General features: G+C 32.0%; 7 protein-coding genes across 19 annotated transcripts; 4 read left to right on the top strand and 3 right to left on the bottom strand.

Annotated features, from left to right (window-relative positions):
* Positions 1–10077: 10077 nt before the first annotated feature.
* LOC137822877 (transcription factor bHLH93) lies at positions 10078–12205 on the bottom strand. Its single transcript, XM_068627892.2, has 4 exons — positions 11259–12205; positions 11010–11168; positions 10594–10758; positions 10078–10480 (listed from the first exon to the last, which is right to left on the bottom strand). Exons 1-4 carry the CDS (start codon positions 11832–11834, stop codon positions 10394–10396), a joined length of 987 nt encoding a protein of 328 aa, XP_068483993.1. The 5' UTR covers positions 11835–12205; the 3' UTR covers positions 10078–10393.
* An 18292-nt stretch (positions 12206–30497) lies between these two features.
* LOC137820866 (phosphoglycerate mutase-like protein 1) lies at positions 30498–38627 on the top strand. 4 transcript variants are annotated; one of them, XM_068625159.1, is made up of 10 exons: positions 30498–30659; positions 31190–31251; positions 34601–34708; positions 34968–35047; positions 35870–36032; positions 36707–36781; positions 36893–36981; positions 37295–37414; positions 38228–38272; positions 38348–38627. In XM_068625159.1, exons 1-10 carry the CDS (start codon positions 30542–30544, stop codon positions 38460–38462), a joined length of 975 nt encoding a protein of 324 aa, XP_068481260.1. In that variant the 5' UTR covers positions 30498–30541; the 3' UTR covers positions 38463–38627. The 4 variants fall into 4 exon arrangements, with proteins under 4 accessions (XP_068481260.1, XP_068481261.1, XP_090150976.1 ...); XM_068625160.1 differs by having other exon boundaries at positions 30557–30957; XM_090294850.1 differs by lacking the exon at positions 31190–31251 and having other exon boundaries at positions 30563–30659.
* A 1725-nt stretch (positions 38628–40352) lies between these two features.
* On the top strand, positions 40353–42552 carry LOC150025219 (uncharacterized). The gene is made up of 2 exons (XM_090295672.1): positions 40353–42412; positions 42549–42552. The coding sequence occupies exons 1-2, from the start codon at positions 40353–40355 to the stop codon at positions 42550–42552; spliced, it is 2064 nt and encodes a 687-aa protein (XP_090151798.1).
* A 2530-nt stretch (positions 42553–45082) lies between these two features.
* On the bottom strand, positions 45083–46315 carry LOC137821807 (F-box/kelch-repeat protein At3g06240). Its single transcript, XM_068626564.2, has one exon. The coding sequence runs from the start codon at positions 46313–46315 to the stop codon at positions 45200–45202; it is 1116 nt and encodes a 371-aa protein (XP_068482665.1). The 3' UTR covers positions 45083–45199.
* A 3101-nt stretch (positions 46316–49416) lies between these two features.
* LOC137820345 (oxidoreductase, zinc-binding dehydrogenase family protein) lies at positions 49417–53710 on the bottom strand. Of its 7 annotated transcripts, none has more exons than XR_011082610.1 (10): positions 53390–53678; positions 52990–53298; positions 52825–52913; positions 52613–52741; positions 52393–52513; positions 51906–51990; positions 51682–51791; positions 51321–51472; positions 50106–50508; positions 49417–49857 (listed from the first exon to the last, which is right to left on the bottom strand). XR_011082610.1 is itself a non-coding variant. In XM_068624384.1 (10 exons), exons 1-10 carry the CDS (start codon positions 53468–53470, stop codon positions 49564–49566), a joined length of 1467 nt encoding a protein of 488 aa, XP_068480485.1. In that variant the 5' UTR covers positions 53471–53710; the 3' UTR covers positions 49417–49563. The 7 variants fall into 7 exon arrangements, 4 of the variants coding, with proteins under 4 accessions (XP_068480485.1, XP_090151019.1, XP_090151018.1 ...); XR_016515415.1 differs by having other exon boundaries at positions 50412–50508; positions 51682–51784; positions 53390–53671; XR_016515416.1 differs by having other exon boundaries at positions 51682–51784; positions 53390–53669.
* A 1355-nt stretch (positions 53711–55065) lies between these two features.
* Positions 55066–60166, top strand: LOC137820346 (CBL-interacting serine/threonine-protein kinase 8). Of its 4 annotated transcripts, none has more exons than XM_068624385.2 (14): positions 55066–55775; positions 55869–55931; positions 56320–56391; positions 56487–56594; positions 56675–56749; positions 56847–56900; positions 57020–57145; positions 57592–57681; positions 58011–58133; positions 58856–58975; positions 59191–59307; positions 59439–59495; positions 59581–59655; positions 59735–60166. In XM_068624385.2, exons 1-14 carry the CDS (start codon positions 55617–55619, stop codon positions 59834–59836), a joined length of 1341 nt encoding a protein of 446 aa, XP_068480486.2. In that variant the 5' UTR covers positions 55066–55616; the 3' UTR covers positions 59837–60166. The 4 variants fall into 4 exon arrangements, with proteins under 4 accessions (XP_068480486.2, XP_068480487.2, XP_090151022.1 ...); XM_068624386.2 differs by having other exon boundaries at positions 55068–55775; positions 58862–58975; XM_090294896.1 differs by lacking the exon at positions 55869–55931 and having other exon boundaries at positions 55262–55775; positions 58862–58975.
* Positions 60167–64590: 4424 nt separating this feature from the next.
* On the top strand, positions 64591–70190 carry LOC137820347 (oligopeptide transporter 4). The gene is made up of 6 exons (XM_068624387.2): positions 64591–65210; positions 65320–65417; positions 67823–68386; positions 68485–68737; positions 68902–69084; positions 69500–70190. Exons 1-6 carry the CDS (start codon positions 64719–64721, stop codon positions 70109–70111), a joined length of 2202 nt encoding a protein of 733 aa, XP_068480488.1. The 5' UTR covers positions 64591–64718; the 3' UTR covers positions 70112–70190.
* Positions 70191–71777: the final 1587 nt, after the last annotated feature.

Raw genomic sequence — 71777 nt, 5'->3', positions numbered from 1 at the left:
TCTCACTGTGAAATCCACACAGCTATGAGCATAAATAATCTTAATATCATCTCTCTCCTAGTATGACAGGGTTAATTCATATAACAAATCAAATTAGTTATCTTTCAAACAACTTACTCATTCATATGAACCTCCTTCGACTCTCACCACCTGAATAACTTCATCTATATGATTCCATTATCTCAGGAGAGTTAGGATATTTCCTTCTAGATGAATTCCTAGTCAATGCACATCCTAAACAATCTTAACACGGTATTTTCTTTCTTGAAAATACTATGTCTTGATTAAAATTCATATTTTGACTCTCACAATATCCAAATCACATAATCAAATCATACTAAAGTTTAGAATTTCCAAATCACACAACAATTGATTCACTAATCATATAAATATTTTAAACTTTTCTAAACATATAAATTATATCTGAAAATTCACTTAAACACATAACTAAGTTTCAGATATATGCTTTCTAAATCAATCATCATCTAAAATCAAACAACCACTTCTCATCAAACATCTCATTTAAGTAATTCAACAAAATATTCAAAAATAGTTCAACTCATTTATATTATCATTCAAACACTTTCAATTCTCAATCACAAACACTTTCAACAACTTATTCACCTTAAAATCAATACAAATATTCAGAATTAACCATTTCAATTAATATATTACTTTACTCTTCAAAAGAGACAATCCTGCAAGCTGACATTTGAACTGGTGACCACGTCACCTCCACATCCAGATCTTCTAACCTAGGATTCTACAAAAAATAAAATTAGTTTCCCTTACCTGGACTTGAGCAGATGCTCACTACCAATCCACCAAAAGCTGCTTAAGGATAACCTAACTTGCACCACAAAGTCCTGATCACAAATCTAACTATATCATTAGGACCCTGATCTACCAGAGACTAATTATGAAGATAAAAACCTCACATGCAAACTTAAACTAAAAGGCAATCCTAACCAGATCAAAACTAACTCAAAGGAAAATGAGTCAAGAACGAACTTACTCTATCTAAGATTCTGATTGGGCAATCTCGTAGAATTCACTACCAGGAGTCCAATAGCAGACTTTGATCACCAAACTGATGAGCGAGGAGGTCAGAATCTTTTAGAAAGAAGGTATGAGCTTTTAGGAAAAAAGGAACAAAAATGAACTTAATCTATCAAAGATTATGATCGGGCAGTCTTGTATATCTCGCTATCAAGAGTCTAATGGTAGACTCCGATCGTCCAACTGATGAGCGCAAGGAGAGGTCAGAATCTTAAAGAGAATGGAGAGGAAATGTAAAAAGGAACTTCTAGAGAGATAATGGTTCTTTTAAAATGAAACTGAATAACTAAATTTCTATTTATATAACTTTTTCCCTTTTAATAATAAAATATTTAGGTGTCATTTTAATTTTACCATTTTTACATACTATTTTTCTCGGTCCTTACAACAATTGAGTACTCCATACAATTTTTTAATATGAACAAAAAATAGTTTTTAACAAATTAAAAAACAGGCTTCGTTACATGGTTGGTTAAGTAGATATCTATAATAAAATCATTATAGATAATAACACAACATTTGTTTACATCTCACAATTATATACCCAAATCTTATACTAAACATGACTAATTAAGCTGATTAATTTGTATATTTGATTATTTTTGTTGTATTTGTTTCAATGTGAAAATTTGGTTTTTTTCTATATCAATATTTTCTTAATATAACTCGATATATATATTTAATATCACCTTAAACATATATCTTAACTTATTCTAATATATTAAAATTAGTTATACACATTTTAAATATAACTTTCAATTTGTAATAATTTAATTTAATTGAATTGATAAATACTAACAAAAAGTCAAACTAAATTCTTATCATAAGAGAGGTGATAGCATTAGGTCTCAGTCCCTGTCAAAATTGGAACTCCTCCTAGGTGGAGAGCACTATAATCTTTAACCTAACTTATCAAAATAAATAAATAAATAAAAATACTTGAATTTTAGAAGACAAAATATAATCATTGTTGATTAAAAAAATAAATATTAAAATTTCAAAATTTCAAAATTTCAAAATTTAGTATATACGTGTTAGTACTTTTATTATAATTTTAAATCATTACCTTTATATAAAATATAAATATATTTTGACAATTAATTTTATTTTTAATCTTTATAAAAAAATTAAATTTTGATTTGATCCATAAAAAAAATATTTTTTTAATGTCTCTAAAATTATTAAAAATTGAAGTATTTACCAATAATAGTATATGACATCAATTAATATAGTTGTAATATAATATTTTCCCTTAATAAAATTAATATTTTTTATATTAAAATTACTATTAAGAATTAAAAATGGTAATTTAAATTTTTGGAGGAACGAAAATAATTATTTTTATAAAAAGTAAAATCGAAATTCACATATTCTATAAGAATTGTCTTTTTCAAAGTTTTATGAAAATAACAAAATATATGGATTAAAAAATGACAAGAATTAAAATTCAAAAATATGAATTTGACTGTTATTTAAATTATATTTAAATTTAAATTTTATTTTAAAGATAAATGATTCACTTTAGATAATGAAATTTAATATTTTTTTTACTGTACATTACATTAAGAAATTAGAACAGAAAGTCAGAACCGCATAAAGAGGTTCCTCTGTTTTTTAGGAGATTTTTGTATACAAAACGTTAGCAATTTTTTTTTATCGATATACGAAGTAGGTTATATTCATGTGTATGTTTTTTATTTGAATATTCTGACGGTTTTTACTATTTTTAAATACCTAAAACGCTATTTGATATTTAGGAGAGTAATAAAAGTAAAAGATGCACAAATATAATAATAGATGATGATATGATATAATTGCAATAAATATAAAGATAAATAATGAGTGTTAATTATACTTTTAAAAAGATTGATTGTCATAAAATAATTTCTCAATTTTAAAAGCAAATTGTACTAGATTGGTAGGAATTCCAGTAACAGTCTATAATCGTGGAATAAAAAATGTATGGGAATTTTGTGCTAGAATATTCTATATGGCAATCTCAATATACACATTTCACTTAAACTTATAAAAAAATGTTTATTATTTTTATTTTCCTAAATATTCTATCACAGTTTTTGAGAAAAATATATTTTTTATCTTTCAAGAAATTTATTAAATTTGATATTGACCCTTTTAAAGAAACTGTCTTATTTCCTAATTTATAAACATTTAAATTTTTATCCTGAAAGTGATATTTTTTTTACCAATTTCCAACCTCCATAAAATATTGATTTTAACCACTCTCAAAATCAAAAGTTAAGTATTTATACTTTTCTGTCTTGCTGAGGAAGTTCTTAGTAGAGGTCTCTCTAAGCTTGTGAATGATAAAAAGATTTTAAATATGGCCAGTCCGCAAGGTTATCTCACTTTCTCTCATATTTTGTATGCTGATGACATATTTATTTTTTGTAGGGGGATATTAAGTCTCTTAGAAATTTGAGTTCTTTTCTTAAAACATATGGTGAATTTTCTGGTCAATATATTAATAACTCTAAAAGTAGTTTATTCACCATGGATAATTCTCCAAGATTTGTCACCAAAATTCAAAATATTCTTTCCTGTAGTCATGGTTGTTTGCCTTTCAATTATTTAGGAGTGCCTATCTTTGTTGGTGCTCCAAAGTGTCGGTTTCTTCAACCTTTGGCGGATAAAGTTAAATTGAAGCTAACATCTTGGAAAGGTAAATCTCTTAGCATGATGGGTCGAATTCAGCTGGTCAATACAGTGATTACTGGATCTCTAGCTTATAGTTTTAATATGTATAAGTGGCTTGTTTCACTTATTAAGCAAGTTGAGCAGTGGTGTCGAAACTTTATTTGGACTGGTGATATTCTGAAAAAAGGTATTGCTACCGTTAATTGGGGGAAAATTTGTTCACCTCTTGAGGATGAAGGCTTGAATATTGTTAATCTTCATCATGAAAATAATGCATATCTTCTTAAGCTTGCTTGGAACTTTTGCTTATAGCGACAAACCTTGGTTTTTACTCTTGAAAGCCAGGGTTCTTAAATCAAAATATGAATTTAGAACAGTTTATAGATCCTCCTCTCTCTGGCCTGGAATTAAGCAATTTTATTCTACCATACTTGACTATACTTCTTGGACTGTTGGTACAGGTTCTTTTATTAATTTCTGGAATGATAAATGGTGCTCTACTACTTCTTTAACAAATATTGCAGGGTTATCTGATGGTGTTAGCATTCTAGATACAGTCTCTCAATTTTGGACAGGTTGTGATTGGAATATTCTCTTCTCTTTACAGCAGATGCCTCTTTTTTTTAATCATATCATGATTAGAGAGGAACAGGATATTCCTAATTGGATTCTAAATGAGTCTGGTCGTTTCACGCTTAAATCGGCTAGGACTTTTTTCTTGGAACCAGGAGTTCCAGGTGGTTGGGGTAAATTCATTTGGTCTTCATCTATTCCGCCTTCCAAAACTCTAGTACTCTGGAAAAATTTTCATGGGCGACTTCCTACAGATCAACATATTCAGAATAAGAGTTTGCATAATGTTCTATGTGTTCGCTTTGTGAAAAAGCAAGAGGAATCTATTCAACATCTATTTTTTGAATGTTCTAACGCATTGCATATTTGGAGTTGGGTACGACAAATTTTTCTTACTTCTCATTTCTCTAATAAGGATGATCTACTTTCTTTTATTAAGAGTGATGGTAGTCCTTTGGTTAAATTGATTAAGCTTGCGGTGATAACTTTTTCTATATGGATGATATGGCGTATGAGGAATTATGCTAGATTTCAGGATAAGATTGGGGTTTCTAAGGCTATTTCGATAATTAAATATTTAACTTGTCTAGTGGGAAATTTGTCTAAAGCTTCAATGAAGAATGATATGTTGGACTTCAACGTGATTAAGTTTTTCGGTATTAAGACTCGTAGTGGTAAAGTTCTTCGTCCTCTTCCTATTAGATGGGAATTTCCTTCACCAGGCTGGGTCAAAATTAATACTGATGGGGCTGCTAGGGGGTATCCTGGTCTTGCTAGTTGTGGAGGTATTTTTCGTGGGAGTATGGGAGAATTTATTGGTGCTTTCTCAGCGTTTCTTGAAGTTCAAACTGCTTTGGTTGCTGAGTTTTATGGAGTTCTACATGCTATGGAGGAAGCTCAAAAATTGGGACTTACTAATGTCTGGCTTGAATGTGATTCTGCCTTGGTTTGTGCTGCGTTTACTGCTAGGACTAATGTTCCATGGATGCTTCAGAATCGATGGAATACTTGTCTTAATTTTTGTAGGACAATCAGGTTTAGGGTAACTCATATTTTTCGTGAAGGGAATGCGTATGCTGATAAGTTGGCTAATTTAGGATTTATTCATAGAGAATCATTTTATTGGTATAATAGACTCCCAGCTAGTCTGTTCTTAGAATTCTTTATGAATATGTATAATCTACCTATGTATTGTTTGTGTTAACATATGGGTTTTGGTCTAGTCTCCCCATATTTTTGTATTTTCTTTCTTTTTTCTTTTTTAATAATATTTTTTTTTTCATGTGATGGCAGATGATTGTTGTTACTTGAGGTGTCAGCTTAGCTGAAATGTCAAATTGCATAGTAATGCCTAACACGAAAACTTTATAAAAAAAAAAAAAGAGAGTAAAGAAAAAAAAATAGGATACAAAGTCGAAGAAGTAAAATCGGAATTGAAATTTTGTAGAGATAGTGGTTCATCCAATTTTCTGCGTGGATATAATACGCATTTGAAAATAACAAACACTTACAATAATATATAACATAAGCACTACAGATTTCAACCATGTAGAGATTGTGTTTAATTATTTTTTGTCATAATTAAATAAATTCTGGTAAAAATAATACTGTAACAATTGTAATTATAGCAAAAATATGATAATTAAAATTTTCTATTATCACAAAAATATAAATATAATATATGGTCTAAAGTAGTCTATATACACATTCTTTCATTAATTCAGTTAAGGACAAAATTATGATAAAACTTTGAGTTTCAAAACGGACAATATCTCGAATACGGTGATTGATTCTAGCGATGTTATCTCAACGGACTTAAGGTATCCCTCAACTCGAGAAAATCTATTCCCCTTAAACCTCAACTATGGAGTTTGTTTCGATACGTCTAATAGTTTCACATCCCTTGAGAGTCGAGGTTAATGATAATTTTTATACACATTTTTTCCTTTATTTTTTAATCGTATTTTAAAAAAACCGTAATAAAAACAAATAATATCTGAAATGTGTTGAATGAAAATTTTAAAATATATTGAACCAAATGTATAACGGAATAATACACTTTCTCTAGCATAGAAAGAGAAAGAGTAATTTGCAGTTTTAAAAAACAAGAATGTGCTTAGTAAAAATTGAGTGCAAATAATCGTTGCTTGAGAACAAAAAGAAACATTCTCATGCTTACAAAAAGTTGGCAATTACTTCCTGCATCCAAATAAATTTGGTCCTACACCGAATTTTTGCGTGAAAGGACAAAAATATTCTTAAATAAAAGAGAGATGCAAATCAAAATACATTATGTAACCTCTTTTTGACATGCTTTTCCAGATTTAGAGTTGTATAACACTTTTCTTGATTTTTTAATTTTTTTTTTAGTTTTCAGATTTTTGTTTTATAGAATTTTTGTTCGGAATGTATTTTTTTCATTCTGGAATTACTAAATGTGATTTTGATTTTCAGATTTTATTCTAAAATTTTATTTCCAGAAAATAATAATTTATTTCAAATTTATTTTTCCAAAGTATATATTTTTTAATTCTAGTTTTTTATTTCCAGAATGAAGAGTATTTTTAGAAATTTAAAAACGTGTAGGGTGCATGTTAAAAAAGTTGAGTGCAGGAAGACTTTACCCAAAAGTTTATCAACATTTAATTTTTTGGGCCATAAATTTCGTTACAGGCTTATAAAATTTTGGACTACAGCCCATTAATATTATGTTTAAGATACGTCGTCCCATTTCATACAAGATAAATTACGTAACATGTTAAAAAAAATATTATAAGTTTTACTATTCAAAATAAATAATTTTTTGTTAAAATGCTAAAACTTTATACTATAGATGGATTCAGAATAAACATTAACTCTAATTATTACGAATTGAACTTTAAACCTAACTCAACCCCATAAAACCGACTCATAAGGTTGCATCCACTTATATACAATGAAAGACTTTAATCTTTAGTTGATGTAGGATCTCCAACACATCTCTCACGCTGAGATTGTCAACTCGTGCGTGAGACTATATATTATGGGTGGTCCGATAGCAACCCAATAGCGGGTGAAACGATAAACCCAACACAAACACTCGCTAGGATAAGTTCAAAATATTTTAATACAATCCACTTTATCACTAATATTTTGAATACAGTCCAAATATTTGTTCTGTGTGCTTGCAAGGTATAGTGTGTCATCTTTTTCTTCTCTATATTTTGTTTCGATGAAAAAAGTAATGAAAGGTTTTCTGATTCTTCATCGAATCTAGGTTAAAATGTAACGATTGGTACGAAGGAAAGTGGAAAAAGAGAGAAAAAAAAATATTCTCTCTTCGGTTAAATGAAAATAAACTAGAATTAAAGTGAGATTTATTAATATTTTAATCAAAATATTTAATTTTTTAGGTAGAAGAGAGGATGGAGAAAAAACAAGAGAACGAAAAACAGAGTGCTTGAAAGACGAAAAAAAAGGTTAAAAAAAAACTATTTGAATATATTCAGAGTCATTTTATTTAATGTTTCACTTATATTTATTATTTCTCTGTTATGTGTCGAGAAATGCCAAAAAGCTTGTTCCAGTTGTTGTTGGGTAGCTTTACGAGTTTACGCGACCTTTGTTTTCACATTTGAGGTTTCTAAAAAGCAGTGACGCCAGAGCATTGATCATGTCTGAAAGATTCTCTTGGATTATATGGCAATGGCAATTCTAATCTGAGTACAGAAAAATAAAATTAAAAGAAGCAAAACAAGTGTTGGATAAGACGTTGATTTGATTTTAGCAACAAGGGTATCGTAGTATATCTTTGGAATCTACGTAATGGTTTTATTTTATAAATTATGTTATTTTTGGAAGTGGTAGCATGGCATGGAGTTTGGATGTTTCACGTTTCTTTAACAGTTTTGGAGTTAGTACTAATAAAAGCTGATACCTCAAGTTTTTGGACCTATTGTAATTTTGGATTCTTCGACAACATCTTCACGTTACCTTCTAATTTCTCTCACGTTCATGTTTCGGCAACTAGTGCCGACCAAAAGTGATTCAAATTTCAAACCTTCTTCTATGGAGACACCTGAAATTTATCCTCGTAGTTTTTTAAATGTATTCCCCTCTCTCGAATAAGCGTATTCACCTTAGCTTCTCCAACAAGTTTCGCTTCGCCTAGTAAAGGTCGAAGTATTTGATGTTGAAATACGAGTCTTCAAATTACAACCTCGTAATCATGCTTTAAGATATAACTACCATAGGCATGCTTGTTTTGATCCAGCTAGCGTCACACTTATTAGATAGGAAGGTAGAACCAATTAGGTTGGATTTATTAGACATCATATTTAAGTAAGTTGGTTTAGTTATTTGTTTTTTTTATAATTTTTATTTAAAAAGATTATTGTACTTGTAATTGTGTAACAGGAAAGAATAAAAATTGTGTAACAGGAAAGAATAAAAATTTAATAATTGTCTGTGTGGATATTGGTTACAGTTGGTGACCGAACTAGGTTAAATTCTATGTTGTTTATTTTCTACACCGAATTACATTAATTTTTTGTGTTGTTTATTTTTTTAAAATTGATTCGTGATTATGTGTATTATTTTCTCTAAGTTTTTTCCATCAAACACTCTAAATTAGCTCTTTTGGTTATTTTGGTTATTATATAACGAACACCATAGATGGCTAATTCATGGTCTTGTTAATTCATAGTTGGTTGTTAAATTATATTGGTTAATGTCCATTTCGAATTTTGGAGAGAGGGACAGACAGGGAAGAATAGCCGTTGAAAAGATTTTTTTTTGGAGAAAGGTACGTAAACTTTAAACTTTTCAGTGTCACTCTGTAAACCCACCACTAGGTTCGAAGTACAAACAAAAATTAAGTGTAAACAAAATAAAAATAAAGCTTACATATGATACATGCTTTGATTGAAATTGCACAGAAAATAAAGGAAAAGTTCTGTCTTCACCAAAACTATCTCACTTTGATTTTTTAAGCGTGGAAACTTTTTTGTTTATAATTTATTTTGTTGTTCCTCTTTAGATTACAGTTAAATGGCTTTAATTTTTCTTTCCATTTCTTTCTTCTCTTATTTTATATCAAACGAACGTTAAATGGTATGCTTGTGTTGTGGCATTAAGGGTTTACGTACTAAATTTTCATACTTTGATGAAAAATAAAATATGTAACTTCTAACTTTTTTAAAATTTATTTTTAAGCATTTTTTATGCACATTTTGGAGGTTATGCTTGTATTTTTAGTCTATTTTGATGTTGCTTTTAAGAATATTTTAAAAACGTTTTACATATTTAAACTTACACCTTCAAATTATTTAAAGAATTTAGTTAACAAATGTATTAAAATTGTATATTTTTAATTATCTATAAAAAATTGTACTTATATTTATTTATTGAGATTTGAAAAATATTTTACTTAGACATTAGAATAAATCTTTGTAATTTAATTAAAAAAAAATCTCAGTTATTTTAACTAGGTTTGAGAATAAATTTTTGAAATTAAAAAAAAATCACTTAATTAAATCCTTCATATCCGTAAAACCATTCTTTCTGTTCAAAGTACACTTCCTATCCTCGTCTTTTTTATTCCCTGTTTTCCTAATAAATAAATTCGTAATTCTTTAACCCTTTTTCCGAATACAAAATGAACAAGTTAGAAAATTACTAAAGATCACGTTCTTACGTTTACAAAACTAGCACAACATAAAAAAAAAAAAGCACTCAATTATCAATGTCACATCATTACAAAGAAAAGTGTCTTTATACATAGAAGTCACAGAGAGATATTGGAAAGCCATATGAAAAGAATAGAAACAAAATCCGAACTTTACTCTTATTATTATGTCTTAACGTTTTTGCTTGTGCCCTCCACATGCATTCAGGGACAATAACTAGGTTCTCCTCCTTAAAATTGTATTATTACAACTACATTATCACATCCACATCAACATTAATAATTGCTAACTTTGCCTGAGAATCGCACGAACGAGTCCAGCATAATCTGGAGATTTGATAAAAAAAACTAGCCTCTGTCATAAGCATATGTGAGAGTCCTTGTGAGGAATAAAAAACTATCCTAAAGTACATTTGCAACTCTTCTTCCTCTGTAAAACTCTCACAAACACCTTCCTCCATACCCTGCACTTCTATACAATGCTTGCTTTATATCTTCAGAACTCAGCATTGCCCTTTGTTCCGATTCCTGTTGCATGACAGATATATGATTCAACCTAAAAATACTATAAATATGAGCAGAAAATATGAAGCTATATAAGTATTTGTTGGCAGTGCTCAAAACATGGTGTACTAATGTACCTCTGAGCAAGAAGCTTGCATTGTGAAATCATTGAAACAGCTAATAACACATTGTTGGATCTCAAGGCCTAACGCCTCCAGAGTGTTTACTGTTGATTGTAACAATCCTGGCTTTCCTGCACAGCAAATTTCCACCCGTGTGTCCACACTCCTCTCCACTTCAAACTGCAAAGACCAAAAAACTAAAATATGAAAACCAATGCAAGATTGCACCAATCCCAATTGAGATCTATCAACAAAAATTTATTCAAAAGGGTCTATCAGAGAAATTATTACAAGTTCAAAGAACATTATGGTTTTAATTACATAACTGAGTTTTATGAACTCTTTTTAGTAAGTTGAAATTGAGTTATATGTTATATGAATGTTGTTTTGAATCATAAAAAAATAATATAGCTGTTAGGGAAAATCCATACCTTGGGTGAATTTCTCACTAGGATTTCATTTGGCTTTACATCTTTGAAAATGGCAGCCATTTTAGAATCTAGTTCTCCTTCTTGTTGAAGATTGTTGATCTTCTCCAGAAGCTCTTTCATGTAATCAATAGTGTCTCCAAGTATAGATGTTCTATCCATCTGTGATAAGCATTGAACACAACAAATTAGATCTGCTCATTTCTTTAAGTGCAGTACTCATTGAATGAATGGCTCACACTCACTGCGTACCTTACTTATCTTGGGGACAATTGCTCTCAGCATTGAGAGCCTGTCATTTAATCTCTTTCTTCTTCTCCTCTCCGCCATTAGATTCTTGGAGGGTTGTCCCTGAAGCTTCTTTGACCGATTCTTTCTTTCCAGACCCGTTCCCATGTTGAAAACTGGCATTTCAGAGGATTGAGATGGTTCCGCCTTGCATGTGGCTTGCAGCTCCAAATTCTTAAGCTCTTCCCCAAGCATACCGGGGTCCTCTTCTTCCATAATGGACAATGGATAATCCTCTTGACCAAGGGTATTGAGTGGAGTTTGAAGGGTACTATAGTATGAATCAATAATCTGTGGTGAGGTTTCATCGAGTAAAGAGCCATAGATTTCATTGAAGGGGTAGTATTCGTTGTAGCTTTGAGGAACTTGTTGAGAAGAAGAAGAGTTCGGGAGGTAAGGTAGAGAGTTTTGATCAAAACAATCAAAACTACTCCAGCCATTACAGAAGAACTGGTTTTCTTCTGTACTTGGATTGGTGTCCCATGTTTCTCTTCTCAGAGTCATCAATTCCTCCAAGAAATCCTGGTCACAGTGCTCCATCTCTCTCTAAGTGTGTTTACGTGTGTTGTGAATAGGATGCTAATTCTTTAAGAAACACACCTTTGGAGCTCTGAGAACATATAGTATACTAAGAATGAAGAATTTATAGGGGAATACAGCGAGGCTTGTGGGCGTATGGATTATTATATGCAATGTGGTTTGTATGATGATGTATTCATTAGTTTTAGAAGCTATAGCCTAAGATAGAAATGGAATCTGCTTTTCATTTCACAGCGGTTTATGTCTTTTTCACCGAAATTGCTGCAATCAAACACAAACTATATATTTAATTGGTATTCTTAGAAAACTTTGACCCTCGTATCTGCCTGGAAACAAAAAGAATGGAGTTGTCTTCATAAAACCTGCCAGGTTCCTTGTATGTTTAAAGCTGTGTAATATAAATTGTTCCCAACCTCTCTCACTCTCTCTCTCTCTCAACGCCTTGATGAAAGTTTCCAAGTTGGGTCCCACTCTCCAATGCCTCCAAAGTTTGGCTTAGCTCACGAATTCAAATGAGTTGGTATCCTTATTTTGTTCTTTGTGCGCAGTTCCTCTCATATGTATCCAATACGCTTAATACTTAATGCAACTATTAATAACGTTAAGGGTTGGAGATGAATACATATCGATTACACACAAAAATGACTGTAAAAATCACTTATGTAAGTACAAAACTCAAAGTTCAATATTGAGAAGACCCTATCAGTTTATACTTCACTTTGTAGTTAAAAGGGTGAAGCAATCAAGCTAAAAAGCAGAATCTCCACCCTCTCCTTTACATGAATGTAGTAACAGTGTGATACAACCTCACTATACCTTCCACGGATTCCACTTTTTGTCTCTCTTCAACTACTTACCCTTTTCTTTTAAGTGGACATTGTTCATGTAGGGGTTCACTAGTCTTGCTTCTGCTATACTCTTATGATCTTAAATCATAATCTTCATCCACTAATTATATGACAGTTAAAATATAAATTGATGCTTTTTAAAAACAAAATCGGGTCGAAAGACATGATAAGTGTTAATAATAATTATCGTTCTTAGTCGCCGTTGATTAATATTATATGTGTTTATCTTTCAGTAGTTTCACTGCATATTTATAAGCCTAACAAGATGCTAGTATGCTACTGCTGTATATATATATACAAGGGTACATAATTTGCAAGAAGATTATATATGATGTTGGGTGTCCTCCTTGGACATGCCTATAAGTCACGGATTTTCGACCCTTGGAAAAAGTGTATGCATAATGGTCTCTTGATGAAGAGTTTGTGAGTAGCCATAGCAATGTCATTTTCTTTCATGAGCATAGAAGTTAGCACGGAATTACGTTCTGAAATGCCAATGGAAAAACTGTAAGTCATTTTCGAGGGGATCATACTGTGAAGAATCTAAGGTACACGTGCCATTGACAGGTTAATCTACAAGCAGTAGGAATTGAATTTAGCAGCCTTATAACATTATTGTCAACCAATTTATTTAAAAAGATCCTCAAAACCCCACCTCATATTCAAACTGGAGGATAAAAGGTAAAGAAGATATGAGTGCGAACATTTGTTGGAAGTCTTCTATTGGGCCAATTGTTCTTAATCTTGCCATCATAGATTATTCTCAATCATTGTAGGATACCCATCTATGCTTAATTATATTTTATTCAATCTATCAACAACCACGCGTCACCTTAATAGTATACAATTAAAATGTAACTAAATCATTTTCAAGGTAAATTTTATTTTGAGTTTTAATTTATTTAATACCATTCAATTTACTAATAGTTTATGTTTTAAAATTATCCTTACAAATTATGGAAATTCCATCCTCTTAATCTCTTTCTACTTAATTAATAAGTGCATCTTTATGCAATAATATTTTTATAAAAAATAATTCAATACACAATTTGAATGTATCTTATAAAAAGAACCCAACAAGTTTTTAAAATATTCTTATAAAAAAAATACCAGTTTTTTTTTTGTATCGTTGCAGAACTCATCTGTGAAGCTATAGAATTTGATTGGTTAAAACAATAACTTTTTTATGGCCTTTTTAGAAAAAAAAAAAAAACAAATTCCACACACAAGAATCCCAAATTTGACATTTAATATAAGATACAGATTCGTAAAGTTTTCTACGTTCAAGTTTGAAATTTTGATACACGAGAATGAGAAGAAGTCATGCATGGAATGATTAAGTTTAAACGCGGAAGCCAATCATTACCTTCAAAAGAATTCACACAAAGTTTGTAGTGTAATGGCCAAATATGATTTCATTAATTAACATACGTTAAATTATTAATAAAAGAGCAATTTATACTAATGATAACTTTCATCCATTACTATACTATATTTTATAAAAAAAATATAATTTTACACTGACTTTTAAGATCTAATCTTATTGTCACAGCTATAAATTAAAATAATTCATGTTTTAATATATTTTAAAAAATATATATTTGTATAAGTTTTAATCTACATAAATAATATATTTTTAATTAATGTAAAATTATATAACTATGATTAATATAAAAAAAAACAATTGAATCACATATATTTTGATGAAATAATTTAATATAAAGTTATTAAAAATATATAATATAACAATTTATGAGAGTTATACGTATAAACAAAAATAGTTACTGGTTGTACAAGTTTCTTAATAAACTTTCATTACAATATATTTAGAAAATGGAAGAAAAAGTAATGATTAGACAAAAGCGACAAAGCCAACGTTATACAAGTCAATTAACTTATTTAGTTTAATGTAAAAAATTAGCCAATATGACCAAAGTGTCCCCATCAAGCTTTGCTGTAATCACATCCAGTTTCAAGCACTGTAACGTGTTAATTAGAATTAGAATTTAGATGCTTTTACTTCATTTTCTTTCTTTTTACTCTTTTTTGGTAAACACTATGTTTCGTTTTTGTTTACATTTTCTTTATCAAAATCTAAAGAACTTTTTTTTACCTTGTTTTGAAAGAGAGAAACGAAACTTTCAGGGATTTAGTGTCATTAGAATGTATTCTCTTTTGCTAACGATATGAATATTTATCTGAAACTTAATTATTAAATGAATAAACATTTATGGAGAAATTTTAGTTTTCAGCATCGGAATTAGAATGATCTTAAGAATAATTAATGCAGAAGGGTCCTTGTTAAAATACACATTTAAGATTCTTTAGACACAAGTTATAAAAGAGAATGCAGAATAAGTACATAGAAAATTAAGTAAGGGGCAATAAGAGCCTCACAACACGTGTCTAACTTATGCAATTTGCTCTGAAATCGCTGCAGAAGAATCTGAATTTGAAGGTTGTGTGCATGATGTTGCATTAATGGCTATTATAATATATGATAAACACCAAAAACAAATGGCAGATTTCTGAAAGACCACCCAGACAAGAACTCAGTGTTTGCTCTATCGTTTTTGTTTGATTAGTATAGTTGGTAGATATTAAATTATTAATGTTATGAGCCTTTACAAAAGGAAGATTTTATCCTTATTAGACAAAGCTTATAACTTAATTCAATATATCTATGCACACACCATACGCTTCGTACTATTACAGATATACTTTTATCAAGTACCTGCATTTTGAATACATTTTTTTTATTTGGTTCTTCTAAACCATTATAAACTGGCTGAAATTAACTTTTATACGTGTTTATAGAAAATTTCTAAAAGCAAACATTTCTTATAATGTTAAAATAATTTATACAGAAATAAGAGATCAAATTTGATACTTATCTCAAATTAAGATGGTTCCAACTTAAAATACAACTGTAAAAAAAATAAAAATAAAATATTGTTGAAGACCTCAAAATCTAATGAAAAATTATAAAATAATCAAACATAGATACTTGGTCTTATTTATGTGGAAGACAAAAATACAAAAATAAAAATAAATAAATAAAATTGAGAGAGCTAGTACACTCAAAATTGTCACTTTTGGTACTTTAATTTTTGGATATTTGTGCCAATATTTGTGTCATTCACAACTCACACAAATAATAGTTCAAATCTGAATAAATCTAGTTATATAAATTTTAATTAAAATAATAAATTTATAATCTAAAAAATTATTTTTAAAATTAAAGTGGTAATAAAATTATGTTCCTCAATTAGTTAAGCATTATTTTGCGTAAATAACCGTACACTCTTTTAAACTCTTTGCATATGTTAAATTCGAATAAGAAATATACATTTTAATTTATGAAAAATAAATAAATTGTAGTACATCAGAAAGTTACTTTACATTTTATTTATTTTATTAGTTATTAAAAAATCTCTCGAAATTGAGTGTGTGTATCACATAAATAAGACCCCGTGTCTACAAAATGGAATAAAATGCAATATAATTAGTGAAAAAGTGTTTATTATTATAATTGTGTTTCTAAGTAAATGTCTTTAAGCTATATTTTTTTCTTTAAAAATACAGTAAAAATAGTTTTATTGGAATTAAATTGGATAATTGAAATGAATATGTTAGTTGAGTAGCTCTGGGGCAAAATGTGTGATTGATTTAAGAATGAAGAAGATAAGATTTGAGTTGATATTAAAAGGAAAGTGATGAAAAGAAAAGGGAAACTTAGAAGAGACAGTGACACATTAAAAACCTGAAGAAAGCACGAGAAGCACAGGGACAAAACATTACGTGGGTGAAATGAAAGGGTGGATGGTGGTGTGAGAAAACAGCGGCTGTTTTCCTCCTACCTTCCCGACACAAAGTGGTATTCCTTAAAGCAGTTTTTGGTGTAGTTTCGATCTTCCTTTGTTTCATAAGATTCAGCTTTCACAGCCCACAATATCTTATTTGGCCTTCTGGACTTCCACCAAAACCACCAATCTTTCTCCATCTCCCACTTTTGTCTTCTTCCACTTTTTGTTTCTTACTCACCACACTTCAACAGTATCAGATTGGGGTCCAGAAAGCCACGAGCCATCTTAGATTCTATGATCCACATCTTATACAAATATTTTTTACAAATTTTTAACAAATACTTATTTTTTACCAATTCATACTCCTATAAAGCAAAATCAAAGTTTTTTTAATATTTAATGAAATAAATATCATTGAAAAAAACCAGTGTTCTTTATTTTATAAAATCGTAAATGTTATGAATAAATATAAAATATTCGGTCTGGACGGAAACAGGTAACCCTTGGTATCACATACCAGAATATATACATTAAGATAAAATAAAAAATATACGAAATATCATGTAATTTAATTGATCTGTTAAAAAATTATATAAATTAATTGTTGGAGATCCCTAGATATGAGAGTCTTTCATATTATATATGTGGGTACAAACCTCAACCTTATGAGCCGGTTTTATGGGATTGAGTTAGGCTTAAAGTTCACTTTGTAATATGGTATCAGAGCCATTTCGAGCCTATCCTAGCGAGTATTTATGTTGGACCTATCGTGTCACCCGCTATCGGACTAATGAAAATCTAATATGATGAAGATTGTGAAAGAATATAAACGAGTTCTCTGCATATGGAAAGAAAGTTGTTCACAATTAACGAAAAAACATGAAAAAAAAAATTGCAGAAATTACAAAAGATAAATTAAGAACATGAGATTAAAGAAACTGTTCACATAAAAATAGGAACTCTCATGAATATAAGACATATGTCTTTGTGACAATCATGATTAAAAAATTAATCATGATTTTACCTCTAATAGGAGAGTCTAATTGTTTAAATTTATAATTCCTTACTTTTAAAACTATGATTTCATAATTATGAAAAATTAATTAAATAATATTTTTTCTCTTTTGTATACGAGAATCATAATTAAGATATCCTTATTATGTGCATATTATATATCTGTTATTTTACATTATCAATTATAGAGTTTATCACAAACTTTATAATAAATAAAAATAGTATAAAGAATAAAATATATTTTTATTATTATATTAATTACACTTAAATATACAAATGTGCTTTCGAGAAATTAAATGTAACCATAAAAAAAGAAGGAAAACACGATCGAGAAAAGATTGAAAACACAAAATATATAAAAGTGAATAAAATTATATAACATTTTTATGCCGAAGGTGGTTGATCATCGTCTACCATGATTGTTGACTGCAGACATTACCATCACCATGCATGTGAAGGTGAGTGAGGGTGGTTCTGGGTACCTGTCACCCTGTTTCTTCTCTCCCCAAGAAGTAACAACATTGAAAATCATCCTCATTAATGATAATGGGTGGGGAAAAAGTGCAGTTCAGGTGTTAGCTGGCGCCAAGTTAATAATTTTTAATATGAAGCACTTATGTTTTATATAAGAAGATTTCTCCAAATTTTCGTTTTTTCATAATTTTGCATAATATTAAAATAGTTTTAGGATATAGAATTTTAAAAAAGTTTCTATTTGAAGTAATCATAGTGAAAGACATTTACTTAATACAATTTGTTCTTACCCCCGAAACCTCAAGCACGTGAGAGTTTATCATAAAAGTTCTGGAAAAAGTAGTTTCTAGGTCGATCACGAGAGCCATTTCCTGCGCAAGAAAACGAGAAGAAGGCAACGAGCAACAAACCCCACCAGATATATTCACTCTTAATTATTTCATCAAAAGTCGTGTCAGTGATCTACACTTTGCATGTAACTTTACTCTTTCCCTTCCAATGTTTCTTAGGGTGAAAAGACAAGTACGAGAAATCAAAATACATACAAATAAGTGATGAGAGAAATACACAATGGTTCACATTGTGTTCTGTTGAGGTGTGGAGTTTTTTTTCTTTTTTACTTCTGTCATAATATATACTTATCTTGTTGCTTGTTAAAAAATAGAGTTTTAATTTTTTTTATAGTGTTAAATAATCTAACCTACCAATAAAAGAATTATGAAACATGATTTTTCTTTTATAAGAGATATTCTACACATAGTTTTTTTTGTTCAATCATGACCATAGGTTTCCAATAAAGTTTGACAATTCATAAATTTTAAGCAGCCTGCATTTAAAAATTGTTATTTCATGTCAATCAATCCTTGTTGGATCAAACAATCTATATAATTATTCACCCATTGAATCATAAAAGTGTTTACGCTTTTTAAGAGTTGTATTTTCCCCATGTTGATCTTTGTTAGGATTAAACATTCTTCAACCCTCATAACATTCACCCTAACGATTACTCATGAGAAGGAGGCTCGTTATTTTACTTGTATAAATTACATCGGTTCTAAAACATATTATATCGATTTTATGATTGATATAGATCTCAACAATATAAAATATCAATCATATATTACTGATATAAACTAATAAAATTTAAATAAAATAATTTAAAAATATAATAGTCGTAAGAACATATTAAAAACATATCATGCGCTAATTATTGGGTTTCTTTTATTTTATTAAAAAATGTTTTAATCAAACATAAAAAAATATTTTTTGGTTGAATTTTAATGTACATAATTTTAATTAAAAAAATAATTATGAATATTATATACTAGAAAAAATAATTAACTCAAACTTACGAAATAAATATATCATAACTCATTGTTAAAATATTTTTTAATAACAAAGGTAAATTTGTAAACTTACATTTTACACATTTAAAATAATTTCTAAATTCTCTCGTAACTATCACATCACTCACAAATTTCAATAAACCATCAACACAAATACACCCTATCATCCATCAATCCAAACAACCTCACACATCTTCTTTATTCATATCTAATCCACTCCCTCCCCTCATCTCCCCTACTCACAAATTCCCACCTCAATACAAACACATCACTAGGATTGTGAAAGCCAACCAATGGGGGAGCCAATATCTACAGAAGCAATACCTCCTCCGCCGCCACCACCACCACCACCAATCTCCCTCTCCCTCGTCCAACCTTCCCAAAAAAAGCGCCTCAAACCCAAAGTCATCTGCATCTTTCGCTCCCTACCAATCATAGCCTCGTCCTACAAGTTCCCCTCCCTCCTGACAACAACCATCACCACCACCACCAGCACAAGCACAAAACGATTGACAATGACATCAAAACAATCCCAAATTTCCTCGTGGCTCGCACTCCTCGCTTTCGCTCTCCCCACTGGCAGCGGCGATGACGACCTCCGCAAGAAGGTCTCCGACCTCATCAGAGACATGAAGCTCACCCAATTCAAAGTACCTTATCTCTGTATGTCTTTTTTTAAAACTCAAATCATATATCTCTCTGTCACATAAACACCTCTCTCTGTCACATAAGCAACATTTGGCGCCGTAAGCTGGGTCTTCATGAAAATGACCAATTTGGATACATTTTAAAAATATAAGGACAAAATTGATTTTTTGAAATCACTATACTATATTGAATATTGACCCTAAATGTATGGACGAAGAAGGTAATTATACCATTAACATTTATATTTATATACATTATAATAACAATGAAATCATCTCATTTTTAATTTATGCTTTTGTTATTTATTATTTTTAACTAGATATTATTTGAGTATGATGAATATTGCTATGACTTTGGCTTGAATTATTTTCATTACGATGACTTGCTAAAATCGGAGGAACAAGCCCTTAGGAATAAAGTGAGAGATAGGTAATAGTTTGGTCAAAAAATCTCCCCCAGTCTTTTGTAATTTTCTAGTCTCCCACTAATGCTTAAACAATTATAATTCATCACTTAAAGTGGTTTAACTAGATTCTAACAACTTATCATTTGTGCACTTTGTTAAAATATGGAAGTGTGTACATATTTCTCCATGCAGAAAGTTATTTCTATATGTACTAAATCTACATTCTCTTTAGAGGAAGTTCTTCTCGGTAGGCCCCTTCCACCTTAATGCAATGTTGAACTTCATACGAATTATGGTGGCTTCACGGTGAGATGGGCTTGATTGGACCATGCTAAGCATGCCAAAAAAGATGAAAATAAATGCAATATTTGGGTTTATTGTCCATCACAATTTGGGTGTCATTCACCATATATATGATGACTCTCAATCTCATACTTTTTTGTTAGTATAGAAAAAATGTTGAATTCCTATCTCATGTTATTCTAAAGTTTGCATACCTGCATATTGTCACTGGGACAATTAAGGTTCTATGTGTACTATATTTCTCTCATAATTTTTCTTAGATTCTTAGTTAAATGGAAAACACTACAAGGTGTTCTTAGCTAACTCTTGCAGAAGTTGCTAGAGTTGATGCAAGTTGTTCTTCCTTGAAATTTTATGCATACAAATTAGTTGAAGTGTAACAAGCTTGTCCTAATTTATTTAGCTTTAAAATATTTTCAAATATTAAAGTTATGTGCATGGAGATCTCCAAGACCAAAGTAACAGTTGGAGACTAAATTGAATATGGTTAACATTGAAAGATCCATTTAACTTTAAATAAGTGACATTAAGGAGTTTTTTTATTTATTTATTATCAAATGACCAAACTGATGATTAATGTATTTTCATGTGCCAGAATGTATGCTCTGGTTTTTTAGTACCCCTTTTAAGTTTGAATGCAAAGACATGTTCCCATTTGTACTATTATTTTTGTGTCTTCACCATGCCAAATGTATATGTTGCACTCTTACATCACATGCTACACATTATCAATCTTATTGCTTGATAAGCTATATTATTAATTTAACATCAACCTATAAAATCTATTTCACTTTATTCATACTCTATCTTAATTACGTGTAGCAAAACTTTGACTAAGCCAATATTGACTATGATTTAAGTCGTATATAAATATGGTTTATTAGAAATTGAAAACACTTATATAATTCAATTCACGAATATATTTTACGTGATACTATATTTCCTATATGTATCTCACGTTTTGGTTTTATACATGTTTTTAATGTATTGAATCAAACATTACTTTAACAATTATTCAATTATAATAAAATTAACGCTGAATTAAGATTAAAATATTAAAAATAACGATAATAAATAAATATATAACACAAAATAATATAAAAAAAAACATAATAACATAACTTTATAATGTTAAAAATTAAATTTATAACCATGTTTTATAGATTCGTACTATTTAATCTACCTACATAAAGTTATATTGAGTAAATTATAATAATATTTAGCAATGGTAATAAGTTCATTTTACTTTTTTTTTAATCTTATGCAAGTAAGAAAAATAATAAATTAAATTTGTAGTTTTTAAAAATTTAAATAATTATGGATGACGTGTTCTATATAGAAAGATAAATTATGTTTTTAATTAAAGTAATATAAATTTACTCAATTATTATTATAATTTAATTAATAAAGAAATTTATTAAGAACATTTTTTTTAATAACAGATGACATTTCAAATGAATATTTTCTTATTTTTAAAACACATGTACATAGACAAATCGATGTTTTAAAATACAAATGATGATAAAAATAAAAAATCAGAATATAATGGTCTTCTTACATTTATATGTGCCCTGATATTAGTTTTCATCTCTTAAATTCATGAAAATCCCAAAGCTTGTGACTTGTGATCTTCATGGGGTCAGTTCCATTCAAATTGAGCGGCTATGTGCTGGGTGGTTACACTACATTGTAATCTAACCTTTTGTCTTTTATGAGATGGACAAATCAATTTATTTTTCCTGCACTTCTACTTATTGCACCAACCTTACTGCACCAACCTTAATGATGATAACTTATATATACCAATTATACTAAAATTTGTATACATACACAAACGAATGCACACAATCCTTCTATTCGTGCACATAATTTTTTTAAGAAAATCAAAATCCAGAGATTATAGTTGGTTAGTTTTCCATATATCCACTTCTAACATACATGTTTCTAGTTTTGCAAATACAAATATATATAGTATTAAGATCTAAACCAGATAGCTATGTGGAGGAGACAAAGTAGCCCCACGTACCCTTTCTTAGAGGGAATTGCAACTGTACAATACACGATTTGGAAAAACTAGTTATTTAAAACCTTCCAACTCAAGTTGGGTTATAATATCCAGCAATCCACAAATTTTGTCTTTTTCGAAACCAGAGAAACCTCTTGGTTTGCTACCATATTGATCGGTCTAAAACTTCGAATTAGTCAAATTTGTGTGGGTGAGACGGTGGAAAAAAAAAATCAAAGTCCAGAAAATGAAGATCAAGGATCCAATTTTGTTGGCTAGAATTGAAATAAAAACATGTTATAGACTATATGTAATCCAAGTAGCGTGTTTAGTGGACTAAAATTATTGTTACAAACTTGTGATTAGTTATAGACAAGTTATTAAACAATGGTATAATAAGGTTTATAGGTAAGTTGAGGTATCTAGTTTTATATTTGAAATTACACTTGTGTATGTAAACAACAGATGGTAGTTATTAGCTGTCCGATAGTTAATTCAACATTGTCAACGTATGATTAGTGCCAAATTACTTTTTCCAAAACTTCATTCACCATCACCAACTTATAGCTCAAAAGACTTTATAAATTATATATTATACCAGTTTGGTTAATTGTACAACTCATTTTTACTAGGGAAATAAATATGTTTATTTTAGAGATACATATGGATTAGAAATTTAAATACTTTATATATATAAATAAGTATAAACTTTAGAAATTTAAATATTTTATAGTATATAAATAAGTACAAATTTTATCTTATAAGTCAATTTTATAAGAATGAATTTTGCTTCAAATTTATTTCTTAATATAATATTATAGTCATTTTGAGTCTATTATAACAATAACTTTTTCTTTGCTGATAAAAATAAATAATAATTTTTTGAATTTATCAAGTCATCTCTTATCATGTCGTTATCTTACCATCCATAATTACATAGTCCAACAAATTGGTGTTTGTTTGTTTTGATTTTCTCTTAAAAGATATGTTGTGAGGGAGTGAAAGTCTAATACAAGCACTTATTGAGATATATTAAAATAAACCATATTACACCAATTCAAAATTTAAATTATAATATTCAAACTTATACATTGAAAATAAATTATAAACTTATAATTTCTAAAGAAAATACATTGTTGAAGTAAAATATTGAATAAAAAAGTATACACTTTATGAAATGTTATAAAAATCCTTATTGATAACATATTAAAAATATAAATAGATTTAAAATAAATATACTATATAAAGTAGTAAATATAATATTTAATTAAATTATGTGTTTAAAAATAATGTTTAATTATTTATTTTAAATCATCTTTATTATCATTGAAAAATATTAAACTTTACATTGATTAAATTCCGACGTTGTTATAATATGAGGATAAAACATGTTTAACTTTGAATAATTTAGATTTGAAGCTTTTTAGATACTCATATTAAACGATTTCGAGATTAATCCTCTTTATTTAGGCATGACAATGGAAAAGAGATTAAACTCACTTCATCTTCTATACACAAAAGGGATGAAATTTGCAAAATGTGTGAAATTTTAATATCCATTTTCAAGTTTTAATAGAGTTAAGTAAACATGTGTATAACTAACAACACTATTTTAATTATAATTTCATTTATATTTGTAAGTTATTTATTTTATAATTTAAGTGATTCATTTTAAATTATATCTCACTAATATATTATTATATTTTAATTTTTAAAATAGAAATTGATCATTTTAATATATACAATACAAATGTGTGTGTAATATAAAAGTAACATTGACAAGTACAAGTTTGAAATAGGTGATTATGTATTTTATATTTCTACTCTAACTTTATCAAAACTAGGTCATTCACTCCCAATCAAATGTTCTTCATTAATAAGAATTAGGATTTCAACCCATCACCTCACCATTTGTTTAAAAGATTAGAGTCTATCACTACCAAAACCAAACTTCCTTTAATAAACAATTATTTAATTTAGAAAAAAATTAAAATTTTTCCCTAAAATAAAAAAATAATATACTTTTATATATATATATATATATATATATATATATATATGAGTTCCTATTCTAAAATAACAATTACCAAAATTGTATTTCTATATATATAAAGTAAAATTTAAAATTATAGATTCCATTACGTCATTTTATATTTATAAATTACTTTACCAAAAAAAAATGTAATTAATAATTACTCCGACAACCTTTAACCCATTTTTTTAAAAATGATTCAAATTAATTTATCAAATGTATTATATTTTTTAAAAATAATAAAGAAACAAATTACACTTAGCTTTTCGAAGTCACATTCATATTCATTATAATTTTGAAAAAGACATTCACGTATTTACATCTTTTAGTTTTTAAATACATATTTTTTATCTTACGTTTTAATAAGTGACATGCACTTTTTATATTTCTAATTAAGCTATGTTTGGTTTTTAATTTTGTTTAAAAATATTATATTAACTAAAATTTAAATAAAAATATTATATTGACTAATATTTTTTATTTAAAATTATTTAATTTTATTATTTTCTTTAAAAAACTTGAAGTGGATCAAAATCTTTTGTTGGTTTGATATAGAGTTGGGTCAAGTTAAAAACTACAGCCCATTCAGAAATAATAGAACCTGGTTCATACAAGTTTGGTTTAGACGGAACGTTTGACAACTGTATATCAGACTTTCTTCCCGCACCTCCATAATTTTTAATTGCACTCCATATCCTTTGTAAATTTCATTTTTGGATTACCTGTTTCAGAACATGAATTTAAAAAAAAATATAAAAAAATTGAAACACAAGATTAATGGAATAGTATTTTCAAAACAAACTTTCTAAAACATGGAAAATATATTATGGAATGAACTTTCTTGAATAAAATTTTAAAAATAAGTTTTATGGAACATAAATTATACCGTTTGGAACAAGTTTTTCAAAATGTGTTTTTTAGAATAAATTTTTTAAAATACAATAAATATTTCACCTATCTTCCCTTACTTTCTATTTTTTCTTTTGTCAAAATAATCTTATTTTTCACTTTTATTCTTATTCTCACACTCTCTCATTCTTATAATTCAATCACTCTAAAATTTAAGGTATTAATATCCTAATAAGAAAAATACTATATTTCACCCTAGAATGAATACTAAAGTGCAAGTACGTTTATTTAAAACACTAAAAACACAGAACATGTGAGTTTACTCGAGCAAATGATTGTTGTATATCAGTTTAATGGAATTCTTTTAATTCAAATGTATGTTTTCTTTTATATCTCCACTGCAATATAAGAAACAAAAACTAAATTAAAAAAAAGTAAATTAATAAACAAAAGAGATAAACACGTACCACTCCTTCAAAATTCACATGTTGAATGAAAAAAAGAGAGTCAAAATCACACTTTTACTCACACTGGTTAAATAAGATAAAATACTAACTTCTTAAATAAATAAAAGATAAACATCTAAGTTTACATGATATTATTACAATATTTTCTTATATTTTTACTACCTTTTAAGAATTATAGAAAGAGAAATGTAATACAAAATTATTATTCTAATAAAATTTAACTAAAAATATTGAATTAGTTTTATTATCTTTCAAATAATAAAATATATTTATTCTTTTATGAAAAGAATATAATGATGGTGTCTTCAATTACTTTTAAATAATTTAAAAACTAAAAAAATAATGTATTATGATTTTATAATTATTAATAAAAATGATTATATCCTAAATTGGAACACAGTCTTATATTTTTTCCCTTTACGTAAGCTGGAATTTTTATTTTTTATTTTCGTTATTCCCCTATTGTATTTATTTTATTAATTTATTAATTGACTGGGTGTTAAGAAAAGTAATTCAACATTTTTACTCAATTTCTTACAAGCTACGTTGAATAAGATAAATGATTTGTCATTATATCTTCCTTTTTTTCAGGTCAAAGAAATAAAGAAAGGCCAAATTGTTCCTCCACTTACAGATCTTTCCTTACACCTTCACATCTTTCCACTCACCTCTATATTAATTTGTAAAAAAAATGATTTTAACCTTTTTTAAAAATTTAAATAATTCTAAATGAATATCACTATTTTAAATAGTCTCAGTTTGCATATACTTTCATATTTTATTCCGCAGTAACACTTTCATTATTTTTTAACCACAATTTGAGAGAATAGTTTCATCATCTATATAAAAGGATTGACAAAAAAATTCGTTATATTAAATGTTCCTCAGTGCGAAGATAAATTATTTTTTAGTTTTATACTATATTTTTGCACCTAACTGAGTTTTTTCTGGGTTGTAGGCTTCCAAAAAATAAATAAAATAAATAAGTGAATAAAAACATAATTATCACCCATAAAAGTAATAAAAAACTTACCTCAATTACCAATGTTCACCAGCTATCACAAGCAATCACCACCACTTAAATATAAAGAAGAAGATATCACACTTTTCATCCTTCTTAAAAGGATATTGTTGAAATTAAAAATAATATGAAGATGGAGGAGGAAAGTATAGAATTACACAAAGAATTTGAAAAGAAATATGTAAAAGAAATTGTGATGGAATTATGTATACTTTGGAAACAAATTTTACAGTAAAATACACATGTAGATGGAGAAAAAAAAATCCAAGAATGACCAATAGCGATATTACAAATTGTACATACCCCCAATTACAATAAGATACATTCATACCAATAACAACTCATTTAATATAATATTTAAGACACATAAATTAGACCATAATTGGGTTATAAGTTACTAGGGGATATCAGTTACTATTATAAAATTCATTTATATCTCATGATAACTATTTATTGTTTTTCTTAATGTTATGATTCCAACCAGAACTATAAATAGGTAATGACTCTTTTATTAAGGGGACACATTACACTCTATTTTATACTCTTAATTTTCATATTGTTAAGCACTTATCATAATCTTTGTGCTCCTACTGACTTAAACACTAAAGAGTCTTTTTCAGGTGGACCTCCCCCTCTTTTCTTGAGGAACACCCTGTCCTCGTCGAGTTACAGTTCCTAAGTTCATCTCCGGTAAGAACATTTGGCGTCCACCATGGGGCTTTGGTAAAACTTTTCCCCAACAACTAGATGTACATCAACATGAGTTCTTCACAAAACAACATGGACACCCAGCTCGAGGCTATCCTCCGAAGGAATGAGGAAATCTTGCAAAAGGCAATGGAGAAAGTCCTCAAACAAATGCAGGACAAGATTAAAGGGGATATAGCATCCCCAAAAGAGCAACACAAGGTGGAATTTGAACAAAACCAAGCTTAGATACAAGCTTTTCAAGATCAATTGGTGGAAAGAGATGACAACCATATTGGGACTAGTAGGAATCCTACCCAATATATGACAGAGTCCCAACAATTATCGTTTGAACCATCTATTCAGCAAGAACGTACTTCTCCTTACAACATACTCCAACATCATCATGGAGGGAGACTCGTTATGCTCCAACTCCAAGATCACCGTGGAGGGAAACTCGGGGACACGAGCAAATACCATTCAAGGTGATACCTAATCCCCCTCTCAATGAAACAGTGAAAGTTAATCTATAAGGTTTTCACCCTTTTACCTTAGATGTCAGGAGAGCTCAACTACCCCGAAAATGGAAATGGCCGAGCTTGGAAAAATACAACGGGACTTCAGACCCTAAGGCTCACATCAAAGCATACATGACCTAGGTGAACCTTTTCTCAAGGAACATGGTCGTACATTGCAAACTGGGGGTGACCTTGGAATGATACTATTCCTTGCCCAAGAATTCCATTAACTCCTTTAACACACTTTGTGCATGGTTCTTAGTCAGATTCGTTGATTGCAAACCAATAGTTGTGACGTCCGCTTCGTTGCACAATGTGGTGCAAGGTGAAGAAAAAGGCTTGCGACAATATATGGCACGATTTGCAAAAGTAACGTCAAACATTCATGACCTCCATCTGGTTGTAGCCATGCACACCTTACTGATAGGACTTCATTCAGGATAGTTCTTAGACACCCTTTACGCGGATCCTCATGCCAACATGGATGAACTTCACAGTCAAGCTGTCTGATACATCAACATTGAGGAGAATGTTGATGCAGGAAGAAAAATAATGAAAACCTCAAAATTTGTCACTTCGAAACAATATCCTAAAAGAAAGAGAGCTCGGAGATTTGAGGATTATACTCCTTTGAATATAAGTCGGGACGTGATCCTGCACGAAGCGTGCAACCTTGGGTTGGTGCAACTTTCGCCTTCGGCAACCAGTCATCAGACCCAACCAAGAAGTGTAATTATCATCAAAATATGGGTCACACTTCGGAATAATGCTTCAAGGTACGAGATCTAATCGAATAGCTTATCTGATCATGTGATCTTGGCCACTTCGTACAACATGCATAGCCCGATTTTGGCGGACACTCCCCAAACATCTACGTGAGAAACACCTTTCTGATTGACCCAAGGTGCAAACTTTATGGTTCCCTTTAAACGTGAAGAAGTACTCTTTTTTCTTACCTCGGTTTTTTATCTCTACTAAGGGTCTTTTTTGGTAAGGTTTTAATGAGGCTTATTCTTTTGAAATAAAGTTCTTTTTTACACATAACGATATACAATGATACTTATTGTAAGCTATTATCCGAGTTCAAACGAACATCGGGAAACTTCCATCAAACTTGAACCAAACGGTCAAGTCAAAACTCGAGTTCAAATGAACATCGAGAAACTTTATCAAACTTGAACCAAATGGTCAAGTCACAATCTGAGTTCAAACAAACATGGAGAAACTTGATCAAACTTGAACCAAACAGTCAAGTAACAATCCGATTTCAAACGAACATCAAGAAACTTTATCAAACTTGAACCAAACGGTCAAATACTATTGTTATGCTATATTCAAATGGGTCCAAACAACTAAACTCATTCATCCTTCAAATTGATCCACCTGTACATCTTCTCAGATTCCAAACTTGGGGACTTATGTACATACCTCGAATTACAACCGCATACATTTAGATCAATAACCACTCATTTAATATAAAATTCAAGACACATAAATCAGACCATAACTCAGTTATATGTTACTATTATAATATATTTATATCTCATGACAACTATTTATTGTTTTTCTTAATGTTGAGTCCAACCAAACATATAAATAAGTGATCACTTTCTTAGTAAGTGAACAATATAAACTCTATTCTATACTCTTAATTCTCGTTGTGGGGATATCGTGTGCGAAAACGTAATAATCTCAACCAAAGATTATGAGAAATTAAAGTAACAAGTAAAGTGAGAATGATACCATAATTTTTAGGTGGAAAACCCCTTTAAACAGAGGTAAAAAAACCACCGGCGAGAGAGCCAAAACTTTCACTTACACACAAGAGAAGAAATAGAGAATATATAAGAACAAATAGAGAGGAGGAAGTGTGTGTTGATGTTTGTAGTTTGTTACATTGTTTGAAGGAAGTCACTATATATAATGGTTATATGAGACAACAATAATAAATACAATTAATGGTAATTAACCTTCCTTTAATGACAAATAATTGTAGTAAGAAAGTTCCATTTAATGACAATTAATTGTGGCAATTAACCTCTCATTGATTGCAATTGATTGTGACAATTAACCTCTCATTAATTACAATCGTATTATTAAAACATTTATCATAATGAGAAATACCATGTCTTTTATCGGGTTAAAATATATCGACCACAAGTTAATATTATAATTAAAAGTCGGGTTTTGATTTAGATTATTATAAAAAATGATTTTGTTTATGCTGAAAACTCGCAAATTTCTCAACGTCACAAATTATTTTTCTCTTTTTAGGTTAACACCATGCTTATCATTCGTGATCCTATTTTACAGAATTCCATTTTTGTCCCCGGTTCCATTTCCAAGCGTGGTTGCGCATCTCCACCTTCTCCTTCTTTCCTTTGCTGCTCTTATCCCTCAGGTACTCTTCTCTTCTTCCCATCCTATTTTTTCTCTATGCGTTTTGCTGAAAATTCATAACCTCTCAATTTCCAACCATCCAATTTACTCAGGAAATTTGTCGTTTCCTGGTACTTAGATTCGACGCAGTTTTTCTTCGTAACGATTCACGCCCATTCGATTTCTTCAATTCCATTTGATTTGTTCCATTTCGTTTGCAATAATAACAAATCAAAATTGAACTTGTTTTTGGTAAACTGTGGTATGTTCCACGAGGCTTGGAGCGTAAGCTTGGTTGTGGACCATTCTCTGTTGCGAATGTACGAACCTTCTTTTGTGGATTTATGTGTAATGTAATTTTTTTAGGTATAAATACTTTTAAGCATTTTTGCCTATCTATGGCTGTTCCTGTCTGTTCAAGAGGGCAAGACAGTGTTGGAAGCCTTATAATTCATTCCTTTTAAGCTGAACCAGAAAACAGACCTGCTTTACTGATAAATGATAACTTCATCAGTTACATGTTATTATTGGCTTTTCTTCAATGTCACGCAGATATGGATACTGCTGCTGGTCAAATTCTTTACCCGTTGCACCGCTGTAAAACTCTTCACCTGGTTCGTGGCAACTTTATCCTTACAAAAGTTTTTTTTGTTAAAAGTTGTTTTTTCCCATGTAATCAATCTATTTTTCATTGTGTGTGAAATGAAAATCCCAGAGCTTAACTCAGTCGAGATACTTCCTTTATCACCCGTTTATAAGACCCTTTCCAGAACATTTGCTGTCTCTTCACGAATAACAAAGTTTCACTAAATTTTAACTGATTTAACTAAATTTCTTAAAAGGGTGTGAATTAGTTGAAAGGGTCTAATAAAATAGGGACGGAGGGTGTACGTTGTACTCACTAGTATTACCTACTTATCTCTTTGAAATCTCAAGATGAAATTTTAAAATATACTGTGCTGTTTGAAAGCAAGATTATTAGGAAGTGCTTAAAATTTAGCTAATGTGAGCCAAATTTCAGTAACTACATATTTTTAGGGCGTTCCTTAGTAATTTAGGAAGGTTGAAATTTGGGTGTTAAATTCAGATTATGATAGGTTATAAATTCCTAGAATTAAGGAGAGAAACAATCAGGATTAAATCAATCCATTGTTTTTTGGGGGGTAGGCTATTATTCCTTTTCTATTTATATGTTGTAGGTTATTGACTTGAAAGTATGGGAGAAAAACTTCATTCTCTTCTTACATGGTATCTAGAGCTTTAGGGTTCCCATCCTTAAAATTAGGTTGCCGTGTTCAGTCCCAGTTCATTCCATTCAATGGTAGCAGAGCAGTGGTGTGATGAACTTGGATGATGAGCATCATTGACCAACAACAAATTTTCTATCTAAGAACTCTTCAAATACCAGTCATAAACTGAATGTAAAAACCAAAACTTTACATTTGGTGGTTGATGATTTGGCTGTTTGACTAGGGAGGTGCAACCACCAGCAGCCACAGATCCAAAATACAGGCAGCGATGCTTTGAAAACTTCATTGTCACTGCCTAGTTGATAAACTCCATGGATCTAGCTGTGGGCAAACAGTTTGTTTTTCTCAAGAAAGTTGAATTTAAACTTAATTCAACTTTACAAAACCTGCTTATAAGGTGAGATTTGTACTCATTTATAAATACATCTCCTCTCACCTAAGACTGAATATTTTTAGTGTGGGAGTAGAGGGAACCTGATAGCGGGTGATATGAGGCCTAACAAACTTGATCAAGATAGACTCTAAATGACTTTGTCTTAAGAAAGTGAAATTTAAGTATAAATCAAACCGACAAAACTGGCTTAGAAGGTGAGGTTTGTACACCCACTTATATACTATGTTTGGCTTTGTATTTAGTCGATGTGGACTCTTCAAAAATTCCCTTGCCTCAACTAGTTTCGGTTGGAAGCCATCAAGGAAACCTATCTTGTTATGGATAGTCATTCCCATTTATTTAAACTGAACGCTTGGATGTGGAAGATGCAACATGGTGAGCACAATATAACAACCTATTATAATGCCTTAATGACTGTTTGGCAGGAGTTGGATTTATTTGATGATGACCAATGGGAGGGTTCAAATGAAAATGCTTGCTCAAAACAAGTGAAGATGGTTTCGATTTAACTTTTAAGTTTCATAATGATATTCCATCACAAAAATCATCTGAATATCAATGAAACTAAATAGTTTAATTGTGAAAATTGGTGAATTCTCTAATACACAAATGCCATCTTAAATAAAAATGCTGAAGCTACACAAATATGTTTAAAATAGTATGAACTCGGGGATATTCAAGCATAAGAAAAGAGAGTCCCCATTCAACAACATCATCAAGAGTCTAGGCAGAGGTTGGATCATGAAATTCCTAATGATCCTTTAGAAGTTCCTGACATTGATGATTCAAGTATTTTTGTGTCAAAGTCTACTCAATCTTCTCATAGCTGTTAGGAAAGATATTAGGTCTTGTACAAAACATCCTTGGTCGTTCAAAGTTATATCTCTTGTAATAATTTGTCTACTTCGTGTCGAGTGTAAAGAACACCTTCTTGAATGGAGAATGGGGGGAAAGAAGGGTATATGTAACCTCCACTGGTTTCTCTAGATGCTTGGAACAAAGGTATGCAAACTAACACAATTATTATATAGACTAAAGCAATCCCCAAAAAACCATGGTCTTAAAGATTCATAAATTTGTTAAAGGCCAAGGATATGATTTTCTATGCAGATGACATAATTGTAAGTACGGATGATTTTGAAGATATCAGCATATTGACACAAAGGCTTGCCAAAGAATTTGAGATTAAAGACTTGGGATAACTTCTCCGGATGGATGTCTCAAGATAAAAAAAAAGGGCATCATGGTATCACAAGCAAAAGTACATTCTTTATCTCTTGAAAAAAGTGAGGATGAGAGGACGTAAACCTTCAGATACACCTATAGTGGTCAATACTAAGCTTAGAGAAGTCACATAGTTGTGCCAATTGACACATTTAGATACAAAAGGCTTGTTGGGAAATTATTTTACTTATTACACACTGACTTATCCAGACAATGACTTTGTTGTGAGCATGGTAACTCAATATTTGAATTGCTCTTGGAAGTTACATTTTGAAGCTATTTATAAAATTCTTTGCTATCTAAGAGGAAACCAAGAACAGTCAAGTTGTATACTAGTGCTGATTGGTCAGGATCAATTATAGATAGGAGGTCTACATTTAGATATTTCACAATTCTATAGGTAATTTGGTTACAATGAGGAGCAATAAGCAAAGTTCTATTGCTAGAAGTAGTGCTGAGGCTGAATTTAGATCAATGACTCAAGGAATCTGTGATGTTTTGTAGCAAGTTTTAGAAGAACTGAAGAAGCCTATTTATTTTTGCACGAAGTTGTATTGTGATAACAAGACAACAATCAAAATTGCTCACAACCCTATTTAACATGATCAAACAAAACCTGTTGAATTTGATATTTCATAAAGGAAAATCTTAAGGAGGAACAATATCCACTCCATTTGTACCAATTAGACAACAGGTAGCAAATATTGTGAACAGAGGGCTTTTCAGATAGCCATTTGAACTACAAGCTAGCAAATTGGGTATGATTGATATATTTGCAACAACTTGAGGAGGAGTATCAATAAATTAGGATGGTTGAAATTCGGGTGTTAAATTCATATCATGATAGGAAATAATTTCCTAGAATTAAGGGGAGAACAAATTAGGATTAAATGGATCTCTAATATTTTGTACTTTTAGAAATGGAATGTTATTAGTCCTTTTCTATTTATGTGCTATAGATCATTGATGTGAAAGTATGAAAATAAAACTCCATTCTCTTCTTACCTTCTCTTCCTTTTGTGCTGTGTTTTGGTTTTGAAAAGATCATTTATTTATGTTCAAGTGTATTATGGTCTTATCCAATCTTGTATTCAGGTTAGACATGCCCAAGGATTTCATAATGTAGAAGGTGAGAAGGACTTTGAAGCGTACAAGTCTTATGATCTTTTTGATGCAAATCTGACCCCTCTTGGCTGGAAACAGGTAATTGCTAATCAAATGATGTTATTCTAGGAAAAATCTTGAAGTATTTGAACTCTAAAAAAAATAAAGTTCTAGGATATCCTATAGAGATTGGTACTTGTGTTAAATGTTATGTTTTCACATCATCTTAATCTCTTCCTCTTATTTTCTCACGAGATAATGTGTCAATTATCATTTCATTTTAGTTATTTCCTTGTGATCATCTCAGCAATATTTTGTAATTTTAATGCCATGTGTAATATTTGTGCCTCCATGACAGGTTGAAAATCTGAGAGGACATGTTAAGGCCAGTGGTCTTTCGAAAACAATTGAACTAGTTATAGTTTCTCCCTTGTTAAGGTATATCCACATTGTAATTTAAAATTTTTCCTAAAACTTTTTGTCAATATTTAATACTCCTTTCACTCTCTCATGTTAAGATCGTTTTTTGTTCTCACCAAGGTCTTCAAGATTTATTGAAATATACCAGATAGCTTGATAAGGATACTTGTACATGATGTGACATGTGAGTAAAGAAAACATCTTAAAATATTAAGGTGCATACAAACTTCTTTACAAATCACTCTTGACTCAGATAATCATGTATAAAATAACCAACTTAAGTATGATTTTTTGAAACTATAATTTTTACTGCTTGTTGAAGGATGATGCAGCTGTGAAGTTTCAACGAAATATGATTCTTGACCAAAATCCTACGGAGCACAAATTTATTAATAGATGTCCCATGTCAATTTTACTCTTTGAATGATACAGTTTCAGTTAATCTATTCCATGTGTTTGTGTGTGAGTTTGTTATATCCCTAACATCTATTCTATAGCCTTTCAAATATTATTTTTGTTTCGAATATGAGGGCACTATGCTTATTAGCAAAATGGCTTCTAATTTATTTTTTATTCTGAAAAAGCAAGAAAAACTGGAAACATTTGTGAACATTCCAGTTTTATATTTAATATGTGGGTAATATTAATCTTGATTTAAAGGCAGTCAAGATTTAAGAACTCTTTAAAAACATTTGTATCCCATGAAAATTATTTAAAGGCAGTCAAGTGGAGTTGTACTGGCGTTTTCACTGAGGAAATGTTTTTGCATATTATTAAACATACAAAATTTTAAGGGGTAGTGATTATCGTATGTTCAAATTGCTAATTATTGCATTGCAGGACCATGCAAACAGCAGTGGGAGTCTTTGGTGGTGAAGCATGTACAGATGAGACTGGCGTACCTCCCCTAATGAATAACGATGTGGGAGACAGTGGTCGCCCTGCAATTTCCAGTCTTAATGCTCCACCATTTATAGCTGTGGAGCTTTGCCGAGAACACTTGGTATGTAATGATGATGACAGTTTTGTAACTTTGGAGTTTGACAGTTTGGGCCAAAAATCAATCATACCTTTGCTTTCTTTCAACAATCTGTTAGTTACTATATCTTACTTATTTCTTCCCAAGCTTCAAGAAGATACAGAACCAGTAATTAGGAAGTACCTGATGAATTACTGAAATTACATGTTGGCCGTTTCCATTACCTTTCTGGAGCTTGTTTCCTTGCTTATTTAGGAAGCTGATGTCAGGTCTCGTTGTTCATTAGCTGTTTCATGTTTGTTTTGTTATTGAATAAAATACAAATAATGTCAGCTACTTGGAGAGCTGCTGTACGGTGTACTTGCCAGTTCCAACTTTGGCCCTTTCGTTTTATTTTAACCATGTTTCCCAAGTCTTATTAGATAGTAAGTTTGTCTATTCACGCATGATATGTGTGTTGGCTCTTCTATATTGATTTATGTACTGACTGTATAAATTTAAAGGAAAATCTGATTGGATAATTATATTAGAAATTGCGTGTCTTATAGCCAGCTAGTGACTAGATTGGGTTATGATAAGCAGCCAAAATTTTAAAATTGAGCATATAATTTTTTTACCCCTTCGTAGCTGTTTTTAATGTCATTTGGCATTTAATTTCAACAATTGTTTTTATACATTTTTTATTTTGGGAAATTCAGGGGGTGCATCCTTGTGATAAGAGAAGAAGCATCACTGACTACCGACATATGTTTCCAGCTATTGATTTTTCATTGGTAGGTGATCTGTTAAGATTATCTCATGTATGGGCTAGAGCTACCACAGTTTGTTCTGATCCATAGTTACTAGAATATGATGGGATTCATGCGTTGTGTAAATTGCGTCAGATAGAGAATGATGAAGACATTCTGTGGAAACCTGACATTAGAGAGAAGAATGAAGAAGTTGCTGCTAGGGGACTTAAATTTTTGGAATGGTGAGTGTGATCAATCAATTTATATTTCATATCAATCAGTATTCATATTCAACAAGAACAGTCTTAATTGAAGACAAGCAGGGAGAGGTAAAGAGAAAAATAACCTTGATTGAACTGAATTTAAATGTTCATATATTACTAGAATTGAAGTTTAAACTGAATTTTTTAATTGGCTGGACTGTGTTGACATTTTGGCCATGTTGCACTTTACTATGATAATAAACCTCTTTTTTTTCTCTCAAGTGTTCGACATCTGAAGCACATACTTTCAACTAGAAATCTGATTTTTTTTCATATCTTCTTGTTGGTCCAGGCTGTGGACAAGAAAAGAAAAGGAGATAGCTGTTGTTACCCACAGCGGTTTTCTGTTCCGCTCCTTGAGTGCTTTTGGAAATGATTGTCATCCAACTGTGAAGAGTGAAATCTGTACACAGTAAGTATTCATCTGAAAGCATACTGGCCTGTCTCTTTTATGAACACCTTAGTTTTGAGATATATGCAAGAAAGAATAAACAACGTGCTTTTTTCCCCCATCTATTGAATGACCAATTTGAATCCTAACACCACTTAGGTTTTACTTTTATCAGACAATGTGTGTGTGTGTATATATATATATATCATATACATTAAATTACATGACAACTCTTTTGGTTGAGTATAGTAGTGTATAATTCATGTCCCTGTCCGACAACGTAAGAAGCACAAACACTTCTAAATAGTAATTGTGTTGGGTGGTGTAACAGTATTAGATATATATCATGGAGACTTCAAAAATTTTAATTACAATTTTGAAACTTTTATGCTAATATTTGATTAGAATACTATTGTAATTAAGTATTTGTTGTGTTTTATTATGTTTTAATGATTTTTTTTTTAAAACATAAACTCTAGTGATTTTAAAAAATTTGTTAGGTTTGAGTTCTCTGAATATCATGGAGTTTATTTGGTAATAATCTTCACTTCCCTTTGGAAAAAAAATACTTTGAAAATAAAAAGCGGAGGACAAGAGAAATTACACTTGAGGGGTATTCCTTCACATCGTTTTAACCTTTTATTTGGTGTTCCCCTTAAAATTGAAGCTGAAAAATAGTTTGTACAAAAATTTGTTTGAAAACCCATCTCTGAATTTTTCAATCCCAATCTTAAGAGAAATATATAGCTTTTAGCAAATAGTTTTTTGTGAGCCTTAGTTGTACCAAACTTTCATTGTACTAATTAGTTGATGTTGGGTTTCTTTTTTATACAGCTTTGCTAATTGTGAGCTACGTTCAATGGTTGTCGTTGATAAAGGGTGAGCATTTCATTTCATTTGCAGAGTAACTTTCTACTGAAAACTCACCTATGAATTTCATTTTTCACTTTGCAGTATGATTGGTTCAGATGAATCATCTACCAACTATCCTGGCAAAATTCCATTTGGCCTTGACCTTCCTAGTGATGTTGCTGACGAGAAATATGCGGGGAACGGCCTGCCAAACTGATACTTCCTATTGCTGTTATATTCTGGAATTTCTTTCGTTTTCATCATTTGCATTTATTCGTTTCTTCAATGCTAAAATCACAACTATTTTAGCATTCATTTATGGATATCAAATTTTCATGTGTTAACTTTGAATATCAAGGTTGTGGGTGAAACTCTCCATTAATTCTTAGGCCATTATGATTCTAGATAACTTAAAACATTATCAAATTCTTCTGACTTTTTTACGTCCAATGGATTTCCCTAGGGTTACAATTGTAATCGTGTTTAAAAATAATTTTAAAAGCCATGAAGTCTATACTTGTATTTGTTTTTAAAAAGTCTCAAAGAAACTTTTAGAAAGGAAATGATGTGAAATTAAATTTTAGATACGAGAGACATGCATAAATTGCTGATAAAAAAAGAAAACTATTAAATTAACGCTAGAAAGGTAGTAACACTTTATGAGGCACATCTTGTCACCTTTATAATTAAGTGGAGAAGTTCAACTAGCTTTAGAAATTATTTATTGAACTTTTTAAATTAATTAAAACAAATTTCAATAATATTATATTATTTCTATAATATAGCTTTTTTATTTATTTTAATAAACAATAAAGAATGTACCGGTACTGGACTAGGCCGGGACCCACCTGCCTGCCCGACTCCCAGTCAAGCCTGACCGAGAGACTGATAAGTCAATATCTTCAGAAATCTGGCCGAACGACCGACAGACCGAGACCTTTGTATACTTGGCCGATTGACGAATGGCCGAGACCTTTGTATACTTGGCCGACTGACAAATGGCCGAGACCTTTGTATACTTGGCCGATTGACGAATGGCCGAGACCTTTGTATACTTGGCCGACTGACAAATGGCCGAGACCTTTGCATACTTGGCCGACTGACGAGTGGCCGAAACCTTTGGAGACTTAACTGAGATGGTCGAAGACCACACTTATTTGGCCAATGGCCTATCCTCACCATGAGAATGTGGCCGACGGCCGAACCCTATTACGATTAACGCTCAAACCGAGATCAGTAAAGCTAATCCATCATCAAGAATTAGGTAATGCAACCCTAAGCGGTATCCACCTCGATAAACGGGCCCAACAAGGTAGGCCCATTAGAATAATATAAATAGCACGCATTTCAAGGAGCAAGGTATGTCATTATTACTGTTCACCTACCTGAGAGCTAACCGCCCGCTTTACTGACTTGAGCGTCGGAGTGCCTTCGCAGGTACCCCCACCATCCGGTGTTCACCCGACGACCGAGTCCTGAGTGCCGAAGGGTAAGCAGAAGAAAGAGAAGGATCCCAGTCCATCACCTAGCCATCTGCCCGACCGAAGGAAGGAGAAGAAGACTTCAACAGTTCTCTAGGTCCCATCTCCCTAGCAGGAACAATTGGCGCCCACCGTGGGGCCGAGGGAAACTAGCTGAAGGAAAAAAGTAGATGGTTTCAACAAGAAGCATGGAAAGAATGACTGAAGCCGACCAAACAATGCTGCTGCTGTCTCTCCAGAGGGAGATGGCCGAGATGCGAAGAAAGGCCGAGGAGGCCGCTCAGAAAAATGAACAAGAGTTGCAAGTTCTCCGCAGGGAGAACGAAGATATGAGAAAGAAGCTGGGGGAGGGAGGACCCTCTGTCATACCGACGAACGTGGTTGGCAAGTCCTACACCTCTCCCCCCAACCCGGATGTGGCCGAGGGGACGAGAGACCGACCCCCTCCCCGCGAAACTGAAATGGGCGACGAGTCGTGCCTAATCAGGTCCACCCGGACGACCCTGACGGCTGACCCGAACCGCCGTCACCCCTTTACAAACAACATCATCGAAGTCCCACTTCCTGAGAAGTGGAAGGGTTTCAACCGAGACCGATATGACGGGTCGACCGACCCGGACGAGCATATGGACGCCTACACCACCCATATGAGTCTCTACACCTCGGACGACGCCGTCTTGTGCCGGGTGTTCCCCACATCCTTGAAGGGTGCAGCCCTTAGCTGGTTCACCAAGCTCTCACCCAACTCCATAGATAGCTTTGCCACGCTCATCGCAAAGTTCGAAACACAGTTTGCGACCAGCCGGCCGCACCACCTGACCTCAATCGCCCTGGTAGGCATCCGCCAGGAGAAAGGAGAGTCGCTGAGGACCTTCGTAGATAGGTTCAGCAAAGTGGCAATGAGCATCCGAAATCTGAGTCCGGATGTCGCCATGCACCACATGCTGACGGCCCTGCGCCCGGGGCCCTTTGCCGACAACCTATGCATGCAGCCGGCCGACAGCCTGGACGAGCTGAGAAAGAGAGCCGCTAAGTACATGCAGCTGGAGGAGCTAAGAGAGTTCCGCAACAAGGCCCGTGCCGAGGCCGGTGGAGAGAGGAAGGAAGAAAAAGACCGACAGGCTCGGCCGATACAGAGAACGGACCGGCGCCGGGAAAATCGAGACCGACCGATCCGTTTCTCGAGGTATACACCCCTAACGGCCGAGCGGGGAAGGATTCTGGACGAAGCCCTTAACGCCGAGCTGATCCCTCCCCCAAGGAAGGTGGCCAGCCCAAATAACGCCGACCGAAGGAAGCAGTGTCGGTACCACCAGAACACCGAACACTCAACCGACGAGTGTCAAGCACTTAAGGACAAGATAGAGGAACTTATCCAGGCTGGGCATCTCCGCCGGTTCGTCAGGAATGGCCGAGACCCACCAGGCCGGGCGGATCCTCCCAGGCGGACGAGGTCACCTCAGCGCGGCCGAGAAAACCAAAACAACAGAGGCGACCGGCAACCCGCAAGGGCCGACCCCCCTCGAAGGGACGATCCCCCGAGGGAAGGCGATAGGAGAGGTAACCGAGAGGTTATCAACACCATAGCCGGCGGTTTCGCCGGGGGAGGAAGCACAAACAACGCCCGGAAGAAGCACCTCCGGGCGGTACACCAGGTAAACGCCGTGGCGTTCCGACCAAGGATGCCACCCATCACTTTCACGGACGAAGACTTTAAAGGCGTGGACTACCGCCAGCAGGACGACCCGATGGTGATAGCGGTCGACATAGATCGATTCACCATAAGGAAGACTCTCGTGGACCAAGGAAGTTCGGTAGATATCCTCTATTGGAAAACTTTCAAGGCCATGAGAATGACCGAGGCCGAGATGATGCCATACGACGACCACGTGGTAGGATTCTCGGGCGAGAGAGTGGGTACCAAGGGATATATCGACTTGTACACCACCTTCGGAGAGGGGAAGAACACCAAGACCATCAAAATCCGGTACCTGGTCATCGACGCCAACACCTCCTATAACATCCTCCTCGGCCGACCATCCATCAACCGGCTGATGGCCATAGTATCAACCCCCCACCTCGCAATGAAATTCCCCTCAAAGACAGGAGACATTCTCACAGTCCACGTGGACCAGAAAGAAGCACGAGAGTGCTACGCCGAGAGTCTCCGGGTGGAGCCTCTAAGGGCAGACACTTCTCCCCTTCGGGCGAGGAAGTCCTCCCGAAAGGACCGCTCCCCCAGGAAGGACCGGCCGAGGGAGGCCCAGCCAACCGTAGCACTAGTAGACCTTGATCCCCGGGCAACCGAGGACAGGCTAGAGGCAAGAGAGGAGCTGAGGAGGGTCCCCCTCCTCGACGAAGAGCACAACACGGCTGTAGGGACAGCCTTGGCGGCGGCCGAGGCCGAGGTCATGCACGCCGCGCTAAAAAAGAATGTCGACATGTTCGCATGGACGCCGGCCGACATGCCGGGAGTCAGCCCGGATGTCATCACCCATCGGCTGTCCATATTCAAGGAAGCCCGCCCGATCTCCCAAAAGAAGAGGGACTTGGGCGACGAAAAACGGCTCGCGGCGAAGGAAGAGGCCGGTAAGCTCCTATCGGCCGGATTCATAAGGGAGGCCCGGTACACGACATGGCTGGCCAACGTCGTCATGGTTACCAAGCCTAACGGTAACTGGAGGATGTGCGTCGACTACAGAAACATCAACAGCGCATGCCCGAAGGACACCTACCCCCTCCCGAACATTGACCGCTTGGTGGATGGGGCGGCCGGCCATAAAATTATGAGCTTCCTGGACGCTTACTCTGGCTATAACCAGATAAGCATGCACCCGCGGGACAAGGAGAAGACGGCCTTCATGACGGCCGACGCCAACTACTACTACGAGGTCATGCCGTTCGGCCTCAAGAACGCCGGGGCAACCTACCAGCGCCTCATGGACAAAATTTTCAAGGGTCTAATAGGCCGGGCGGTAGAAGTCTATGTGGACGACATAGTCGTGAAGTCCGACTCATTCGAGCAACACCTGAAGGATCTGGACGAGGTCTTCAAGGCCCTAAGGGGGGTCAACATGAAACTCAACCCCGAAAAATGTACTTTCGGGGTGGAGGGAGGAAAGTTCCTAGGCTTCATGCTCACCCACCGAGGGATAGAGGCCAACCCCGACAAATGTCAGGCCATACTCAGCATGAGAAGCCCGAACACCGTGAAGGAGGTACAACAACTCCTTGGGCGGCTGACCGCCCTCTCTCGCTTTGTCCCCCGATTGGCCGAGAGGACGAGGCCGATCGTTCAGTTGCTCCGTAAAGGCAAAAAATTCGTCTGGGACGACCAATGTGAGGAAATCTTCAAAAAATTCAAAGAGTTCCTCACATCTCCGGCCGTCATCCAGAAGCCGAGACCCGACGCCCCAATCCTCGTAAATCTAGCAGTCTCGGAAGAAGCAGTCAGCGCTGCCCTAGTGCAGGAAGCCGAGGGCGAGGAGCGACCCATATACTTTGTCAGCCGAACCCTCCATTCGGCCGAGACTCGATATCAGATGATTGAGAAGGTGGCTCTCGCACTCGTCCTCACGGCAAGACGGATGCGCCCCTACTTCCAAAATCACTCCATAACTGTAAGAACCGACTACCCTATTTTCAAAATTTTATCTAAACCGGACCTTGCAGGGAGGATGATAGGATGGTCGGTCGAACTCTCCGAGTTCGACATACGTTATGAGCCGAGGGGCGCCATCAAATCTCAATGCTTGGCCGACTTCTCGGCCGAGCTGACACCACTGCCCACACTCTCGGACGGTTGGACTCTCTACGTGGACGGCTCATCAAATAAAACAGCCTGTGGAGCGGGAGTCGTCCTGGAAGGGCCGGGCGACCTCCTCCTGGAACAAGCCCTCCAGTTCGGATTTCGGGCGACCAACAATCAGGCCGAGTACGAGGCCTTGCTGGCCGGGCTGAACCTAGCTTACGACATGGGAGCGCGCGAGGTTACATGCAAAAGCGACTCCCAGGTGATGGTCGGCCAAGTCAACGGAGATTTCGAGGTTAAAGAGCCTTTGCTGCAGCGATACTACCACGCGGCCAAAAACAGTATCGCCCGCTTCAACAAAGCGCCCTTGCAACACATACCGAGGGAGGACAACAAAAGGGCCGACATCCTGTCCAAGCTCTCGATCACCAAAAAGAAGAGCCACCAGAGGTCAGTCATACAAATATGGCTGAGACACCCTAGTGTGACAGAGGCCGAGGCCGAGTGTCTGGCTATCGAAGAAGAAGAGGCCGACGCCGATAACTGGATGACACCCGTCATCCGAACGACCGACAGACCGAGACCTTTGTATACTTGGCCGATTGACGAATGGCCGAGACCTTTGTATACTTGGCCGACTGACAAATGGCCGAGACCTTTGTATACTTGGCCGATTGACGAATGGCTGAGACCTTTGTATACTTGGCCGACTGACAAATGGCCGAGACCTTTGCATACTTGGCCGACTAACGAGTGGCCGAAACCTTTGGAGACTTAACTGAGATGGTCGAAGACCACACTTATTTGGCCGATGGCCTATCCTCACCATGAGAATGTGGCCGACGGCCGAACCCTATTACGATTAACGCTCAAACCGAGATCAGTAAAGCTAATCCATCATCAAGAATTAGGTAATGCAACCCTAAGCGGTATCCACCTCGATAAACGGGCCCAACAAGGTAGGCCCATTAGAATAATATAAATAGCACGCATTCCAAGGAGCAAGGTATGCCATTATTACTGTTCACCTACCTGAGAGCTAACCGCCCGCTTTACTGACTTGAGCGTCGGAGTGCCTTCGCAGGTACCCCCACCATCCGGTGTTCACCCGACGACCGAGTCCCGAGTGCCGAAGGGTAAGCAGAAGAAAGAGAAGGATCCCAGTCCATCACCTAGCCATCTGCCCGACCGAAGGAAGGAGAAGAAGACTTCAACAGTTCTCTAGGTCCCATCTCCCTAGCAGGAACAAAGAATAATATTACTTTTAGTTCGATAGAAATGATCTCTTACTTTTAAGAAAATATTTGTTAGTGAAATTATAACATTTATCTAAATTTAAGAATGTTTTAACAGTAATTAAATTAGAAGTGCATACTGGGAGTATAATGCAACAGCCCAAGGTATTCATAATTTCCATGTTCAGAAATTATGCAGATAAATAAATTAAGACGTCGGAAAAGATTTATTCATTCATTGCGCATGGATCTTTAGGAATATCATAAATTTGCAAAACAAAAGGCTTATTTATAAACATTAAACTATGCGCAAGAGAAATTTATTGAATGCCAATAGAGCAACTCAACAACCAACAATTATTGTGTGAAATAGCATGTAATTCACTAGAGACAAATTATCACATTGTTTCTATATGAACACTCATTAAAAGTTTCAACAAATTAATCTTTACATCCACAAGAACAGAGGTCTTCTTGCTGTTCATCTTCACTTGTTGCTGGGGAGTGATAGAAAACTCTCTCTGTACACACCACAACTCATGAAATCAAGTCTGCTCTGCCGCTGCCCATATCTAAGCTTCCCGTTCTCAGTGATTTTCACTAATGTTTCGTTGCCATTGAATGCCAAAATTTCCCCATTTTTTGTGAAGCATAAGGGGTAAATAAGACTCAGAAAACAACCAAAATTGGAGGAAAAGACAAATGTTTTTGTCCATAATGAGTCTACTTTGCATTCTTTCATCGACCATATTTCAATCACTGGAGCCTGGTTACGCACCACCAAGCACAATGACAGATATTCTCCCATTACCTTCAAATAGTATATTTCATATCTCTTTGGAAGAATGGCTAAATGATTCGGCAATGGAATCTCTAAAAATCTCTTTTCCCTCACATCAAACCCAATAAGTACACAACCAAGATTATCAGCGGACTTAACTATCCAATGAAGAGCCCCATTCAAGAACTCTCCATTTCTGAGTTCAAGCTTATGCTGAGCATACGAAACACCATACTCAACACAACTCCAACACTGTGTTTTCAAACAGAAATAACGAACCACCGTCTTATTAGCTCTTAGGGTTACAGTCACCACCACAAAGTCATCATCCAATGAGTCATAGCCGATTCCAGATAGATGATGTGGAGACCAATTGCTATAGTAAATTTGTTTCTTAATACCAGTTGATGGATTCCACACGACAAAATCTGTGAACAAACATTGTAACAGAAGAAAACCCCTACAAGAACCTGCGACGGATAAGCTGTCTCCATACTTGTCAGAGCGTGAAGGAACCGGAATATTGGACACTGCATGCGCAGAATCATCACAAAGTGCTGATTCTATGTCTACAGAATAAGCTTCAGAATCGTTAACTAAATTGAAAAGTTTGTAGGTGGGTGCAGCTGCAGCGTCAAAATGAATTCTTGCAAATTGAGGATCGGAGATTAGAGAGAACCATGACTTCGACAAGCATTTGAAACGTACCACAGATTTGATGGGTAGCTTCAACAGAATTTCTATCGTCAAGTCTTCGTTGAAGGGTTCAGGGGGAGGGGCATCACTCTTCGTCTTCTTCCTTTTTCTGCCACCACTCTTCATCTTTGCTAACAATTACCACTCTTAAACTGCAACATATATATATATATATATATATATATATATATATATATATATATAATAATCTTAACAAATCCCAAAATATTTTTGGCTAGAATCTTTAGCCTTAATTTAGCATTTAAATTATAATTAAGATTCATTAAAATTACATAATTCTAAAACTGTATCTATCTTAATAAAAAAATATCTTTCAATTTATTATACTATATCAAGATTTAAAATTAATCTCTGAATAAAAAACAATACGAGAAGGGAATAAACAAATTATAAATTAATTTTATAATAATTTATAAATCATAATGATGCATTTCATTTAATATTCTTGTAATCAACAAAAAAAATCTATCTCAACCGTCTCACTCTATCATTCTATTTTATTATCTCTAATCACTAATAACTACTTTATCTTATATTTAAATTATCTTTAAATTCAACTTTGATTACTAGAAAAGTGATTAAAATAAAAAAAACAAAAAAATAATTAATTATTATATTAACTAAATTAGATATTATTTTAGAAATTAAAAAAATTAATATTTAAATAATTTTATAAATTTATTAATAGAAAATAATTTTAAATATCTTTAATTTTTTTAAATTTTTTAAATAATATTTAATCTTGTTAATATAGTAACTAATTATTTTTTTTCTTTAATATTTATTTTTATTTAATGATTTATTTGTAGTACATGAATTTTTAATATCTATACATAAAAATAATATCATTACAAATTTAGATAGCTGATTGTAAATAAAAAAATATAATTTATATACTTAAAGATAATTATTTATTGTAAATAAAAAATATAATTTATATACTTGAAGATAATTATTTATTATAAAGCCTTAATTATATAAAATAAATACTTATCTTATATAATATACCAATTAAAATGTACCAATATAATATATTTAAATTTTGAAATATCCATAAAAGAAAATATAAATATAAAAAATGGTAGCTAAGATACATATCTATCAATATAATATAGTGAGTGTCATACTAAAAATTGTGGCTTAGAGGGAGAAAAAAAATATAAAAAAAAATTCAAAAACTTGAACCTCGACATAATATAATGGTCCTCTTTGCATTTCATATATGAAAGTATTACATGATTTTTTCATTATCAATATTTTCAAAATTATTTTAATTATACAAAACTAAGTCATGCAGAAATCTGGTAGTAGCCAATGCTTGGGTTTTAGGAGTCTCAATGTTGCAGAATTAATGATTACCATAAAGATATACAACTGTTTGTTATAACAGTTAACTTACAACTATAACTGTTTTGAGTGCTCTTATCATGCAAGTCAGTTTTCAGGTAAGACAGAGCATTAAAGGGATTCTGCATTCTGTTTTTTTGACTCTTTCATCTTAAATGATTAAATTATAATTTCAAATAACAATGACTTTTTATGTTAAAGTTTAATAAAGTTGAATAATAATAATAAAATGTATATTTAAATATATTTTGAAAAGTTTATACTACAATTTTAATCTATATAAATGAAATATCATATGAACATAAAGTTTATAGATATAACTTATATGAGAAGAACTTTTAAGATAATAGGTTAAAATTAATTGAAAAAATATTAATTGATAAAAGATACATTAGTGTCCCTTTACTGTTCTTAATTTTGCATAACTTTGAAGTATCTTTAGATAAAATCTCATTTAATTTATGATAAAAAAAATTGACACAAGTGTGAGGAACCAAATGTTTTAACTTATCTACATGTCTTTCCAATCAACAACACAGCCTAATGTTTTAACTTATTTATTTTATGTTCTCCTTAAAATTGAAAGTGAAAATTATTTGATACAAAAAATTGTATTACAGGGTTATGGTTGACATAGCGTATGCATTATACTGCAGAATAACTTACACTCAGGCATCTGCAAGTCATTTCTTAATCTCTCTAAAAAAATCGAAACTATTTCAACTCCTATTATTTAAGAAAAATGAGAAAGATAAATAACAATATTTCAATCCTTATAAAAATGTAAAAACCCAACTTTAATCTCTTCAAATATATAAATATACAATTTCGTTTCTAAACATACAAAAATTAATGTGTAAACTTCAATTTTAATCTTTTTAAAACTTGTAATATGAAATCAGTGTGCCAAAAGGACCAATTGACCATTTGAGGCACAACATGTGAATCTTTTAGGCATCTCTACATTTACACATTGTATTTTCATCTAATTGAGTAATGTTAGGCGAGGAAAAGGGTGAACATCTTCAAATTTACAAGTAATGTGTCATGAATCATGATTGAAACAAAGCAAGCTTGACATTTCAATGGAGGAGATATCAATTATATAGTAAGGACAATTGATTAAATTTACTGAAACGTGAAGAGAAAGTCGATATTATGTTATATCAATTATTTAATATGCTATACACAATCAGTTGTTAATTAGGCCTGAATTTTTACACAAATTTCTATTTATTTCATTAAAATTTACAAAGTTTATAATTTTTTCTTAAACTTTTAGAATTACTTTTATTTTATTTTATCAAAATTCATTTTTGTATGTATTCTCAATGTGAAATAATTTGTATTTTGTTCAACTGATTTCACGAATTGAAACAAAAATAATGTTTTAATCTCACATGTTTCATTATACATCACATTTCATTTGAAAATAATTTTAACCATAAAAACAAAATTATGATTTTATAATTTCATTGATTAATTTTTTTTTATCAATCACATTCATTATATCACTCTCCAACTTTCATATATTTTTTTTTATTTCTTTCACTTTTATTCAATCAAAAGAACCCCATTCTCCATTCTTTTTCCTCACAAATCCATTTATTTTTCTCTCCCTCAAATATATCTTTTAAGTCCAGACAAAGCATTAATCTGTCAAAGTATACAACAGAATAACCAGACTTATTTATAAAATAAAGGAAAAAAAAATTCCGTTTCAAACTTTCAAGACTGAAAGAGTACCATTGTCCTAGTTTAAAGAACTAAAAACATTCAATTATATTTAAAAAAATTCCTTATAGAAAGTGCAATATAAAATTTTCTAACTCTAATACCGACACTAGGTTCTGAGTCGATTATAGATGAAGGGCATCAAAACACCATTAATTATTTTTCATACCTGCCGTTGTCTAATTTCGAACTGTAATTTGTTGTCGGCTACTGTGCAATTTTTTAAACTAACCCAATGTGTGTCCATGGAGAGAAAATCCTAGAACAAAACCCTAACCCTTCAGAAAGAATAGCACAAAACCAACTAACACAGACAAAAGAAGGATAAGACCAGCAGCAACAACATTAATGTGACCGGGCTTCACACTTTTACTACTTGAACTCTTGCCTCCGCCATCATGTTTGCTCTTGTCTTCCATGAGATGAATTTCAGAATTGGATGGCACTGCCAGGTCAAAGAAAGATTTAGTTTTGAAAGATAACACTTCTTTTTCTGGCTCTAAAATTGTAGATACTTCCATTGGGGCTTTCATGGATAATAACTCCACGCAATGATCCTTAAAAACCTAAGGAATGAAAAACACAAGTCAGGAATAATATTTAAAAAATAGCAGTAAGAAAGAAGAAATTAAAATAAAAGTGCAAGTTCATGTAACAGTGACAAGTAACATTATTATCATATTACTTTGCTTTTAACAGGCTAGGCAGCCGCTTTTTCAAATATGTTGATATTGGAAAACAAAATCATGTGTAATTCACGCTCCTCAATTCAAGAAATACATGCATTTTTTATTTGCAAAGCATCAGGTCATACCTTGATTGATTAGATAGTTGTTCAAGGTATGACCCGGTGCTTGAATCAAGGTATGACCTGGTGCTTTATTTCTTCCAGAAACATCCCAGAATCAATAAATTATTGATATTGTCAAGACAGGAATGTCTCTTTATGCACATGTTCAAGGACCAGTTCAAAATTCTTAAACAAATAACATTTTTTTTTCTGCAACAATACACATAATGCAAAACAGAGTAGTGGGTCTTCAAACAAAACCACACAAGGAAACAAATTTAGACACAAGAAACAAAATATCTATTATTTCCCTACAGAAATGGAACAAACCTCGACAGTTTCAGACGGCTGCAAATAATCACACACAAACACCCCAGCTAACCAAGGTGCAAAGACTCTTTTAGGAAATGGAAGACTACATCCTTTTCTGCCAAAAAAACAAAGGATAGGTTTAATTAATTAAACAAACCAGATCATAGGAAGCCAAAATAACAAAAACGTATCACTTTAATCTATGTATTGACATGATTATATCACTTATAGAGGTTTATGGTGGCATAAATCTAGAATGTGAGTTTCAGATTATACGCATTTAGGTCACGGATTTACTCTCTATTTATGTATCTATGTAAACTTTAACAATCAATATACAGAAAATGCTAATCGACGATTCATTAAGTGGAAATGTGGCATAAAATCCCCTGAGAGAGTACTTGTTCCCAGGTTCAAATCCACTATCAGGCCATTTTTCCACTGCTCAATCTACCATCCCTCTCCCCACACCAGGCTATGGACCTCTTTGCAACCAAAAAACGAATACAAAATAATAGCCCACTGTAAACATTACCAATCAGCAATGAAATCAATTGAACCTTGTTAGCTGGATCACAAAAAAGAAAAAAGCCAAGAAAATCATTGTGAAATAAAAATCTGCCTAAATGAAAAATCAGACTCCCCTGTGAACTTCAGGAACTGAGACAACATACATCTACCCTCCCCAAACCCCACAAGGCAGAAGCCTCATGCACTGGATCACCACTTTCACTGTAGGTGTTTGAAACAATCCAATGATAAATGATAGATAGATCCCACAGTCTAATTGCATGAACTTAACAAGAGAATTCCAGTCAGTAAGTAAGAATCAGGTAATACGTGTACAAAAAGCAATAACCTTGTAAGATGGCATCACATCAGGAACAAGTATCAATGAGTACTGTACCATTGTTACAAGTTACCTACCTCAATGTGTGTAACACTAGTTGGGGAACAGGCTTTTCAACTGATATTTCATTGCTTGCCTGGCCTCCAAAATCATGATTGTTACCGGAGTCAACATCTACCTCATCACAGATTATATCCAATCTACTTAGCAGACTCTTAATGATATCTCCCTACACACAGAATAGTAATCAATGACAGTACTAGACAAAATCAGGAAGAGATGATAGTGGGGGAAGTTATCACTTTATTAATCAACTAATTATATTTTAGGGTAGATATTTCCAAACAATTGTCAATCCTAAGACAACCATGGAATAAAAGGACAAAAGTTTCATCATAAAATCATGAACAGAATGAATATAGATAATTATTGACTCACCTTTATATCAGTGACGGCTTGTGAAATTGGCTCTTTTGAATTCAGATATGCAAAAGAACATATCAAGCCACTAAATGAAAGAAGACCAACAACATCTCCTTGGCTGCATGCTTTACAAAATATTAACTGTTAATGTTGGAAACTGAAGTTTTAAAACAACAAGAAAAATAAGAATAACAATAATAACCAGAACTTATATGACATAAGGCAGCAGATAAACATACCTTCAATAGAACTATTGTTCAGAAATGGTAGAAGGAGTTCGACTTCATGCACACCATCAGATGAATATGACTCACTCTCAACAACCTAAATTTATATAGAAATGAATTTCTTATAAATAATGATATCATAAGGATTTTCTACAAATTGTAATAAAAAAATAGTTTAGGGAAATAAACCTAAACCACGGACAAAAGCAGTGACTCTTGGGGGTTTTTCCTAACCTAAGGGCGTGTTAAGTTTTGAAGAGAGAAATAGATGGAAGTTGATTTCATTCTTTTTCCTTTTATTTTTCTCTTCAAGAAGTGTTTATAGAAAAATTTGTCCAAACAGACTCTATGTGACAAACTACAACTTTAAGATATAACTTAACCTAAATGTAAGCTCTGGATAGCTTCTTACTTCTGAATAAAGTTTACTAAACATGAAACACTAACCAGAAATTAGAAGTAAAAGGCTGAAAAGAAAAAGAGGTAATCGAGTAGTTACCAATTTACCGTCAATCAAGGCCTTTGCACCTGTAAGCTCTTTGGCATGAACAGAGATCACATGACGAAGAACATCACTCAATGTCTGAAACTTCGATCCACTGTCACGTAATATGGGTAACCTTGCAGGACATAACAGAAAACACCATATCCAATTACCTCAAATTACCAACAGATTCAGCAGATAATCTACGAATATCACAGATTTCACAGAATGTTACCTAATGTTGAAGTTGTACATGCACTTGTACGTCTGTAGGGAAGTTAAGACCTTCCCCATTTTAAAATCACAAGGCCGCAAACTACTTGATGTAATATTGGAAGACAATGAACAGTTTCTACAATTCCACCTACACTGATAGCAACATCTGAGCATCACATCACAAACTAAAATAATAATACAAAATGGAACAATCATTGGTATTAGGGTTACCTTCTAGGACTATAACAAATATGAAGAAGCAGTCTCTCATCCCAATCACCCTCCAAAACCGGCGCTGCGTCAGCAACACCCTTCACTGTCTACAAGACAACACATACATAGTTAATCACGAAGTCAAATACGAATGCAGTAACTAGTAACCAATTGTTAACATACCTGGCAAAGCATTATGGTGGAATTCTTGAACCCGGCATCGCTGACCCAAACGTATAGGCCCACGACCTTCATGCCACCGACGAGCATTCTAGAAACCTGGCGTGCATGTTCGCCCACCCAGTCCTTGTCGATGAACAGGGAAGAGGAATCGGCGGGCTCGGATTTGGATTTGGGCTTCGGGCCCTTCTTCTTGTCGGGTTCGGTGAGGGAACAGGCGGGCTCACCGGAATCGTTGAGTGGGGTGGGAATCAAATCGAAGAGGAAGGCCCGGCCCAAAGCGGAGCTGAACTTGCCGATTAGAAGACCCACCTGAAAGTAAAACCGGAGGTGTTAGTTAGTTAGTTAGGTATTTCGGAGAGGGAGAGTGAGAGTGTGACAGAGATGGCATCAGAGATTGTGCCTCCGATGGAATTGCGGATTGGCTGAGACGATCCTCCGCCAATTTGAGTCGCGTTTCTTCTCCGATCACGGCTTTCGCCATCGCTGATTATTCAATTGCTACCGTCACTAACCAGTACATTAATCACCAGACCTATGCTTCAAATTCCGTTCACTTTAATTCTATGAAACCTATTCAGTTTGCCCTGTTTATGCAGCTTCAGACACTGTTATTCCCCTTTTGGTAAACCCTCGAATCAATTTTTGACGCATGCACTTAACTGCTCCAGATCTTAACAACTATACATTCTGATGAATACATTTTTTTAAATATATAAATTATATTTTTTAATCCACAATATTCCACTTAAAATATATTATAAAAATATTATTTAATTATCAATACCTTTTTCCACAAAAATTATTGAATTTTACTTTAAAGATTCAGATATAGTAAATAATCAGATAAATAAGAAAATAAAATGTATTCCTGTAATTTATAAGCATATATAAAGAAATTCCCAAAAAAGTACTATTTATTTTTTAATTTGCATTTTTTATTCCACTATATTCTTTAAAAAAAATTGTGTAATAATTATTTTTTATATTTTTTTGAAAATTTTTGCACACACTTTCATTTTTCTTAAGTTACTTTCTATTATTATTTTTTGTTTCGTGAGGTTGAGTTGTTTCAACTACCACTTAACACTTAAGTGAAATAAATTGATTTACCAACATATTAACGACTAAATATTCAAACTGGTATTAAAATAAATGTGTTCACTAATTTGTTATTGTTTAAAGTTGGCATGAAAATGAGTTAATGAAAGATTTATTTGTTAAAGTCTTTCAATAATGTTTCATATATGGCACACAAACATTTTTGTTTTCACATTTTATGATAAATAGATGAATTTTTCAATGAACTACATAAAAAAAATTGACTTGGAACCAACATTTTTTCAATGAGTTTTGATTAATAATTTCTTTTATCTATCTATTTTAAACGTAAAAGAGATTTCATGTTCTTTTTCCTAGAAGCTAGCAAAATACAGGTACATATGGTTGCGCATTTCGTTATTCAATGAAAAACATAATGAGTGAATTAAGTTGCAAATTAACAAAAATTAATTATTTTATAAATAAGCATGGAAACATTACATACATTTCATCATGTTTATTTATTTCAACTTTCAATCAATCTTAATAAATAAACCAAAGAAAACAAATGTGAATATAGTCCCTGGAAATGTTATGTCTTAATAGATTTTTAATTTCTCTAACAAATAATATTTGTTATTCTCCATATCAATAAATAATCTCTTCTCAAACTTTTGTTCATGAAAATGTCTGATGTACTTTTTTTTTTCTTGAAAAATTATATTCTTAAATTTTTATTCATAGAAACAAGATATAAATTCCAAATTTTTTAAAAATAAACATGAAAACGAGATTATTTTGCATAATCTAAAAGCAAACATTACAACAATGAAAAAAAACACATTTAAAAAAAGAAGTTGACATAGTTCCAAAACATTTTCACTTCACTGCAAGTTTCCAAATCCAATTGCAATTCCCACTTGAGTGCGTGTGACGTCACTTAAACCAGATAAATGATGGAATTGTGTGAACAAGCCGAAAAACAAGTTTAGTGCCGGTAAAAACACTTAATAATTGAACGAGGTGGGGTAATCACCTACACCCGTGTCTACGGAAACTGTTCCGGAAACACCTCCATTAATCAATTCTTTCATTTTCCATCGTCCGCGCCGCACACAATCAGCCCCACTCTTCCTTCTTGCTTACTCACCTATTCGTCACAAGTCCACCATGCTTTCTCCGTCTCCAATGTATCCCCACAAACAATATTAAAAAAAAAATCAAATTTTTTTGCATTTCTTTTTCAAATTTCCTTCTTTCATTTTCTCTTTCCACACACCAATTTTCTTCACTCCGATTTCCCCAATCGACTTCCCTTTCTATGACCTACCAACCAATCAAAGTTCCTTCATAGCTGTCATACTCTCTTTCTGTTTCTATTTTCTTTTTGCTTAATTTCAAAGAGTGAAGTTGGTCTCTTTCAGTTTCTCTATTTCCTTGCTAAGAAGGGACTTAATAAACTAATAAATTCAAAATAAAAAATTGGAAAAGTGCGAAGCTTGTGATTAACGTTTGATTGGTGAAACGCTTTTGGGATTGGAAGAGTGTGCAATGCAGAAGCTGAGATTGGTGCAGTGAGAGGGAGAGAGATGGTGCTGAGGAAAGTTGGGAAGTATGAGATTGGGAGGACGATTGGGGAGGGAACTTTTGCGAAAGTGAAATTCGCTCAGAACACAGAAACTGGAGAGAGCGTGGCCATGAAAGTGCTCGACCGTAGCACCATCATCAAGCACAAGATGGTCGACCAGGTAGCACTCTCAATTAATTAACTTTCCTTATAAGCTTAATTTTCCTTTAGCTGAAAAATGTTTCATTACTGGTGTGTTTCTATTATTGTGCAGATCAAGAGGGAGATTTCTATTATGAAGCTAGTTAGGCATCCTTATGTTGTTCGCCTGTACGAGGCATGTGATAATTGCTTTCTGTTTCTGTAATTAAGGGTCTGTTTGGGTTCTTTTCAAAGTTGTCATCCAATTTCGAATCATGATTGAATTATGGAATATGGTGTCAATTAAGGTTTCAGAAGTATTTTCGAGCAAGTAAAAGGAAAACCTGAATCTTGGATTTTTAATTTTTTAATTTTTTAATTTTTTAATTATTGTTTGAAAATTGGAGTGAAGAACAGCTGTGGAAGTATATTTTGAGAATCTTCCTTCCTAAATGAAAAGTTCTTTAAGAGAATAGACATGCTGACTCAATATTTTCTCTGACAAGCCATTATTGATGTTTCTCTTGTTTGTTGTCGCCACTCACAAGCACTTTGTTTTTCTGTAAAAATATGGTTTTCTTCAGGTTCTTGCAAGCCGTACTAAGATTTACATCATATTGGAGTTCATCACGGGTGGTGAATTGTTCGATAAAATTGTGAGTATCTCAAGATGGAACCTTTTATTGTAGGTTTTAGTAACCACAATTGAAAGATATTAACCATGTTCATGATGAATACTATAAATGTGCAGATACACCATGGCCGTCTTAGGGAAGCTGATTCTAGAAGATATTTCCAACAGCTTATTGATGGTGTAGATTATTGCCACAGCAAGGGAGTTTATCATAGAGATTTAAAGGTTTGCATTGAGTGGGATATGCAAATTTGTCTGTTATCCTAATCATGATTTCTTCTAATTTTCTTCTTTGCCTTGTGCAGCCTGAAAATCTTTTACTTGATTCTCTAGGAAATATAAAGATTTCCGATTTTGGTTTGAGTGCATTGCCTGAACAGGTGAGCTTGTTACAACAATAGCTTTTTATATATGACTGTGATTCATGTAAGATATAACAATAGCAAAGGGCCTCAAACTTGTTGAACATTTTCATAGGGAGTGAGTATCCTTCGAACAACTTGTGGGACTCCAAACTATGTAGCTCCTGAGGTAAATACATGTCTGGCTTGTCGTGTAGCTTATTTTCAGTAATCCAGTTTATGTCAAATGTAAATACTGACCATTCTTTTGCTGACATCTTCATTTTTCTTTTGACTCTGTGGACTCAGGTACTCAGCCATAAGGGTTACAACGGTGCTGTGGCAGATGTTTGGTCCTGTGGGGTTATCCTGTATGTCCTACTGGCTGGATATCTTCCATTTGATGAGCTTGATCTAACCACCTTATATAGTAAGGCATGAATTTAAGCATGTCAAATAAATAGTTTACTGTATAATATATTGTATTGCAAATAAAATAGTTATCTTGCATTTATTGAAATACATCATTATTATTTATGAGCCATTTGACATGATAATAAGTAGTAAACAATTTGCTATTATGGGGTCAAAATTTATCTGTTTTTTATGAAAGAGTGTCCAGAGTAGCAAATTGACCCTGAATGAAAGAATTGGAAATGGAAGTTTTTATCAGTAGTCTCTTGCATCTCTTAATAGGTGCAGACTGTTGTTCTGACAAGCTATGAGTTCTGGTGTTAACACTCTTCTATTCTGTGTTGAAAGGCTCAAGAAATATTGCATTATCTGAGGGTTGCGTTGCTAGTCGATTGTTTTCATCAAAGTGGAATTTGGATTGTTATTGACTATGATAAATTTTCCTTTTTTTTCGTTTTTTTTTTCAGATTGAGAGAGCAGAATTTTCAAGCCCTCCTTGGTTTCCTGTGGGAGCAAAAATCTTGATAAAAAGAATTTTGGACCCAAATCCTGAAACCGTAAGTATTTGCATTGCGCAACAGGAGTTGGCACAACCTTTCTCAGCTAATTTAAAATTAATGTTCTATGGCCATAGAAATAGAAAATCAATTGGGTATTTTGAGATATGTTGTGATACAATGGTATCTAAAAAGCTGAAAGTGTGATGACATATAGTTCTCGAGCATGATTGGGAACTACATGAACTTTCTAGTTTTAAAAGTGAATGGATTTGATAGAAAATATTGTATATATATATATGTGTATATATTTATATGGAAAGAATTGACTTCTTGATCCTCATTCTTTCTGACAAGTTTCCTTCCCTTGTTTCCATGCACTTTTGCAGCGTATGACCATTGAACAGATAAGAAATGATGAATGGTTTCAGAGGAGCTATGTTCCTGTCAGTCTTCTTGAGTATGAAGATGTAAATCTTGATGATGTAAATGCTGCTTTTGATGAAGCCGAGGTATGTTTATCTGTTTGTGTGTGTTTTGATCAGCAATGTGTGTGTGTTTAAAAAAATCTGGTATTTAAGCTAATCTGCCTTCATTTTCCAGTCTACCTATTCAATTTCATATGTTAGAATGAATCTGAGATAGAATGGACACAATGTTTTAGGATTTTAATTTAATATTAGAGTTTTTGAATTTGAAGTATTTGTTATCAGTATTAGGGAGGGGACTTTATTCTTTTTTGGATTATTCATTCTCAATTTGAATAGGATAATCTTATCAGAGTTTTGGTTATACTGGGTATACGAATATATCCTCAGCTTTGACATTTAAGATGCTTTTGATAGTTGTAATGAACTTGAAATTTCCTTTATTTGGAGAGTATTTGAAACATGAGACGTAGTAGCACCCTAGGATTGTTTATCAGGTGAGTAACTTGCCAAGAAAAGCACTTCTAGTTCCTGATCTACATCAGAATCATATACAATGAGTACCGTGTTGATCACTCCACAATTCCATTTAATAAACAGGCATATCAAAGAACCATAAACAATAATAATATTAGTAAAAGATATTTTGAATTATCTTATTCCTGGAAAAACCATTTCATTACTGGTATAATTGAGTTGAAGGAAGTTGAACATAATGCAAATCGAGTAGTCATTTTCTACAACTGGTGAAAGAGGCCAGCTTGTTTTCTCTTGTTGCTAGCTTACTGATTATTTTGTTGCTGAAGGAACAGAGGGCTGATCAACAATGTGATAACGAGGACATGGGTCCTTTAATGCTTAATGCATTTGACTTGATTATTCTGTCTCAAGGCTTAAATCTTGCAACAATCTTTGATCGTGGACAGGTATTTAATTGTTACATTGTGTATGGATGTCGCTCAGTCAGTAATCATATCTAAATGTTCAAATACTACCCTGAAGTAAACTATAGATGTAATCTTTACCATGTTACATGATGGCACCTACTTACAATATTCTTTCATTTAAGGGTCTAAATCTCTTAAATATTTTCCATAATTATCGTTATGCTATCTGATTTGTCACTCTAATATCCTTGCAGGACTCTGTAAAGTACCAAACGCGCTTTATCACTCAAAAGCCAGCAAAGGTGGTTTTATCGAGTATGGAAGTGGTGGCACAATCAATGGGATATAAGACTCATATTCGCAACTACAAGGTTTATTTGCATTTACATGTTTGATTTACTTGATTTCACTGCTTTTGTTACTCTGGCATCATCATTTTGTCCATTCACATACACTTTTCAAATCTTTAGTCATCTGAAGTGATATTTGTGTGAATTTTCAGATGAGGGTAGAGGGTGTTTCAGCAAATAAAACATCATATTTCTCTGTCATCCTTGAAGTAAGTTTCCATCCCTCTCTCCCAGAATTTCAACTACCCCTTGACATTATGGCTAAAAGAATAATTCTTATTTCTCTGCTCCAAGATTTTTGAAGTGGCTCCTACATTTTATATGGTGGACATTCAGAAAGCAGCTGGAGATACTGGTGAATACCTCAAGGTATGTTTTTGAAAACCTCAGTTTTTCCCATGTCGATTGCTTACATTTATGAAGAAAGATGCACTCCATATTGTTGCAGTTCTATAAGAACTTTCATAGCAATCTTGAGGATATAATATGGAAACCGCCTCATGAAGCAAGCAAATCAAGGATCTCCAAGACCAAAAGCAAAAGGCGATAGATTCAACACCCCTCATACGTGTCTTGGTTGAAACAAAAGAGGAAAAAACAAAACAAAACAAAACAAAGCAATGTGGAAGACATAATTGAAGACATGGCCCACCATGTCAAGGTTTTATAAATACGGTTTGCCCAGGTTTTTTTACAGCAACACTTTTTTTTATGAAGTCTGCAAATACCACATCGGAAGGTTATTTATTTCACCAAATGTACTAATTTTTAGTCACTAGGAAAGTCAATTTCTTCCGTCTATACTTTCCAATGAGTTTTTTTTTAACGAGATTGGTAACTCCAAAGTCCAAATTAAGATCTCAACATGTCCTTATTATTAGTATTATTTTGTTATTGTAAAAAGTTAATTAATGTGAAAATGTGTCTCAATTGAGGTTTACACAATAAAAAAATTTTATAGTTAGCTTTTGTTTTTTTTCTTAAATTTATGATATTTAAATTTTCTTTTATACATATAATATAATTTTAAAAAAACATTATATTTTAATAAAATTTAAATATATAAACTAATTTATCATATTGATATTTAAAAAATATGATGATGTAGCTACAAACTGTTTCACTAATATTAGAATTAGAAATGCGGAAGAAACTATGGTGGTGTCTCATTACTACGTATAGGATCATTGATTTGTTTTGATTTATCGTTTATCTTCGATGGTGTTAGTTATTATTTTTATGGATGAATAATTTATACTAACATTATATTTTAAAATGAAATAAAGTATTGTGTGTGGGTTAATGTGATTATTATAACTAGAGGTGATGGATAATTATAGTTAGTAGAAGTGTTAAAATATAAGCGAACTACAAATCTCTATATTAGTTCAACCTTTTGTACTCAATTTATTTTTTTCGCCAACTTTCTTTCATTTTGGAGTAATTTTCTCAAATTGTAAAAAACATATTCGAACTTTTTTATTCTAGAATGAATGTGAGATGATTCAAGAAATATGTGGAGTTGGAAAGAAACTTCTTTCATATACAATACCTATATATGTGTTAGGACATTGTCGTCTTTAGATATTTATAGGGTTTAGAATAATCTATATTTTAGTGTTACTTTAGAATCATTTATGAATTTTCAATTTTATTTTTGAACTTTTTTATTTTTTAAAATTGCCAATTAAATTTTATTAACTAAATTATTATAATATCTCAGTCAATCATAAGTCACTCAAATTTAATCTTAAACTAATATATCTGGGTCGCATTGTCAATATTACGAGCCTCAACTTCATTACTATCGAAGTTGTTGTACTAAAGAATAAAAAATATCTTATTTGAATAGAAAAATGTTATTTTAACAAGATATGTTTACAATTGTAATAATAAGAATATGATATAATGTAATTCTAAAATTTTAAAATTATTTTATTTTAACAAAAAATATTTCTCTTTTTATATAATGGAAATTTGTCGACATTTGTTTGAATTTGTCTACCTATCATGTGGGGCTCAATTCCCTATCTAGCATCATTTACACTTTTATTTCCCTATCTAGTACTCTTTTATTTTTATTTCCCTATCTAGCACCCTTTTGTTTTTATTTTCCTATTTAACACCCTTTTATTTTTTATTTCCCCATCTAGCATCATTTCAAAAATAAATAAAAAATTATTATTTTTTTATAATTTTAATTTTGAATATATTAAAAAATAAGTATTTTTAATGTTTAAAATGTTAGAAATATAATTAATGAATAAAGAAATGAGTTTTTACAAAATAAAAAAGTAATAAATTAAAATGTTTAGTTTAATTTTTTTTTTAAGAATGAAGAAAATAAAAAATTAAACTCTACAACAACATAAAAGTTGAATCTATACACATAAATTAGTATTTATTTTTGTTATTATTGATAATGTAATCATGTTAATTTCAAGTAAAAAATGCAGGACATAATTATAAAAAAATCAAAGTCAATTAGTATTAATTAATATTGAACGCACAAATAATATTGAAGTGTCTATCTACCCTAAATGCAAAATCCTAAAAAAACTAATGCAATTGCTACACTTAATGCTTAAAAATGAGAAAAGGAAAAATGTAAAAATAAATAAATATATATATATATAGAAAATAAAAACAACAACATTGCAACAGATCTTTCATGTTACGAAAGACTATTTGATGAAACTCATAAATGAAGAGTATTGGTCTACATACTGGTCCCAACATGAAAATAACATCAAAGGAGAGACCTAAGTCAAGTCGAATAAAGACTGATATGGACATAAGAGAACAACATAATTGAACAAAAAAATGTTCATATTGTCAAACACTAGGACACACAAAAAGAACATGTCCCAATATTATTGAATTGTGCACTTCTCGTCATTAATTATTACCATTGAAGAAAATATTAAATAAATGATCATCTTTCATTTATTTTTCTTTGTATGATCAACATCTCCTTATTTAGTATCGTCTTATATCTCTTATCTTTATCTTGTTTGGATTTTTCTTTATATCTTGTATATTTATCTTATTTTGTTTTGCCTTTATTTTATATCTTATATGTTTTTAGTTATTATTTTTTTCTGCCATTGTTTATTTATTTTTGTTTTTTGTTTTTATTTTATTATTGCTGTTTTTATTTTCTATACTTATTTATTTTTGCATTTTTTTCTTCTCATTTTTAAGCATTAAGTGTAGCATTTGCACTAGTTTTTTTTAGGATTTTGCATTTAGGGTAGACACTTCAATATTATTTGTGTGTCCACTATTAATTAATACTATTTGACTTTGGTTTTTTTATAATTATGTCCTGTATTTTTTTACTTGAAATTAACATGATTACATCATCAATAATAATAAAAATAAATACTAATATATGTTTATAGATTCAACTTTTATGTTGTTGTAGGGTTTAATTTCTTATTTTCTTCATTCTTAAAAAAATAATTTTAAACTAAATATTTTTAATTTATTACTTTTTTTTTTATTTTGTAAAAACTAATATCTTTATTTATTAATTATATTTCTAACTATTTTAAACATTAAAAATACTTATTTTTAATCCATTCAAAATTAAAATTATCAAAAAAATAATAATTTATTATTTATTTATTTATTTTTAAAAATGTGCTAGATAGGGAAATAAAAAATAAAAGGGTGCTAGATAGGGAAATAAAAACAAAAGGGTGCTAGATAAGGAAATAAAAGCAAAAAGATACTAGGGAAATAAAAGTGTAAATGGTGATAGATAGAGAATTTACCCTCACGTGGACCTGTTATCGGGTGTGAATATATCAAAAACCTATATTAAAACTGTAAAGAGTAAAAGAGACAAATTTAGTATTGTTTTGAACCCTTTTTGTTTTTCTTATTTGTAGTTTATTTTCTTGTTTCCCAACTAACCACAAAGATTTTACCTCGTTAATAACACAAGGATGTAAATATTTTTAGACAATAATGAATTTATTTAGGGAACTTAATTATTTCTTGTTGTTAAAAAAATCATTCTATTGCATTAGAAGTCATGATCATGTTAAAATTAAATATTTATCCTCTCTGCTAAATACCAATTAAGCTCAATAGCTATAAAACGTTGACACGAAATTTCCTCATCATTTTGTTTGCTTAAATTTAACATTTAATTATTTAGTATCATTATACAGTCAAACATATTTTAAATTATTTTACCTTTTTAAAATAATTTTTCCAATAAAATAAACAATTTAATTTAAATATATTAAAGAAAAACATTGTTATAGATTTTGAATCTAAAAATTCATTTCATCCACTTTACAAATTTATTAATATTAGTATTTTTAATATTTATAATATTTTAGGTTGCATCGAAAATTCCTAATGAAAAAACATATTCAAATTAACTAAATTAGGAATTGTGTTTGAATAAGATATAGAAAATGACGGGGTGCTGATATTTTAACACTTAGAAAAAACTACTTACTGAATAATTTAAAATAATAAAATTTTAACTATATTTATTTTATTTTTTGACTCAAAATTCTAACACATACACTATTAACGTAGGTAATTAAGTGACGTTTTTTGAAGTCAAACTATTATTTTCTTAAAAGACTCAACTAGTATAACAGCAGATGTTAAAATGATTCAAAATACAAGTGTTTTAGAAACATGTATTTATTTTGTTCTTTATTATAAGATATTATTTTGAAATTTTATTATTATTATTTAATTACTATTTGTGTCTGATTTTTTTTTATATAAAATTTAATTAGAGTATTTTAGTTCATAAATAGTAAATGTTATGAATCGTCTCTTTCTCTTTATATATTAATTATTTAAGAATGACTTTAAAAATTTAAAATATTACAATATTAGACAGTTTAATATTAGGAATATTAATAATTATTTTTAATGAATAAAATTGATAAAAAAAATAATAATTTAAACAGCTGGTATTTTCAATTAATGAAAAATCATTTATTGGCTTCATACAATTAATGAAATATTGATTTGAGATTACTTAACTTAACATTAAAAAAATGAACAAACCAAAAGGTCAGTTACAAAATATAAAAATTATAAATAAAGTCAAATTGAGTCAATTTAAAGAAAGAACATAGTGGAACACAGTAACACACGTAAGTTAAAGTAAATTGAATAATTAATACTGAATAGAAAATAAAAAAAATGGTCTGAATTAGTTGCTAATTAACCCTCCATTACATTTCCACGCTTAACTAATAACGTTTGATATAAATCCTCATTAGATTGACAAAGCAAAGTCTGAAGGGGAGAAAAACAAATCGATTGGTGGTTCAAATGCAGCAGCACCACCAAGTGTAAGAATCTTCCGTTTCAAACTTTATCGATTCTGTTCTGATCAATTTCTTCCTCAGTGAGCGACTGAGAGTGCGTGCGTGCGTGCGTTCATCAGCATGTCCACCATCGATATGGAAGGCGAGGGGGCGGAGAGTGCAAAAAGAGACGACGACGTTTCGCCGATCGAGGAGGTTCGGATGGTGGTGTCGAACGAAGACAATCCGAACGAGCCGGTTTGGACGTTCCGCATGTGGCTCCTGGGGATCATGGCGGTGGTATTGCTCTCGTTCTTGAACACATTCTTCGGGTATCGGAGCCAGCCGCTCACGGTGACGATGATATCGGTTCAGGTGGCGACGCTTCCCATCGGGCGCTTCATGGCGAAGGTTCTCCCGCGAAGGAAGGTTCGGATCGGAGGGAGAGAATTTTCACTAAACCCTGGGCCCTTCAACACAAAGGAGCACGTGCTGATTTCGATATTCGCGAATGCTGGTGCCGCGTTTGGGAGCGGTTCGGCTTATGCCGTTGGCATTGTGGATATAATACGCGTGTTTTATGGGAGGAAGATTACCTTCTTGGCTAGCTGGCTCCTGGTCTTGACCACACAGGTAATGTTAAAAAGTGTAAGACCTGATGAGTGTGTAAGAGTAGTTTCAAGATTGAAACGAATTGCGTTATTCATTGAATACTGAAGGATGGCTATGGTTATGGACGCAGGTGTTAGGGTATGGATGGGCGGGGATAATGAAGAAGTACGTGGTGGAGCCGGCAGAGATGTGGTGGCCCGGTACTCTAGTCCAAGTCTCTCTCTTCAGGTAAACTAATCGTCTTTTCTACTATTTTCACTTTTTTCATCCATTTACTTTCTCAATTTTATTTTACCAATTCCATTCAATATTATATTATTTTAATACTACAATCTCACCTCCTTTATAACTTAAATCTACAATTAATTGTAAATTGAATGCATATATTTTGTAACAGTACGATCAAGTATAAAAAATTAAGATGTAAAAATACACCTCTAACGTTATTCATTACATAATGTGATATTCACTATATTTGTAATATATCATTTCCCATCATAGGAATTCACGATATTATGAGATGTTTCCATTGATTCCAATTTTGGCTTTATTTAAGAGAAACTCCTTTGTTAATTGAAATCAACCGGGAAACCATTTGCATAGATTTTTCTATACCGTGTCTGTATTTGTGTAAAAATGGTTTCCTTGATCCGAGTCTGAATTCACCATACCCAGATATACATGCTGTGAATGCCATATGATTTTTCCAAAATTTAGAAGAAACTTAACCTTTTGCCTAAGGACAGGTTTAAAAAGGAGTCTTTTAAACGTTTTGTCTAACGACATGGTTAAAAATATTATTTTGCTAACTACGTATAGTTAAAGAGATCAGTTTACAAGAAATTTTATTTTTTCTTTTCATGAGTTCATATTTTTTTAAATATTATTATTTTTTGTTTACTGTTTTGTAATTTAGATCAATTCAACGTTGAGTTGTTTAAGGACTTTATATTAAATAAAAAATTAATAATTTTTTTTTATAAATGAAGTATAATTTTGAAAAGTATCAAATTATCATATTCCATGGGAAGAGAAGGGGTCACGATTTTAAATGCATTATTCATTGAATGTAAAACTCTAATCACATTATCGTAGTTTACTATTTGTAATTATATTTGTAGTGACGTGCCTGATATGGCTTATATGTGATGTTAAATAAAAGAATCTTTCTTCTATTTGGACAAACATTAAGAGGAAGTTCTTATTACAGGATTATATTAAAATCTTGTCTCCTTCTCATTCATTAACTTATTACGCGTTTTTTTTAAATACTGAAATCTATACACTATTCAATTAATATTTTAAGATAAAAAATATTTCAGAAACTTTTGTTTTAGTCTTTTTATACATATATAGGTGGTCACACAATTTAAATTTAATGAAACGGGATCATGTTAATTTTGAACAAAGAGAGATCCATTCTCATGTTTGATGACCACCATCTTCCTTTCCTTTTGTTTCCTACATGACGTGTTTATTGTGCTTTTTATATTTGTATTTTGACTAACTAACATATGATTTTAGTATCTCAATATCTTGTTACTCGATATAATTAACTATCAAATTCTTATTTTCTTTAGGATAAATTTGAGATAGAGTTTGATTTAAAGGATTTGGAAATAAAAAATAATTATGAATGCGCGTTAGGTTAAATTATGGAAGAATAGAGTGATTGGGATTTAATTAAAAGGGAAATGTGATTATTTTGAGAATACTTTCTATGGTATATTTTACTGTTTTTTAAACATTTTAGAAAATTTCTTTCTTTCTTTTAAAATATTTAGTAGAAAAATATTATTTATTTTTTTTTTCATTTTTTTTTGTGTTCTTTAAAATGGAATTAGAAATCATAATGAATTTGGGAAGAATAAAAAAAGGACAGTTATTTGACTTCCCTTAAAAGACAACTTTTTAACCATTTTTTCCATTATATTCCTTTTCCTTTTTTAATAGATCTCCTATTACTTATTTACCCATTGATTTTTTCTATTTGGAATGAATATTTTTACATTTTTAAATAATTTCTTTAGTGGCATAGGGTTTTGAAAAGAAAAGAAAATTAGAATTTTATTGAGAAACTTGATCTTAATATTTCTTAAGAATAGAGAATTTCATTATAATAATTAAAATCAGGAGACTAAATTTTATATAATCTGTACATGTCTCTTTGGAGAGATTAAAAAGAGAGAATTATCATATAAGATGAGCGATATACTAGAGAGAAATAAAAGTAAAATATCATCTTAGATTGTAATGTATTTTTATTTGTCTTAAATTCGTGGGTACAATTTTTTTAAAAAAAATTATAAAAATCACTCTACTAAATTTAATTCCTTTAATTTTTTTCTGTTGATTCTTAGTCAGAAATGCATTTTTATTGACAAAAACAGTTAAGTAACCTTCAACTAGACTATTTTTTATTTATTAAATAGCGCTCTTATTTTTAAGCAACTTATAGGCGATTGATGCAAATGCTCTTATAAATTATTGGAACATATTATCACTAAATAGTATAAATATTAAGAGTCAAAGTTGTTATATAAGGACCAAAGGTATATATAAAATGTCATCTATTTGGTTATTTTAATTATAACAGTGAAATTCTTGTTCTTTTGAATGCGAACATTTTGCAGGGCGTTGCATGAAAAAGAGCGGAAGCGCATGTCAAAAGAGAAATTCTTTATCATCGCACTTACTTGCAGCTTCGCGTGGTACGTGGTTCCTGGCTACCTATTTCCGACGCTGTCAATTATTTCGTGGGTGTGCTGGATATTTCCACATTCAGTTACTGCCCATCAGGTTGGGTCCGGCACGAACGGACTTGGCTTGGGTTCCTTTTCCCTTGACTGGACCACCATTGCTTCATTCCTTGGCAATCCCCTTGTCACTCCTTTCTTTGCAATAGCAAACGTCTTCGTCGGCTACATTTTATTGATCTACCTCATCATACCCACCGCATACTGGGGACTTAATCTCTACAGCGCCAAGAACTTTCCCATATACTCTTCTAGTCTATTCACTGCCAATGGTGACGCCTACAATGTTACGGCCATTGTCAATCAAAAGTTTGAGATAGATATGCAAGCATACGAGAAACAAGGTCTAGTCAACTTAAGTGTCTTCTTTGCTATTAGTTATGGCCTTGGTTTTGCTGCCATTGCCTCCTCCCTCACTCACGTGGCCATATTCAACGGAAGGTACCTAATGGTTACTTTAAAAGCAATACGCATTTTCTAGTTCTTCCTTATATTTACTATAACGTTAAAACTAAATTAATATTGTTGGTGTTAAACAGGGAGATATATGAACAATTCCGATCTTCACGATCCGGAAAGGAAGACATTCACACAAGACTGATGAAGAAGTACAAGTCAATACCTAATTGGTGGTTTCATGTGACGCTTTTGCTTTCCTTTTTACTTGCACTTTTACTGTGTACTGTCATGAAAGATCAGGTACAAATGCCATGGTGGGGTCTCATCTTTGCATCTGGGCTTGCACTTACTTTTACTCTCCCCATTAGCATCATAACGGCCACCACAAATCAGGTATTTAAGAAACTAGTACTATTTGAACCATCTGTTCTTTCTCCGGAGTGGGAAATTGCTATGTTTTGATTCATCAAATGAAGAGATACCTCACATAGTATGAGACGTACGTATACTAACCGTCATATTGTTTTTATTATATTCTTTACCCCTTTCATTTTCAGAGTCCAGGTTTGAATATTATTACTGAGTACATCATGGGTGTGATTTTACCGGGAAAACCAATAGCAAACGTTTGCTTCAAGACCTATGGGTACATAAGTATGTCACAGGCTGTTTCCTTTCTGTCTGATTTCAAGCTAGGGCACTATATGAAGATTCCGCCACGGTCCATGTTTATAGTTCAGGTATATTCTTCTGTTACGCATTTTATTTTTTTATTGAAAAAAAAAATTATACTTTCACTAACTTTTTGAACTGTGTAAAATTCTTATAGTTAAATAATATAGAAAAATATTAAAATAAAAAAAAATTGGGATTATGAATCTATCATCATCCGTGGAAAAATATAATCAATACAGAATGATTTGAGAGAACGTACAGACCTAATTATCCAATCATGATGTGACTTAACGAGCATGGACGAGAAACGTTTAATTAGACTCCACTTGTTACATCTATTTAAAATTATTTTTAAATAACTTGAGAAGAAAAATTATAAATTATTTAAATGCGGTAGTAGTAGTAAATTAAATTAAATTAAATCCTGTGTATAGTTATCTAAGTAGTGGGTAATTGAAACCTTTTGATACTATGTATTAGGTTATAGGGACGCTGATAGCAGGAAGCGTGGACGTTGGTGTGGCCTGGTGGTTGCTAGGTTCAATAAAGAATATATGCAAGCAAGATTTGCTGCCCGAAAACAGTCCATGGACTTGTCCGGGTGATCATGTATTCTTTGATGCATCTGTGATCTGGGGTTTGGTTGGCCCAAAGAGAATTTTCGGTACTCTTGGGAAATACCAAAAGCTGAATTGGTTCTTCTTAATAGGAGCAGTGGGACCAGTTGTTATATGGGCACTCCGGAAACTCTTTCCCAAACAACATTGGATATCCTTAATTCACCTTCCTGTACTTCTTGGAGCAACTGCCAACATGCCACCAGCTAGCACAGTGAACTTCAATTCATGGATTGTTGTTGGCACAATCTTTAACTATTTTGTGTTCAAATATCGTAAGAATTGGTGGCAGCGATACAATTATGTGCTAGCTGCAGCTTTGGACGCTGGATTGGCTTTCATGACGGTTCTTCTATACTTCGCAGTTACCATGGAGGGAAAAGGCATTGAATGGTGGGGAACTGGTGAGCACTGTCCCCTTGCCAAATGTCCAACAGCAAAAGGTGTAGTTGCTGATGCCTGTCCTCTCTTTTGATTTCCATTCCCTTCATTATATATTTTCTAATGACTGAGGAAATGTATATTCATCCATTACTATTTCTTCTATAAATACAACTTCCCTTATATTCTTCATTTTTGTTCCACCTTTTTTAAATTCTCATTCCTCAACAAATCATACTCTTTTTTTCATTTTGCTTCTCTTTAGTATCTTTATACATCTCAAACAACCTTGATGTATTAGTTTTAGCTTTTTCTTTTATTCACTATTTTTTAACTATTACTTTACTGTATATTAAGATAATTAATATAATAAATAATACTCTAAAATGAGATAACTAAGTTATTTTTAACTATATATATATATATATATATTTTTTTTTAGTAACATTTTTTTTTATATTAGTAAGGTAAATTGCATATAACTCTTTATATCTTTTTTTAAATCTTTCATACATTATGAACAATGAATTTTATTATTTTTAATATATATATATATTAAAAGTTGTATAAAATAATCATTATTTTTTTTTCTATCCTTATATAATTTAAAATTGATATATAAAATAGTTTTTAATAACTTATTAAATATACTAAACTCTATTATGTAATACAAAATAAAAATTATATATAGTTACATTCTTTAAGTAATATTTTGTTAAAAAAAGTAACCAGTATTTAGTAAAAATAATATAAAATTCATAATATATTAAAATTAAATTTAATTGTATGTAATTGTCTTATTTATATAAAACAGTTTATACAATTACATACTTAAAATAGTTTATTTATGGTGTAGTTAAATATTCGATTCTCCTCCTTTAACCTATAGCTTTTTAGGGTGAATTCTCAATGCTTATCACAGATGATATAAGAGTCACTTGTGTCTCTGAAAATATTATCTACAATATTTATACTAACTAAAGTTAATAATAAAGATTAAAAAATATATATTATGAAAATATAAAAAAAAAATCATAAAAACTAAAAGAAAAAGAGAGTTATATCAACAACAACTTAAACTGTGAACCAATTACAAAACATAATAATTTATAATTAGGTAGGTTTTTTATTTCTCCCGACTCGTTTTTTCTTGAGTCTGGACTGAAATAATAACTTTTAAAAATACTTAAATATGATATTATTAGATTTGAGAGTTTATGTAAATTTATAAAATTATATAGACTTCATTAAATTCGTCAGAGTTTATTTTATATAAAAATAATTAATAACTATAAATAAATTACCAATACTTCAATACTATAATTAAATAAAACATTAAAAGAATAATTTCCTAATATTGAAATAACTAAAGTATATCGCATTACTACTACATAAATATAAATTATATTAAATAAATAAGTCCATACAATTACTAGTAATTAGAAAGTGAGTATTACAAATAAATTAAAAAAAAATGTCATTTCTATTTTAAGTTCTATTTTCAATTTTAAATTTAAAAATAAAGTAACTATCTAATTAAAAGAAAATAAATCAACTAATATATTTCAATATAATTACACAGAAGAGAATTAAAGAAGAAAAAAAAGAAAGAAGAGAATGATAGAAATCGAGAACGATGTGAATGCGATAAACAAAGAACTATATAAGTTTGAACAAATCCAATGGACTAAACCAAAAATATTGTGACCTAAATTGATTTGTGTCATTTTTTGTCTAACTCTTTTTAGCCATAGTCTAAA

This window comes from Phaseolus vulgaris, chromosome 9, assembly GCF_051622355.1.
Source record: "Phaseolus vulgaris cultivar YP4 chromosome 9, ASM5162235v1, whole genome shotgun sequence".
NCBI lineage: Eukaryota > Viridiplantae > Streptophyta > Magnoliopsida > Fabales > Fabaceae > Phaseolus > Phaseolus vulgaris.
This window is presented reverse-complemented; position numbering and strand designations above follow the sequence as displayed.

Coding starts and splice junctions, on each gene's coding strand:
- LOC137820345 (XM_068624384.1), bottom strand. CDS start 53,470: ATGGCGAAAGCCGTGATCGGAGAAGAAACGCGACTCAAATTGGCGGAG. Junction 53,299..53,389: donor AATCCGCAATTCCATCGGAG/GCACAATCTCTG, acceptor TTTTACTTTCAG/GTGGGTCTTCTAATCGGCAA. Junction 50,509..51,320: donor CTAGTGTTACACACATTGAG/GTAGGTAACTTG, acceptor TTTTTTTGGCAG/AAAAGGATGTAGTCTTCCAT.
- LOC137820347 (XM_068624387.2), top strand. CDS start 64,719: ATGTCCACCATCGATATGGAAGGCGAGGGGGCGGAGAGTGCAAAAAGA. Junction 65,211..65,319: donor TCCTGGTCTTGACCACACAG/GTAATGTTAAAA, acceptor TTATGGACGCAG/GTGTTAGGGTATGGATGGGC. Junction 68,387..68,484: donor GTGGCCATATTCAACGGAAG/GTACCTAATGGT, acceptor GGTGTTAAACAG/GGAGATATATGAACAATTCC.
- LOC150025219 (XM_090295672.1), top strand. CDS start 40,353: ATGGACGCCTACACCACCCATATGAGTCTCTACACCTCGGACGACGCC.
- LOC137821807 (XM_068626564.2), bottom strand. CDS start 46,315: ATGAAGAGTGGTGGCAGAAAAAGGAAGAAGACGAAGAGTGATGCCCCT.
- LOC137820346 (XM_068624385.2), top strand. CDS start 55,617: ATGGTGCTGAGGAAAGTTGGGAAGTATGAGATTGGGAGGACGATTGGG. Junction 57,146..57,591: donor TAACCACCTTATATAGTAAG/GCATGAATTTAA, acceptor TTTTTTTTTCAG/ATTGAGAGAGCAGAATTTTC. Junction 59,308..59,438: donor CTCATATTCGCAACTACAAG/GTTTATTTGCAT, acceptor GTGAATTTTCAG/ATGAGGGTAGAGGGTGTTTC.
- LOC137822877 (XM_068627892.2), bottom strand. CDS start 11,834: ATGGAGCACTGTGACCAGGATTTCTTGGAGGAATTGATGACTCTGAGA. Junction 10,759..11,009: donor TAGTGAGAAATTCACCCAAG/GTATGGATTTTC, acceptor TGGTCTTTGCAG/TTTGAAGTGGAGAGGAGTGT. Junction 10,481..10,593: donor TGCAAGCTTCTTGCTCAGAG/GTACATTAGTAC, acceptor GTCATGCAACAG/GAATCGGAACAAAGGGCAAT.
- LOC137820866 (XM_068625159.1), top strand. CDS start 30,542: ATGCTTATCATTCGTGATCCTATTTTACAGAATTCCATTTTTGTCCCC. Junction 31,252..34,600: donor GCTGTAAAACTCTTCACCTG/GTTCGTGGCAAC, acceptor TCTTGTATTCAG/GTTAGACATGCCCAAGGATT. Junction 36,982..37,294: donor GGACTTAAATTTTTGGAATG/GTGAGTGTGATC, acceptor TTGTTGGTCCAG/GCTGTGGACAAGAAAAGAAA.